At 65.3% G+C, this 61741-nt stretch overlaps 4 protein-coding genes across 8 annotated transcripts; 2 read left to right on the forward strand and 2 right to left on the reverse strand.

Annotated features, from left to right (window-relative positions):
- Positions 1 to 8458: 8458 nt before the first annotated feature.
- Positions 8459 to 14423, reverse strand: RHBG (Rh family B glycoprotein). Of its 2 annotated transcripts, XM_063357082.1 has the most exons (11): positions 14018 to 14423; positions 12804 to 12851; positions 12457 to 12643; positions 11879 to 12029; positions 11595 to 11742; positions 11106 to 11272; positions 10754 to 10891; positions 10448 to 10581; positions 10138 to 10259; positions 9171 to 9244; positions 8459 to 8958 (listed from the first exon to the last, which is right to left on the reverse strand). In XM_063357082.1, the coding sequence occupies exons 1-11, from the start codon at positions 14196 to 14198 to the stop codon at positions 8893 to 8895; spliced, it is 1416 nt and encodes a 471-aa protein (XP_063213152.1). In that variant the 5' UTR covers positions 14199 to 14423; the 3' UTR covers positions 8459 to 8892. The 2 variants fall into 2 exon arrangements, with proteins under 2 accessions (XP_063213152.1, XP_063213153.1); XM_063357083.1 differs by lacking the exon at positions 12804 to 12851.
- A 2539-nt stretch (positions 14424 to 16962) lies between these two features.
- HAPLN2 (hyaluronan and proteoglycan link protein 2) lies at positions 16963 to 19763 on the forward strand. The gene is made up of 6 exons (XM_063357272.1): positions 16963 to 17269; positions 17513 to 17626; positions 17897 to 18247; positions 18476 to 18592; positions 18709 to 18894; positions 19020 to 19763. The coding sequence occupies exons 2-6, from the start codon at positions 17539 to 17541 to the stop codon at positions 19301 to 19303; spliced, it is 1026 nt and encodes a 341-aa protein (XP_063213342.1). The 5' UTR covers positions 16963 to 17269; positions 17513 to 17538; the 3' UTR covers positions 19304 to 19763.
- Positions 19764 to 20645: 882 nt separating this feature from the next.
- On the reverse strand, positions 20646 to 39630 carry BCAN (brevican). 4 transcript variants are annotated; one of them, XM_063357269.1, is made up of 15 exons: positions 39403 to 39630; positions 33177 to 33269; positions 32657 to 33049; positions 31033 to 31207; positions 30795 to 30922; positions 29099 to 29392; positions 27512 to 27769; positions 26600 to 26797; positions 25976 to 26428; positions 23820 to 23927; positions 23456 to 23614; positions 21948 to 22030; positions 21367 to 21511; positions 20957 to 21139; positions 20646 to 20862 (listed from the first exon to the last, which is right to left on the reverse strand). In XM_063357269.1, exons 2-15 carry the CDS (start codon positions 33259 to 33261, stop codon positions 20837 to 20839), a joined length of 2688 nt encoding a protein of 895 aa, XP_063213339.1. In that variant the 5' UTR covers positions 33262 to 33269; positions 39403 to 39630; the 3' UTR covers positions 20646 to 20836. The 4 variants fall into 4 exon arrangements, with proteins under 4 accessions (XP_063213339.1, XP_063213341.1, XP_063213340.1 ...); XM_063357271.1 differs by lacking the exon at positions 29099 to 29392; XM_063357270.1 differs by lacking the exon at positions 27512 to 27769.
- Positions 39631 to 46165: 6535 nt separating this feature from the next.
- Positions 46166 to 53528, forward strand: NES (nestin). Its single transcript, XM_063357308.1, has 4 exons — positions 46166 to 47064; positions 48316 to 48440; positions 49057 to 49130; positions 49785 to 53528. The coding sequence occupies exons 1-4, from the start codon at positions 46252 to 46254 to the stop codon at positions 53456 to 53458; spliced, it is 4686 nt and encodes a 1561-aa protein (XP_063213378.1). The 5' UTR covers positions 46166 to 46251; the 3' UTR covers positions 53459 to 53528.
- Positions 53529 to 61741: the final 8213 nt, after the last annotated feature.

Raw genomic sequence — 61741 nt, forward strand, 5'->3', positions numbered from 1 at the left:
TTTCTTTCTCTTTCTCTTTCTCTTTCTTTCTTTCTTTCTTTCTTTCTTTCTTTCTTTCTTTCTTTCTTTCTTTCTTTCTTTCTTTCTTTCTTTCTTTCTTTCTTTCTTTCTTTCTTTCTTTCTTTTTCTTTCTTTCTTTCTTTCTTTCTTTTATTTTTTTTTTTTTTAATGGCGTTTCATTAGCCTCCAAATCAGACGGGCTAAACAATGGCGTTCTGTCAGCGATGGGCTTTCGTGCTGATTTCATCTCCTCTCTCATCCGTATGCAAACCAGCCTCCAGCAGGCTTTGGTCATGCCATGGAAACCGAGGTGCAGGCCCGGAATGGGGGTTCTCGGAGTGAGAAATCTCCTGTTCGCTTTTTCCCATTTGCATAATGCAACTTTTCTTCCCCCAGACACTGAGGCGCTTTGTTTATAGAGAGCCGAGAGAAAGGGGGATGCCGGGGACAGAGGAGGACCGCGGGGAGGGGGGAAGCGCCCGGTGGGAGTGGGGAAGAGGAGGGCAGCTCTCGCAAAAGAAGAACACGCAGAGAAAAGCGCGGGGCGACTGGGAGGGAATATATATGAGGATGGGGACTGGGAAATGGGGCTGGGCCAGTTCCCCGTGATCCTGGGACCCGCGCGCTCCTTTGGCCTCTCCGTGCCAGCCGAAGGGTGTCGGGGGGACTTGGCGTGGCTGAGGATCCAGCTGGGAGCCTGGATCCGCGCTGAATTAAAGCCGGTTGTCATGATAATGCCCCCCAGAGGAAGCAGGAGCCTTTTCAAGCCCTGCGTGAAATACCTCAAAGGGTTTTGTGCAAGAAGCCCCTCAGAACCTCAACTGGTGGAAACCGAAGGTTGTTTGGAGGAATAGTCACCCGAGGGAAGGTGGCTAAGTGACAGCCAGCGGAGCGTGAAGACCCGGTTGTCCTGGGATGTGGGGAGAGAAAGCGTGGGGGGATGAAACCATCCTGGATTTGTTCCCCAGGGCGTGTGGGGCTGGGAGGTAAAGGAGGTCCAGCAGCGCAAAATCGCAGCGCGCTTCTCTCCCTTGAAACGTGGCGAACTCTGAGGTTGCGTGGGGAGGACGAAGGGATCAGCCATCCCAGTCCCCACCGGTGCTCCCAGTTTATTGGAGTCGCGGGAGGCAAGTCACCTCCCAGCTTGCGCCTCTCCTTCTGCACCCTGGTGATCTGGTTCTCTTTCGCAAACCAGTTTGAGGGCTACAAATGGAGAGGGCGAGGGGTTGTTCTTAAAAGCCTCATCACCTCCGTGGCTGCACCTCCTGGAAACGAGCCCTGGCGACTGCTGGCTCCCTCCTCGTCGGGGGGGTGTCTCGTTTACGAATTGGATGGACGCACGTCTTAATAGTGATAATAGCGATGAAATGTATTAATCAGTGACAGGTGACAGACACGAAACCTGCACTTAAAAGTGTTTTGGGGTACGTAAAAATCCCCGTAAATGCTTTGCAAATGACGTACGGATGGTGAAGCCGGGCACCAATGGGGACGTTTTGGGATTTCGCCTCAAAAGCGGGGCCACTCTGCTTTTAAGGTGATTTAGCGCAAGTTGGGCGTGCGGCGGCCCGCTTCCGAGTGAAAGTCTCCTGTTGGTACTGCAAAAAGGCGATCGATGCTCCAAAGCGTGGGACGCTTCACCGGACCCCGCGACGTCCCGCAGGACCGGCCGCAAGGGCAGAGCCAGCAACGGCGTGGGCAGGAGCCTCGGTGATGCTTGGGCTCCTGCCGGTACGCGGGAACGGCCCGGGTTTAGGTTGGAATTGGTTCAAGCCCCACTCTTGCCGTTTGCGCTTTGGGGCTCTGGTTGCCCGTGGGGCAAGCCATTAATCCATCCCCTTTAAAGAGCAGCTGGGAGAGCTCTCGGATGATGTACGGAACGTAAAATATTAAATATCCTACCTGTGGGCAGGAAAACGCGGCAGTCTAATCCCAGCAGCTGATGATTAGAGTGTTCTGGGACGGGGGTGGGGGGAAAGCGAAGGGAAAAATATCGGTGTTTCGGAGGATTGTTATGCTGTAGCTCCGCAGAGTCCCTTTAGCCAGCAGCAATACCCACCTTGGCATCCAGCTCAGGTGCAGTGGTGCCTTCGCGCAGCGCGGCTCCGCATCGCTGAGCTGCTGCTAATGCTCTGCGAAAGGGATGGGGATTTTGAGGTGGCTGATTTGGGGCTTTTTCCTCTTTTTTTTTTTTCCTTTTTTTTTTTTTTGTTTTTTCTTTTTCCCCCAGTCCGCTTTCTGCAGAAAATGAGATTTCTGCGATCACGAGGGTGCGTCTGTCATTTCTCACCCCTCTCCCGGGACCTTGTGAAACGGGAAGACTTCAGCCCCACTTGGCTCAATGTCAGTTTTTCGATCCCCTACCTTGCGGGGGGGAACCACTTTGGGGCTTTAGTTGTATTTCTTTTTCAGAATCTCCTTTCTACTCTTGACCCCCAAAAGCGGTTTTTACTTAAAGACAAAAGACTGGTGAAGGGCCGTGAGCCTTCCCTTTGGACGGGGAGAGGAGAGGCGTCTGTGTGGCGAGGGTTCTGCCAGGGTGCAAACCGCAAATGACTCTATCGGGCGCTAACGAGCTCTGTGGTGGAGGAACAGTCAGAGCATCTCAGTCCAAGGAGTCTTCAGTCTAAATGGGCTTTTCTGACGGAGCCTCGCGCATCTCCAGGCGGTGCCTGCCTGCTCCAGGGCTGCTTTGCCTGTCCAAAGCCCACCGTGACAGGGAGGTGGGGGGAGAGGAAGGAGCAGGCTGTGATTAACACACTCAATTTGGGTGTAAAGCGCCCGTGCCAGGACGGGAAAGGGCACCGGGTCGGTCTTTGCCGGAGCAGGGAGAGGGTTTCCCGGCATCGCTTCCACGCTCGTCCTCCCACCCTCCGGCCCGCTGGTCATGCCAATTTGTCACCAAGCTGGGATTTCAATTAAACCCCCAAAGGAGGGGTCAAGGGTTATGCAAACACGGTGGTAAAGGCCACTCGCCTGGAGGGCTTTCCCGGGGCCGCTGGTGCCGGCCCCTCGCTTTACACAGTCCCGATTGACCCGGGCTGAGGGCCGGCTTTGTTCCCCGCGCTCCATTCAAGAGGCGGTTTGTCAATAAAATTGACCTCTCGGCTCCGGGGGATGCTGCCATCTCCTCTTCCTCCCTCCCTCCGCCGCTGGTTTGGCCGGAGCAGAGCTAACGGGCCCTCCCTGGTCCCTCGCACCCCTGGATGCTCCGAGGGCGAGAGCGGGGACGGGAGCAGAGAGGCCACGTGCTGCAGGGCTCAGCAGCGATCACGGCAGCTTCTCCCCGTGGTTTTTCATTTATTGCCATTCCCTGCCTTTCGATCTTTTGCATCTGAGGGCAGTTGCCGGCCGGACCGTTTGGAAACACCATCGCAAACGCCAAGGTCTTTCATCCTCTCCAGATCTTCTTCTTTCCCGGCCGTGATATTTCAGGTCCCTTCCAACGTAAACCGTTCCCTGATTCTCTGATCTGCAGCCTCTCCCGTGGGCAGCCCGTGAGGGTTTGCTGCTCGTCACCCCTCGGGCAGGGCTGATGCAGGGACCTGGAGGTCTTCTCCAGCAGAACCGAGCCCTCTCGTCCCTCCCCATTACACAACCAACGCCGAAACCCCACGCAGGGCAGCATCTCTCCCGACCAAGCCGTCGGCACATCCAACCTCTCCGGACACGATCCCCGTTTTTTTGAGGGGGAGACGCGAGGCTTCCCGGTGGGGTCGGGGGGTGGGATTGCATCGCCCGCTGCTCCCGCGGGCTAATTGTGCCGGGCAGCTTCGTGCACAAGCGGTGCTTGAACCCGCGAGCCCGAGGAGGCCGTTTCAGCTGGAAGATAAATGGATATCGCGGAGCAAGTGGCAATTAGCGTGGGTAAAGAGCCCCTTAGTGACTGTCCCTTACATAACACCTTTGTTCCGGGCCCTTCACTTCATATTCAGTTTGTAAATAAACTTGACTCCCAGTTTTACTGGGGGCCTTTATTCCCTCTTTATTTTATTTTATTATTCTTTTAACCCGGGGAAGAACGAGCCGATTGTTTGCCCGCGGTGGAGAGGCGGCGCTTCCAGGCGCTGCCCGCCCTGGCGTTGCCTGTTTGCCCCGAAACGGGCACCGGCAGCAGCCAAGGCCGGAGCCACCCATGCGGCCACCAGCGATTTTAATTGCTTTGCCCCCTTTGATGGTGCCCGGAGGCTCATTACGCCGCTGGCGATGAATGGGGGCCTGAAAACGGGGCTTTAATTGCAGCGGGTGGAAGACGGTGGGGGCTTTTGTCCCGGGGGTGGCTTGGCAGAGGGGGGCTGCGCTCTGTCCCCCAAGTTTGGGGTCAGGGAGGGAGGCTGGGTGACTCTGGATCAGCCCCAAGGCAGGGACCCGTCCCTAATTCACGCCGTGTCCTCTCCGTCACCGTATAACCCGTGGGTCCCGGGAAGTCTGCACCCACGGGTGGCCTGTGCCCGGCTGGCGGGGAGAGGATGCTCCGAGGGACGGCGGGATGTCCCTCGGTGGGTTTGGGACCCCCGGCCCCGGGCTTTGGGTGCGCTGTGGGGAGCAGGGCTCGGTGGCTCTCCTGCCTTTAACCCACACCCTCAAGTGGTTTGCTTTTTGGTTTTGTTTTCTAAAGGGCAGGGGCCGCTCAGACGGATAGCGAGATGTTTAGTCCCAGGAGCGGTGGCTCTTCCTCCACCGCCGGCGCTGCCCGGGCTCTTCCCTTGCCGCAGCACAGAACTGCCGGTCCTTCCAACCGGCCCCGCGCCGGTGCTGGTGATGCTCTGCCGCGATGGGAAGCCATCAGGCGCTGCTCTTTGTTCATCACGGAGATGGTCGGGCCCCTGCTCCTCTCCCGAGCCTTCCCTCTCCCATATGGTGCCCATTATTAGACGTGTGCACCAGCCTCGTCTGACAAGGAGCTTTACAGGTGTCGCTCGGCTAACGATTCACACTCTAACGAAGGTGGGAAAGATGATTAGCTGGCTTTCTATCAAACAGCACACGGCATCAGCTGTTCCTGGGGGTGGGGAGACGGTGGGGGCTGTGGATGTGTAAGGACGCGTACGCCAGGAGCGCCGGGAGTCCAGGCTTTGTCCTGCCTCTAATTCCAATGGACTCTCGGGCGCCTCTTTGTGTGCCTTAGTTTCCCCCAGCTGTAACAGATAGATCTTGTTATTGCTTTTCCTTGGAAAACCCCCTTCGAGCAGCTGATGGAGCTCCTGCATTAGCAAGAGGTGATTTCGGCAGGTCTCTTGGCAGCTGGGCTGCCGCGGGAGAGGGCAAGGGAGCTGTCAGCCTCGGGCATCCCAGGGGACAAAGCTGGCAGAGGTGTGTGTGGGGGAGAAAACACGAATTAAACAACCCCCCCGGGAAGCAGGGATGCGATGTGGCGCGTCTGGAGCGTGTCCTGCAGGCTGCGGGCGCGGGGAAGGGGTCCCTGGTGCTGGCGTGACACAGGCAGGGCTTGCTCCACGCGGATGTGTCCGTGCCCTCCCCTGCCCGCGTCGTGTTGGCGGGGCCTCGGGCTTTTCCTGCTGGTGTATTTTAAATAAAAAAAAGTCTTTAGCCGGCAGGTCCCAGCCTGGCTGAGCCTGACACATGCACGCCGGGCACCCAGCCCCTGCGAGCTGCCGGAATTCGCGTCTCCAGCTCTTTCCGCATCTTGAGTATCGTTGGAGGGAGAGGCAAAATGAGAATAAAATGAGCTTTTTCTCAGCCGTCCTCCGCTCCTGGGCAGGGAAAGTGGTGCCGTCTCGCGGTGCATCGGGGCGGGGTGAGCCCTGCTTTGAAACGCGGCGGAGCAGAGAGCGGGGCTGGGGAAACTAAGGCACGAGCGGCGTCTGGCACCCAAACCACCCTGGGAGCAGAAGAGGTGTGAAGGTGGGGTGCTCGCCCAAGCTCCTCGTGCCTTCCCGGGGTGTGATTGTCACCCAGCCACCGTGGTGACCCGCCTGTCCCGGGACGGGCCCCCAGAGCCGCGGGCAGAGCCAGCGCTGCCTCTCCCGGAGCGAGCGGGGCCGGCGGGATTATCTGCTTAGGCTGCACCATCTGTTCACCAAACTGCCATCATTATGTTCAACTTGGGGAAGAAAACGGCCCCTACAGAGAAGCAATTTGTTCGCTGACTAAACCTTTCAGGCTCTCGCCGGCCCAACCTACCCTCGCCGCTGCACGGGCGAGCTCGCCGCTCGCGCCCGGCTCACTTAAACAATCTGCGGGGAAGAGTGGCGGCGCGCAAGCTGGTCGCGCTGGTAAATGGGAGCAGGGAGGGCGCAGGGCTCCCCTAATCCGATTACAAAACATAACAGCCTTTCAGAGGGGCCGGGGGGGCCGGGCAAGGGGAGGAGGAGGAGGAGGAGGAGGAGGAGGAGGGAGGTCCATTTCACACCCGAGCCCTGCGTCTGGGGGTCTCGCAATGATCTCACTGGAGGGGCTTTTCTTCCCCTCGCAGTGGGTTCCTTTTGAAACGTGCTGTGAGGAGATCAAAAAGGGGGGAAAGGGGCTGCCTGGGAAAGAGGAGGAGAGGGGTGGGAAGGAGGTGAGGCGGGAGGGGGCGACGTGGGGCTGGGGGTGAGCCCCGCACGCCGGGGCTGCGGGTGCTGGATGGAGCCTGGCAGCCCCATACCGGGACACCAGCCCTCGTGCCGCTTCTCCCTCTCGCATCCTTCATCCTTGTTCAGCCTGGAGAAGGGAAGGCTCCGCGGAGACCTTGGAGCCCCTAAAGGGGCTCCGGGAAAGCTGGGGAGGGACTCTGGAGCAGGGAGGGGAGCCACGGGACGTTGGGAATGGGTTGAAACCAAAAGAGGGGAGATTGAGATGAGATGTGGGGAAGAAATTCCTTCTTCCGAGGGCGGTGAGCCCCTGGCCCAGGTTGCCCAGAGAAGCTGTGGCTGCCCCATCCCTGGAGGGGTTCAAGGCCAGGTTGGACGGGGCTTGGAGCCACCTGGGCTGGTGGGAGGTGTCCCTGCCCAGGGCAGGGGGTGGGAACAGGATGGTCTTCAAGGTCCCTTCCCACCCAAACCATTCCACGGTTCTATGATCCTCCCAGAGCATGGTGCGTGCCGTGGGGATGTGGGATGTGTCCTGCCCCACGACCTGAGCGCAGAGTGGGGCTGGAGTCTCTGCACGGAGCGGGGACAGGGAGACCCTCCCCAGGGCCTGCGGTGGCAGCAGGGACGGAGCCTCCTCGTGGCCCGCTTCCCCGTGTTTTGTCGTGGAAATTCGGTGGCACCGAAGCATTTAGCAAATGTGGTGGTTTCACCAGGTTTTCTGTAACGAACAGCTGAAACTGGACAAGTTAAAAGTGATGGTTTGACTTCGATCAAAGTGAGAAGTTTTGAATTTCTGCTGTGGAGCAATGCTTCAGACCCCAAATTTTCTCTAGTTTGATTTAATTCCTTTTAGAAAGGATAAAGAGCCTTTCTAGAACATCCCTAAAAAGGAATGTTTTCTGGTTTTTATGGTTTAGTGTTTTATGGTCAGCCGTCAGCCAGGTGATAGTTGGGGTTTTTTTCATCTTTGATGCAATAATTTAAAAAAAAATTTGTTTCAACAGCAGCAGGTATTAAAACAAGATGGTCCCCAACGTGGCCACTTTGGGTGGCAAACCACTGACCCCAAACCTCACTGCGCTGGCCCTGGACTCCCTGTCCCCTCTGCGTGGGACGGGGCTGCCGTCCCCTCCCCGGGGGACAGCGGTGGCAGCTGGGGACGCCTGCGCCCGCGGGAACCCCCCATGGCGAGCGCTGGAGTCTGGCACTGGAGGTGTGAAAGCGTCTGGCAGCCGCCCCTGGGGGTGTGGGTCCCACTGGGGACCCCCGGCACGGCCACCATCGCCCCTCCGGGTGCCCTGTGGGGCTGTGCCCCTGCTCCAGGTGCTGCAGGGCCCCCCAGGCCTTTGGGAGCTGACACGTTCCCGGGGTGCTCCGAGCGGCTCTGGGGCAGGTTTGGGGGCTGCTGCCCGCACCTGGGGCAGGCAGGGTGAGACCCTCTCTGTGAGGGCCGTGTGGGGACATGGGATGCTGGGTGCTGCCGGGGGTCCCGGGGAGCAGGGGGGCTGCAATGGCCAGGGGAGCATCCCTCGGGGCTGCGTGTTGGGGGCCACTTTCCTGTTTTGGGGAGGGGGGACATTTTTTGGCCCCAGGCCCCGCTGCAAGGTGATGAGTGGTCAGGGGAAGGCAGGGGTCACCCCTGTGCGGGGGACCCCGATGTCACCCTGCTCTTGCCCCCCAGGTACTGGCTGCTCCAGGCAGTGGCCAAGGCTCCGGGAGGGTACCCCTGGGGGTGGGGGGGGACAAAATGGGGATGGGGCAATCCATGAAACCCACCAGCCTTTAGGGTGAAGTGTGTGGGGGGGTGTGTGTGTCCTGCTTTCCTCCCTGGAAAGAAGCCTGAAGGAAACTCGGGCAGCAAAGCCGGGCAGGTTCTGTGTAAATTCACTTGGTAAATCCTGAAGCTGCAAAAGATCGCCGTGTTTTAATTGTTGTGTGCAAAAGTGTCCGTAGAAAGTCTCTGCTGGTTTCCGTGGAGCCCCTTCCCCGACACAGCCCCCCCTCATTGCCTTCCTCTCTTGGGAGAGCCGTAGTTGGGGAAACTGAGGCACGGAGCGGAGAGGGGAAGTGGCTGAGCCAAGTCTGGACACCCCGAGGTGTCCCTGGAGCAAGCCAGGTCGCTCCCACAGCAAGCACCCGTATCACTGCAGCATCTCTTCACCCTGCAAAGGCCCGTGGGCACCCGACTGCTCCCAAAACCTTTGGGACCGGGAGCTGGCTCCCACCTGGCGACAAACTTGGCCGTCTCCGGAGCAGGCTGCTGGGAAATACAAGCTGCCAGAAGCTGCCCGGCACTGGCGATGCCGGCAGAGGGTTGAACCCGGTGGTGCGGGACCTCACCGAAGGGTCGGGGTCATCAGACCAAGGTGCTGGTCCTCGGCTCCTTTCTGCTCGCCCTGCGGTCGCCTCCTTCCTCGGCCACCTGCGCCAAGGCACAGACATGGAGGGGGGCAGAAATGGGCCCTGCTGGGGGCAAATCGGGGCTGGGTGGGGGGTTTAACGAAGCTGCCTCCCACCCTAAACGCTGCGGCGAGAGGAGGGGAGGTATCGGCAGCCGGGGAGCATCCACCCCCTGCGGCTGCTTGAGCTCCGCAACCCCCTTTTTTTTTTTCACCAGCAAAGCCCCAGCTTTACCTCTCGGAGGCCGGGGTTTTCCAGGTACCGCGTGTCCGGGGGAGATCTCAGCCCTTTCATTTTCAGGACGGCTCCTGAGGATGCCCGAAAGCCGGGCGAGGGCGTCTGAGAGCGGGGCGACCGGCCCAGCGCGGCTCCTCTCGCTGGGCTTCCCCTGACATCTAGCGGCAGCGCCGGGCGGGGCTCCGCGGAGCCCGGGGACGGGGACAGCCCCGGGACCGGGACCAGGGGGGGTGGTGGTGGTGGGGGGGTGTGCTGGGCTCTGCCCTCCCCGACTGCTCACAGCATCCCAGACTGGCTGGAAGGGATCACCTCGTCCCACCCCCTGCCAGAGCAGGGTCACCCAGAGCAGGTCGCGCAGGGTCGCCTCCAGGAGGGTTCGGAATATCCCCAGAGAAGGAGACTCTGGGACCCTCAAAGAAGTTTTTCCTCATATTCAGACGAACCGTAATATTCCAGTTTGTGCCCGCTGCCCCTCGTCCTGTCCCCGGGCACCACTGGAAGGAGCCCGGCCCCATCCTCTCGCCCCCCGCCCTTTAGCTCTCGCTGAGCGTCGAGGAGATCCCCTCTCAGCCTGCTCTTCTCCAGCTGAACAGCCCCAGGGCTCCGGCCTTTCCCCAGCACGGAGATGCTCCAGTCCCTCATCATCCTCGCGGCCTCCGCTGGACTCTCCCCAGCAGTTCCCCGTCCTTCTGCAACTGGGGAGCCCAGCACCGGACCCAGCGCTGCAGCTGTGGCCTCCCCAGGGCAGAGCCGAGGGGGCCGATGACCTCCCTCCACCTGCTGGCCACGCTCTTTTTAACGCACCCCAGGCCACCATTGCCCTTCTTTGCCACGAGGGCACATCGCTGGCTCAAATGATGACGAATGTCCGCTTTGGGGCTGCTCCTGGCTTTTCCCCCCCAAAATCCATGGATTCCCCTGCCCCTCGCACCCTTTGTCCCGTCCCACCGGAGGCAAAACTCACCCGTCAGGCAGCCCCCGAGGCTGGCCAGCAGCAGGGTGACGGGGAGGGCGCAGAGCTGGCAGAGTGCCTGGTCGGTGGCCGTCCGGCTGCCCTGGGCCACCAGCGGGAAGATGAGCTCCAGCCTGCAAGCCGGAGCAGGGACGGGGTTTTGGGGAGCTTGTTCTCCCCAGCAGGGAAATGGGGAGCTGTGCTCGTGGCTCCGGGTGATGTGCTATAAGGGGGTGCATGGAGCATCCCTGATTTTAGGGGTCGTGGTGGCCCCAGTTTGGCGCACAGGGTCCCTGCCACCCCTGACTCTGGCTCTTCTCACCTGCCACCGTAAGCATCGGCAGTGGCCAGTGCCGCCAGCAGCGTCCCCAGCAGGGCGCCCAGGATCCCCGGCAGCCCGTGGACGTTGTGAATCCCGCACGTGTCCTGGGTTTTCAGCCTGGAGCGCAGGACGGGCTGGGGAGAGCGTAAGGAAGAGCTGGGGTTGGGATGGGGGATGCTCAGCCGGGGGTGGGGGGCTGCGCAGCTGCTCGGTGTTTGCAGGTTTGGGAGCTGCAGGTTGGCGATGCAGCCTCCCCCAAAGGCCGGGTGGTCCCCGACCTGGCACCTGTGTCCCCAGAGAACTCACCGTGAGGAATCTGAAGCCAAGCGGGGGGATCAAGCCAGCCAGAAACCCCGCGATGAGGGCCCCGAAGGGGGTGACCAGCATCTCCCCAGCCATACCCATCACAGCCGCCCCAGCCAAGGTGGCATCCTGGATCTGAACCTGATGGAGCAGGACGTGGTCAGGGAAATTGGCTCCATGGAGGACATCAGCATAGGGCTGGATGGATTTGGGCTTCCTCAGGGATCAAACTGGGTCTTAATGAACCTAAGAAAGCCTAACGGGTAGCCCCTTTTGTGTATTCGTGCTCGCCACCCCTGTAGGACGGGACGTGGGTGGTGCATGAGACTTGGGTTTGTCCCAGGAGAGGACCTACCATGCGCAGGGTGCTCTCCTCGTAGAGGACAGGTGAGAGGACAAAGGCGGCCAGGGTGCTCGCCGCCAGCGAGAAGTAGGTGTTGAGCACTGCCCAGGGCTCGGCGTTGTTACGGACCGTGGTGGCTGAGGCGAAGCTGGGCCAGAAGATCCACAGGTAGATGGTTCCTGCAGGGAAGGGGAAGAGGCAGGTGTTGATGTTGGGGTTGATCCCTCATGGGAAGGAAACTCCTTGCTAGTGCCAGGAGAGGCAAGTGGCCACAGTTTGCGGTGTGGGAGGTTCAGGTTGGACACGAGGAAAAGCTTTTTCTTGGAGAGGGTGATGCAGCCCCAGGACAGGTCCCCAGGGAGGTGGAGGACCTCTGTCCTTGATGGTTTGCAGGACTCTGCTGGTCATCAGCCACAGCCACAGCCACGCTGTCGTAATGTTGGTGATGGTCCTTCCACCGCCACGTCTATGACTCGGGCGCTGTAGATCTGAGCTCCGTACCAAGCACAGTGAAGACGTCTGGCTGGTGCCCCGTGTCCTGCTGCTCTTTCCTCTTGTCCATATGAGGCTGGTGCAGGATCCGTGAAACCATCAAGCCAAAATAAGCACTGAAGGTGTGGACGGTCAAGCAGCCCCCGCTGTCACTCACCTGGTGAGTACAGAAAAACAACGTGCGGGAAGGTGGGATATGGGATTTGTCTCTACAGACGAGGCAGGTCTTGAGATGAGGAGCCTAAACCCGTGGTCGCCCCCTTTTCTGGTGGCCCCCCCCGTCACTGACTCACCCCCATGAGACTGAGCAGGATGTATTCGTTGATACTGAAGAGGGTGACTCCCAGCAGGGTGAGCAGCAGCATCTGCACGGGGTTTACCCTGCCCAGGAGAGCGCCGGTGGAGATCAGAACGGCTGCGGTGCAGAAGTCGGCACTGACCATGCTGGGAAGGAGAGGGGAAGGTGTGGGGCTGGACCCACCGCTGACGGGGGCGGGGGGCGAGCGGGGGAGCTGGGGATAGCAGGGTTGGGGGGGGGACGGGACGGGAGCTGAGCCCGCAGCCCCGCGTCCCACCGCTCCGCCAGCTGAACGGGCAGCCCGAGCCTTGCCGGTGTTGGTGACAAAGGGACGGCTGGGCTTGAGGCGGGTTGGGGGCCAGCGTGCCCCCCTAAACGCCTGGCTGTGACATCGGCAGTACTTACACGGCCCTTACTAGTGTGGGACTCATATCACCCAGAAACCTGGTGCTACTTGTCCTCATGACCCTCCTCCAAAGCAGAGCCGTGAGTTTTACAGAGGAGGGAGCCAGTGTGCCAGGGCTGGAGCCAGAGCGATGGCGGCCGGGCGGCAGCAGCTCCCTCCTGCCTTACCTCTGAGATCCCACGTAAATTTTGCCATTCAGGAAGAAGTACAAAAACCCCTGGATCAGGACGGCCCACTGGATGGCGAAGGCCACGACGAGGATGCTGATGGCCACGCTGCCTGGCCCGTAGCGGCCGAGGAAAGCCACCAGGAGCCCGAAGCCGAGGAGATCTTGGAGGTGGACATGCCGGAAACCTGGCAGGGCAGAGGCAGAAGGATGGGTCTGGAGGCGTCGGGGCAGGCAGCCACCCTCCTGCCTGCCAGGATCCCTGAGGGGGCTCAGACACCCCCTGACCTGACAGATTTTGGGGACCTGAAGGCTTCAGCGGATATAAATCAGCCTTGTTCCACCTACCTGTCTCTGGAACCGTGGTGGATCCAGCCTCGGATCTCCCTTGGAGACCTCCAGTGGAGAGCAGGAGCGGGTGTCACTTGTGTTAGTGACAGGCAAAGCTGTCCCTGCCCGACGCGGCCCCTGCCACTCCGCAACCACCCTCTGCAGATCCCGCGGTACCCGCGCGCGGGTCACCCTGCAGCCCAGAAACCTCCCGGGGCGGCCGAGAGCCGTCTGCACCCATTAAAACCAGCACGAAGGTGGCTCTGAGATGTCAGCCGCCCCCCGGGACCTCTCTGCTGCCCCTGGAAACGTCACCTCCCGCTCCACGGGACAAGAGGAAGAGGAAAATGGGACCGGTCTGGTGGGAAAACAGAGGAGAGGGGACCTGATTGTCACTTGGGCCAAATGCCCTTTGTCCCCGCCGGGCCGCGCCGCAGCCGTGAGTCACTGCTTGCGCTGGGTGGGGTGACGTGGGCAGGCGAAACCGGGAGAACCTGCCCGGTCCCTGCTCCCTGGCAGGCGGCTCGGCTGGGCTCAGCTCCCCCACCTTGGCCGGGGCGCTCCGGATGCTCCTTTCCAACCCAAGCCTTGCCCTTCCCTCGGAGAAGCCGGGACCGGTCCCTCATCCCCCAGCCCAGGAGGAGGTCCCGCGGCAATGCCGGGCGCACAGGAGGATGCTCCCAGCTGGACGGAACCCCCTCTCCCCCAGCAGCCCAGCGTTGGATCCTGCGGCAGCACCGAGGGAACCGAATCCTCCGTGAAAGGGGCTCGGTGCAAATCCCTTGGCACTGCCAAACCCAGCAGGTCAGGGGGAAGTTTTCCAGCCCCCCGCAAAGTGCCAGGAGCAGCTGCCGTGCTCCCCCGCCTCGGGGGATGGCGGGACAACCCCCGCTTTATCGATTTATCGATTTATCGGCTACACCCAGCGATCCCCTCTGTGCTCCCACTGCTGAAACACACGTCCTAGACCCAAATATCCCTGTTTGGGGCTTGGCTTTGTCCAAGCACGTGGGAAATCCTTGCAAGCGTGTCTGCTTTCCGCCCATCCTCCTGGGTGGGATGCGCCGGTACCCCAACCCTGCGCCTTGATGTTCCCCCTCCTCTGCTGGAGTCTGCGAGCCGGACGGTGTGACAGGGCTTGGACACGGTGACATCCCGTGCCCCCCCCCTCAGCAGCGCCTGGGGACCAGGTAAAGCCGCTCTCTGCACCCACCCGGGGCGGGGGTACTCACGGGGATGCTGAAAACCCAAATCCCGGTTTTTCCAGCTGCAGTTGAGTTGCTGGGAGCAGGGACCGGAGCCACTCTCTGGGCTGTACCGCACAAAGACAGCGAAGAGGATGATGGTGAGGATTTGGAGGAGGAAGGACAGCCCGGCGAGCCGCAGCCTGGAAGCGGTGGTGCCCTCAGGCATGTTGGGGGGGTGCCCAGGGCAGGCAGATCCCCCCCGAAACCGGGGAAACACGAGGAGAGACGCGTTGGGGCTGCAAACTCCGCCTGCCAGGGTGGCTGCCAGGTCCTGCCCTCGCCTCGCTGCTTCCCACGGGCGGAAGAGCCGGCCGGGAGCGGGACGGAGCTGCCAACGCGGAAGCACGCCTCGGCATCTGCTTCTGTCACACCAGGGCCACTGCGCCGGGGAAGCGCGCGGGGCTTTTGGTGCCAGCATCCATCTCGGCTGGGTGGCAGAGGGTCGGGGTGGGATTCGGGGTGAGGGGGGGAGCCGTGGTCGGGGGAACCCCCGAGGTTTCAGCCTTTCTGGAGGTTTGGCAGGGGAGAAACATGATGGTTTGGGGGGATTGGCTCAGCCAGAGGAGACGGAGGGGGGGGGTCGCAGCAAAGCACGGTGGGACTGACCCGCTGCTGGGCTCTGGCAAAGCCTCATTCAACGTCCCTGGTCAGCAGGAAAAATGGGGGTTCAGGGGGGCTTTGGTGAGGAATTGCAGACTGGCGGGGGCTGGAAGGGACCTCTGGAGGTCACCTCATCCCACCCCCTGCCAGAGCAGGGTCACCCAGAGCAGGTCGCGCAGGGTCGCCTCCAGGCGGGTTCGGAATATCCCCAGAGCAGGAGACCCCACAGCCTCTCCGGGCAGCCTGTGCCAGGGCTCTGCCACCCTCAGAGTAATTTCCCCTGTCCCAGTTTGTGCCCGTTGCCCCTCGTCCTGTCCCCGGGCACCACTGGAAGGAGCCCGGCCCCATCCTCTCGCCCCCCGCCCTTTAGCTCTCGCTGAGCGTCGAGGAGATCCCCTCTCAGCCTGCTCTTCTCCAGCTGAACAGCCCCAGGGCTCCGGCCTTTCCCCAGCACGGAGATGCTCCAGTCCCTCATCATCCTCGCGGCCTCCGCTGGACTCTCCCCAGCAGTTCCCCGTCCTTCTGCAACTGGGGAGCCCAGCACCGGACCCAGCGCTGCAGCTGTGGCCTCCCCAGGGCAGAGCCGAGGGGGCCGATGACCTCCCTCGTCCTCTTTTTAACGCACCCCAGGCCACCATTGCCCTTCCTGGCCACGAGGGCACGTCGCTGGCTCATGGGCAACTTGTTGCCCACCCGAGGCTACCTGTGGGGCTGCGTGAGGAGGAGGAGGAGAAGCCGAGTTGGGAAAAACAAGGATGAGGAGCGGAGCCGGAGGCTGCCGTGAGCACCCCGCGCCAGGAGAGGCGGCGGGGAGGATCCGGAGCGCGAGGGTTCCCTTTGCTTTTCTTTGGCTCCTCTTGCTTTTGCACCTCTGGAACGCACCGCGAGCGGGCACAAATCCCCCCAAAAAGGGAGAGGAAAAGAAAAGGAGCCGTGAAGTAAAACGCGGCGTGCGTTTGGGAAGTGACTCGGGTAATCCCTTTCCACGGCGGCGGGCCAAACGATGATCTCAGACGAGCAGCACCGGGCTGGGGTCGTGCCCCGACGCCAACGGGATGGGGAAGGGCAATGAGTCACTTTGGGAGGCCCCGGCGAGCTCCGGGCTGCGGTTTCTGTGAGATCCGAAGGGTGTAGCTACCGCCCTGACTTGGGAAAAATGCGAGAAATGACTCAACTCCTTCGTGGTACCACGGAGCTGGGAAAAACCATCCTCTGGGCGAGGAGCCCCGGCACTGCTGGGGGGGTGGGGGGGCGGTCAAGATCCGTTTTTGCAGCCATGGGGATGGGATGGAGGGAGAGCGGGGGCCCCCTCTGAACCCACAAAACACCGGCGGGGAGAGGCGGGAGAGGGACGCGCGGTGCCGCCGTGGCGTAGCCGTTCTCCGCGCGGGGGGAGCAATGCTCCAGCCACCTTTTACTCGTTAAAATGAGCCAAAGCGCTGCCCTGTTTGGGCTGGGGGAGCCTCGGAGGCTTCCAGTCGGCCAAACTGGGGCAGGCAATTGCGTTAACCCCCACGTCCGAGCAGCCGCGTTCGAGCGGAGGGTGGGCTTGGGGGCAAGGGGGGCCGGCACGCGCCCCGGTGCCGCTTCCCCCCCACCCCCCCCCCCCGGGAGGTTTGTTTTCTGTGCCACGGCGAAGCCGGGATCACTGTGTCCTTTGGTGGCGGGGGACAGACGCCGCTTGTCTTGTGTTTCCTTGGAGAGGAGCTTCCTCCACCCCTGGAGATGGACCCCGGGGGGGTGGAGGCGGGGGTAGGGGCCGGGGTTGCGGGAGTGGGGGGGAGAGAAGATAAGGGAGCCCAGAACACAGCCCCATTGTGTGACCTTGTTTTGCTCCCGGCAGCGTCCCAGCCCCAAGGTGATGATGGGGAAACCTCTCCAATGGCTTTCGGCAGGGCGGGATAACGCCGGAGGGATGCACGAGGGGCAGGACCCTCCGGGTACAACCCGGAGGAACCCCAAAGGATGGGAGCAGCACCCCGCTGCCGCAGACTTGAAGGACGGGGGGCATAAAATTAACCATTGCCCTGCTGTCTGCGGGGGCAGAGGGCACCGTCCCGGCACCGTGGGTCGATGCCGAGGGGCGGCTTTGCCGGCCCGAGGGGCTGCCGGGGCCCTGTGCCGCGCTGGCGTTTTCCCCGAGCTCCCCGACGCCGCGGCCTGCAAATAAAAGGATGTTTGTTCGCTGGGCGCGCTGTGTTTTGCCGAGCAGAACAATAAAGAGAAAGACCCTCACAATGGGAAATTGTGCTTCCTCCTCCCCGTGCGTTCCTCGGGGAGGTGTTGTGGGGGGGGGGGGGGGGCGCGGAAAAAAAGAGAAGAAAGCGGGAAGAGACGGGGACAGGGCAGGGAGCAAGGGCACGGCCGGCGCTCGCCGCTCCCGCGCACCATGGGAGCGGATGCCAAGGGACCGCGGGGCCACGGGGGTGTGGGGACACTGCCGGCTCCGGGACGGTGACAGAGCAGCGTCATCCCCGTGTCCCCTCTTCCCGGCAGCGCCGCGAAGCAGGTTTGACTTTTCCGGAGCCCTCGGCCCCGCCATGGCGTGGCTGTGACGGAGACGGGACGCGGCAGGCGCCGGGACAGGACCGGCATTGGATGGGAACGGTGGCTCCCCAAAGGACGCTGCTGGGGACGGTAAGGGGTGCGGGGACACCGGGGAGGAGGGGGGGGGGGGGCACATTGTTGGCTCCGTGTCCTGCCAAGGGACGTCCCCTTCACACAGTAAACGTCGGTGAACCCCCAACAGAGCTGGGCCATCTGTTGGCCCCATGGCATCCCGCGCAGCAAGCACTGCAGATGTCCCCTGCCATGTCCCCACCGAAGCTGGGGTACGTCCCACTTCATGTCCTTGACCCCTGCGCTCCCCCCCCCCCCCAGGCACCATCCTGCCCCCAGCTCTAAGGATGCACCGGCTTCTCCTGCTCGGCTCCCTCTGGCTCTTGGTGGCACCTCCGGCATCGAGCATCTTCCAGCGGCCGACGGGGAGCCCAGGTAGGGAGCAGGGCCCTGGTGGGGGGGGGACGGGATGCTGCGCTTGGGGTCGGGGCTGGAAGAGGGAGGTGACGCTGGGGGGGGGTCCAGCCAGTGCAAGGGCTGAGCTGGGAACCCCAGGGGTTGCAGGAGAAGGGAAAGGCACCGGGATGGGTGACGGAAACCAGGCTGGAGACGCTGATGAGAATCGAGGGCCTTTGGGGGAGGTGTTGAAGGGGTGGTGGGGCCACGGCAAGTGCTCCGCGGTGAGGCGGCTGGGCTGTGCCGCAGCCCCCCCCCACCTGCAGTACCTGCTGGAGCCCCTCCACGCCGCGGTGCACACGCAGCGGGGTGCCACGGCCACCCTGCCCTGCGTCCTGCGCGCCCTGCCCCGCAACTACCGGGTGAAGTGGAGCAAGGTGGAGCCAGCCAACTACCGGGAGAGCATCATCATCATCACCAACGGGCTCTACCACAAGAACTACGGGCCCCTGAGCCCGCGGGTGCGCCTGCGGCACAGCCACCGCTACGACGCCTCGCTCACCATCACCGACGTGGCTCTGGAGGACGAGGGACGCTACCGCTGCCAGCTCGTCAACGGGCTGGAGGACGAGAGCGTCTCGCTCACGCTGCACCTGGAAGGTGAGGCTGGGCTCCCTCCTGCCGCAGCGTCCCCCCGCCCCGGGGACGTGGGGGACAGCGGAGAGGGCACCCTGGACTGGGCTGGGGGTCCATGGCTGTGTGCCTCCAACCCCTCGTGTCCCCTCTTTCAATGCCCCAGCTTTATCTTTAGCACGGAATCCCCAGGTGCCAAAGCTTCCTTGGGGAGAGCATCTCCTTCACCCTCCGTCCCTGTCCCTGTCCCCCCAGGTGTCGTCTTCCCCTACCAGCCCAGCAACGGGCGCTACAAATTCAACTACCACGAAGCCAAGCGAGCCTGCGAGCAGCAGGACTCCCGCCTGGCCACCTACCAGCAGCTCTACAAAGGTGAAACATCCTATAAAAAAAAAAAACAAACAAACCCCTCTCGGCCGCCCCGAAATGCACCTCGTCGGTGGCGGGAGGAGGGAAGTGCCGGTGCTGAGCCACCTCTTGCCCCGCAGCCTGGACGGAGGGTCTGGACTGGTGCAACGCTGGCTGGATCCTTGATGGGACCGTCCACTACCCCATCATCAACTCGCGGGAGCCGTGCGGTGGCCGCCTCCTCCTGCCGGGTGTCCGGACCTACGGGGCCAGGGACAAGCAGAAGGACCGTTTCGACGCTTTCTGCTTCACCTCTGCTCTTCAAGGTAGTGTTGGCATCCCCTGACCCTCCCACGGTGGCACCGAACCCCTGTGCCCACCAGGGCTGGGGCTGTTCCCAGGTTGCCATCCATGGTGGCCGCTCACCCGCCGTGTCCCCATTCGTCCCCAGGCCAGGTCTACTTTGTCCGGGGCCACCTGAACTTCAAGGAGGCTGGCCAAGCCTGCCGCAACCACGGGGCCGCCATCGCCAAAGTGGGGCAGCTCTACTCCGCCTGGAAGTTTTCCCAGCTGGATCGCTGCGACGGGGGGTGGCTGGCGGATGGCAGCGTGCGGTACCCCATCACCACCCCCCGCGAGCGCTGCGGGGGGTTGCCGGACCCCGGCGTCCGCAGCTTCGGCTTTCCCAGCAAGGAACTACGGACCTACGGCACCTACTGCTTCGCCGGGAAGTAGGAAACGCCGGGAGGAGAGGTGGGCCGAGCGGAGGGGACGGCGGTGGAACGCCGGCCCTCGTCAGCCGGGTGGAGAGCTTGAGGCAGGGTACAAGGTGGGGGTGTCTCCTGGTGATTTCGGGTGGTCCGTGCATCCTCCGATGGAGCGGTAGAGCTGGGTTCGGATGCTGGGTGCATCCTCCGTTGGAGCTGCTCCCCACACCCCAGCCTGCTGTGGGGCTGGTGGGGTGTTTGGGGACTCACTGGAGAAGCCAGACCCATTGCTGGGCCAGGAAGGGGGGTCTAATCCAGCCCCCCCAGCACAGACTCCCCGTTCCCTGACCCCGGTGCATCCCTCACCGCATCCTCGCTCCCCGCAGCCAGGAGGACTCTGGCTGGCACAGGCGCCGGAGGGCTGGGCATTAACGAGCGCGACTAATGGAGTTTCGCCTTCTCAATTAATAAAGCGACGGTAAAGCTGCGCGGCAAAGCCAAGCTCTCTCCCGGCCTCTGCCCCCCGGGACCGTCCAGCCTCTCGACAAGTTAAATTTGACAAAGATTTTCCATGCGGGGGCCCCCCCCGGCCCCGGCCGCCCCGTCCTGGGGGTTATCAGTGTCCCTGGCACCGCACGCCGGGGGTTTCTGAGTTTTCCTGTTCGATGCGGCCAGGGAGAGCGATAAAAAGCGCCGGAGCTGGCACGGCGCGGGGGAAACACAGCGTGGGGAGATGCCAGCACCCCCCGGCCCCTGCCACGTGCCCCCCAGGTCCCGTGTGTCCCAGCATCCCAGTCCCAGCCCTGACCCATCCCAGGGATGTGGGGGCACTTCGGGCCCTTCCTCCCTGTTTCTGTTGTCCCTGGGGACGTCGCTGTGTCCAGGCTGTGCCGGGGGCTCTCCGGCTCCACGGCGCTGGTGGGGGCCGCCACGGATCCCATTTTGGGGCCTTTCCCACCCCTGTGCCGGGGATGCCCCAGTGACCGGGCCACCGCTCCGCGCCATCCCTTTACAGGTTTTAATACCCGCAGAAGCACAGAGGGGACATTTGGGTGACACGTACCCACCCCGAGCCTGTGTCAGCGGCTCCTGCCTTTCCTGGGGAGTGCAAAACCCCCCCTGCACCCCAGGACCCCCTGCACCCCCTTGCTTGTCCCCGTGTTGCCCCCGCCCCCCCAGGGTGTCACAGGATGAGGACTCTTGGGCCAGAGGTGGGAGAAAGCGGCTGAAGGTGACGTTGGCGCATCAATGCCATCACCTGCCCACAGTGTGTGTCCCGTCCGTCGTCCCCCCCCCGATTTCAACTCTATTGCGAGTCCAGGAACAAAACACCCCCACACACACACACCCCCCCCGTACCACATTTCGGGTCGTTGTCAGTTCCTTTCGAGGGGATCTTTAGTTATTAGGATTTCTTTGTACAGATATAAAACAAAAGAGGCGGCAGACGCCCAACGGTGAGGTTTTGTGCCATGCCGGGGGGGTCTGCGCTGGCATCCCGATGCCGTCCCCATCCACGCCGGCTCCGGGGCCCCGGGGAGGTGGTGGCTTCTGTCCTCGCTCAGTCGTCGGGGGGTTGAGCCAGGCCTGGGGTTGGGGGGGACGACACAAGAAGCCCCAGGTGAAGGGGGAGCCCCGGAGGCGGATGCTGGGGGGGAGCCGGGGGGAGCCCCGCGCTCACCGGGGCGGCAGGCCAGCTGGGGGGGTTCCCACGTCCCGTCTTCCCGGCACCGGATGACGGGGGAGCGGCGCTGGACGAAGCCGCGGTGGCACTGGTACCGCGCGATGGAGCCGATCTCGTAGCGCTGCTTTGGTTTGCCGAAGGCGCGGGCGTTGCTGACGGCGGGGGGAGGCCCGCACTGCACTGGGGGGGGGGGGGGGGGGGGGCAAGGGGTCATTGCCCCCCTCAAACCATAGTAAACCGCCCCCCCCCCCCTCAAACCCCAAACAAGGGTCCCGCGCACAGGACCCATTCCCCCACTGCAGGGACGGTGGGGACCCCCCGCTTTGGGGTGGCGGAGGGGGGGTGCAGCCCCGGCCCCTCTGCCCGGGGCAGGGATGGGGGGGGGGAGAGGGGGGGGCACGGCTTACCCAGCCCCATTTTGCAGGTGTAGGAGAGGTGGTAGTTGCAGGGGACGTCGCTCCACTGGCCCCCGTCGTGCCACACGATGACCACGCAGTTCTCCCCGGAGAGGAAATAGCTGTCGGGCTGCCCGGGGTGCCAGTTCTCGTAGAGCTGGGGGGGACACGGACAGGCGGGAGGGGGTGCATGGGGCACCCCGGCACACCCTTTAAGGGAGGGGGGGGGACTCAAACCCATCTGCAGCCTCCTGGCTGTGCCACCCCCCCACACCCCCGTCACTGGGTTGAGGTGCCGTCTCCGTGCCCCTTGGCATGGCCTTGGGACCCCAAATCCCGGGGGGGGGGGATGGGGGGGGGTGTGTGTGTCTGCCTCACCCACGGCACCCCAGAGGATGCTCAGCCCGGCAAGCGGCTACTGGGGGGCAGGGGGGGGATGGACTTCAAAGCCTGGTCCCAGGGTCGGACCCATCCCTCGGGCACGTTCCCAAGCGATGGAGAAGGATGAGGAGGTGCCTGGCTGGGGGGGGGGGGTGGGGGGGTGGTGTCTTCTCCTGGGGGGGGGGCACAGGGGGGCTGGTGGCCCAACTTACCAAGGGGCTCCCGTCGGACCACTGGAAATCCCCCTCGATGGTCCGGTCGTTCAGGCCGATCCACTGGTACTCCCTGTACTGGTCTGGGGCGGGGGGGTGCAGAGAGGGGGTGTTTTGGGGGGGGAGAGCACCCCCAAACCCCCCCCCCTCCCAGCACCCTCTGTCAGGGTGGGGCTCAAGGGAGCTGGAGGCTGAATTTGGGGAGATTTGGGGTCTGGGGGCGAGTGGGTGGGAAAAGCCCAGCCCTGAAGCGGGGCGGGGGGGGAGGTTTGGGCTTTGGGGACAAGGAGAATCCCGAAGGGGACACAGCGGGACCTTCCCCCCCCAGCCTTGAACCCACCCCCCCCACCACCACCACCACCCGGGGGAGCGGCGGGACGGGACTGGCCGGGAGAGGGCGGCAGAGCCCTGTGTCCCCTCGGTCCTGCCTGTCCCTGCCTGTCCCTGCCGGTCCCTGCCTATCCCTGCCTATCCCTGCCTGTCCCTGCCTGTCCCTGACGGTCCCTGCCTGTCCCTGCCTATCCCTGCCTGTCCCTGACGGTCCCTGCCTGCCCCTGCCTGTCCCTGCTGGTCCTCGTCTGTCCCTGACTGTCCCTGACTATCCCTACTTGTCCCTGCCTGTCCCTGACTATCCCTACTTGTCCCTGCCTGTCCCTGCAGGTCTCTGCCAGTCCCTGCCTATCCCTGCCTGTCCTTTTCTGGTCCGGCCGGTCCCTGCCTGTCCCTGCCTGTCCCCTCGGTCCAGCCCTGTCCCTGCCTGTCCCTGCCTGCCCTTTTCTGGTCCAGCCGGTCCCTGCCTGTCCCTGCAGGTCCTTGTCTGTCCCTGCCAGTCCCTGCCTGTCCCTGCCTGTCCCTGCAGGTCCCTGCCAGTCCCTGCCTGTCCCTGCCTGCCCTTTTCTGGTCCGGCCGGTCCCTGCAGGTCCCTGCCAGGTCTCTCCCGGTCCCTTCCTCCTTCAACCCTCATCCCTCCAGGCCTCCTCGCTCTCCGTCCCATCCTGGCTGCTGTTGTCCTCTGCCTCCCCCCATTCCCGCCGTCTCCCCCCATGTCTTTCAGGCAGGTTATTGCTTCGCCTTCAAATTTACTTGCACGTGGCCAACCCTCTACTGGTCTGTCCGCACGGCACGCGTGTATCCGTCTGCTCCCATGGCTATCCGTGTATCTCTCCATCTTCTCTTGTGCCCATCCATGTATCTACCTGTCTGTTCATCCCTCCATCCCTCCCTCCCTCCCTCCCTCCATCAGATCCTGCTGTCTGTCGCACTTCCCCTCTCTCTCACTAGCCAAGTGGCTAGCGAGCATCCAGCCACACTCTGGTCCATCCACCGTATCATCTGTTCCCTTTATTCTTTATTTCCTTTGCCTTCCCTCGGCTGCTTTTTGGCTTCAGGTTTAAAATGCGAAGGTTTAAATCCCGGCGCTGAGGGATGCTGAGGGTCCCGTGGACAGAGATGCAGGGCCGGGGGGCGGGGGGACGGAATGCAGCGGGGTCCGGAGCGGCACCACGTACCGTTGATGAAGTCCTGCTCTTCGGGGGTCAGGATGGTGGCCAGGTGGCCCCCGTAATGCCTGCACTGGGTCTCGGCGTCCTCCCAGCTCCTCCGGGTGGAGAAATGCTTGTAGCAGGCCCCGTGGAAGCTGTCCCAGCCCGGGCTGCACGTCTCCAGCGCTGAACCGCGGAGGGGAGCGAGGGGTGGGGGGGAGAGGAGAGGGTCAGGGTGATGGAGCCCAGCTCACCAACAAGCGAAAAAAAAAAAAAAAACACCCAAAATCTGATTTCCCCGCGTTTACGTCTCCTGGGCCGCTGGTTCAGCAGCCGAGGGTGCTCCACGGGGACCAGCCGCCGTGGCCGCGGTGGCACCTGGGGCACTCACGTCGTTCGCAGGTGCTGCCTCCGTAGCCGGGCAGGCACAGGCAGGCCAGGTGGGCGCCGTCCTCCGCGCAGGTCCCTCCATTCAGGCAGGGGTTGGGGACGCAGCCACCTGCAAGGCACACGCAGCCTTCGTCACCACGGGACCTCGTTAGCGCCCAGCAGCGTTAAAGCAGTGAGCGCCCTACGGCAATCAGGTCCCTCATCTGGGCACTGTGGGCACCGAGCCTGGGCCAGGGGAAGGATTCGGGCGCACGGCGACGTGCCCGGAGCCATCCCGTCTGCCCTCAGTTCATGGGAAACTCCCGGTTGAGCCGCCCCGGCCGAGAACTGGCCGGGTTCGGGGCTTTGGCCACCCCTCAGGGCACGGGGGACGTGAGCTGGATGCTCTCGTCCTCCCCCTCGGTGGGCTCGCTGCCATGCCAGCCCCTGGCCCAGCTCCGGCTGTCCCCTGCAACGACGCGGCCAATGCGCCTCGGGACGGGACGCGCAAAGGGATAAAGCCTTCGGCACGTCCTCAGCCTGGCGGCGAGGTGAGCCTCGCGCCTGTCCCCCTCTTGTCACCTTCAGCCTGGCCGTCCCCATGTCCCCGACCGGCTCGTTACGGTCATTAAGGCGCCTGGAGCACATCGTGTGCTCCCAGCCCCGGTTCCAGAGGGTGATGAAGGGCTGCCGCCGGCGCCGACGGAGCGGAGACTCAAAGCCCTTGACACCCTCCAGCCTGACGATGCCCGTTTAATGGTCCTTGGCTCGGTGGAGCCCTGCCGAGGACGATGCTGCCGCCCTCGCCCGTCCCCAGACGCCGTCACCTCACACAAGGCGCCGGCGGCTCGCTCGGGACACCCGGCTCATCCGAGCAGACGGAGGCACGGAGCAGGATGAGCTATTTAGGGCCCTAACGCCGCCCAGCCGGCTCCCCCCGAGCCGCAATCCTTGCCAGGGCAAAGGCACCCGCCACCGAGCATCCTCCGTGCCATGGGACTTGGGGGGGGGGGCACCCCGCATGGTCCCCTCCCTTGCAGGGAGGCGGGAGAGCAGACGGGGGAGGGGGTCGGTGGCATCGGAGCTGGGAGCACCCCGAGGGGGTGGGAGGGTGGGTCTGGGTGGGTGACACCCACCCGCGGCGGTTCACGCACTCACTGCTCGCCCATCTCAGCCCTCATGGCGGGGGGGAGGGGAATCTATGCTCCCCGGGGGGGGGGAGGACTGCAGCGATTTTGGGGTGCTTGGCCATGGATGGGTGCTCTCGGCGGGGCTCTGCACCCCAGGACCCATCGGTGCCCCCCGTGGCTGCAGGGCAGGAAGCCCCCCCCACCCTTGCTCACACCTTGTCCCTCCGCCCGGGGCAGCGAGGGGTGATCCAGTCCCGGGGGGCGGGGGGGGGGGGTGCCGCAGGGAGGGTGCGAAGCCGCCATACCCCACCGCCCCACCTCGCACGGCGTCCCGTCCACCCCCCCTTCCCCGGGGACTCGGGGGAACGGGCCGGGGTGGGGGGAGCCGGGGGATTAGTTCGTCAGTGTGGGGGGGGGGGCGCGCGGGTGGTGAGCGAGGCAGTAGGCGCAAGGACGAAGGGAAGAGCAAGCCCGGGTGCTTGTTCTAGAAAGCTTTTAATTCCCTTTATTAGTACCACTGTTAGTCAGAGTAGGGTTGGGGGGAGGAGAGGGGGTGGGGGGGCGGCCTTCTTTTGATTTTTTTCTTTTTTTTTTTTTTTTTTTTTTTTTTCTCTTTTCATGGAAACGGTCATTAAAACACTTCACAGAAGTAGAAGAGATTTAAGTGCATGCGGAGCTCGGACCAATTTGTTTGACAAATATGTGCTTCTCCGGACCTGTAAACCTTCCCTTACCCAGCTGAGGAGGAGAGAGAGAGAGAGGAGAGACGGACGGACGGATGGACGGACAGAGGGAAGCACAGCGTGAAGGAAAGGTGTTGGCTTTCTCTAGTGGCGGAGAGCAGCCAGGAGAGCTGCCCCGAGGGCGAGGGTGGCACGGCGGGGACCCCCGGCCGAGCGGGAGCCTGCCCCGACGCTGGCCCTCTCGGTGGGGAGGGCGGGCAGGGGGGCGGCCGTGCTGGGGGTCGCGTCCCCCAGCGGAGTCCCCACCGGCACCACCCCGGAGCTGCCGGTACGGGGAGAGGTGAGGCCATCCCTGCGGGTCCCACCTGGTTCTCCGGGAATGGCTGCAAGGAAACCCTCCACGGTTGCAACGGAGGGAGCGGGTGGCTCTTCCTCCTCCTCCTCTTCCTCCTCTTCCGAAGAAGCGGCAGGCATCCCGCGGTCACTGCCCGGGGGTCTCGGCGCAGCATCCTCGTGTCCCACCGCCGGCATGCTGCTGCTGCTGCCGGGCACTTCCACGTGCCACGGTGTGACCGCCGTCGCCTCTGCCGCGGGGACGGTGCTTCCGCCCCCGGGGACCGCGGGCGAGGGCAGCCACGGGGCCCCCGACTGCTCCTCTCCCTCCTCCTGCGGCTGCGGGGGTGCGGGGGGCAGCGGGGACACCCCGGGGCTTTCGGCCACGTCTCCCGAGAGCTCGGCATCTTCAGCAGTGGGGACGGGGGTCCTCGCCCCACCGGGCTGGTGGCCACGGCGGGGGGTCCCGCCGGGCTCTCGGCTATCTGTCGAGGTGGCAGAAGTGGCACCGGTCGGCGACGTCACCCGGTGCCCCGGTGCCCCAGGGCTGGCAGTGTGGGCTGGCCGCCCCATGGCGTCCCACGGGCGATCGGGGCGGCAGGTGGGGGCAGCGGGGCTGGGCGGCCGGGGAAACCCCTCGGGGTGCTCCGTGTCACCTGCTGCGGCCCCCGCCGGAGACGGGGCACCGGTGGGTCCCTCTGCGCCCGCCCGCGGGGCCCCGGAGAGCGTCTGGGCGCCGACAGCTCCATCCGGCTCCATGGGCTGGCCGGGGTCGCGGCCTCCGCCCGGGCTCTCCACCGACGTGCTGGCCGTGTCCCTGCCCGGCGCTGCTCCCTCCTCCTCCTCCTCCTCCTCTGCAAAGGGCAAGGCAGAATGGCAGTGAGACACCGGCGCCGGGAGCCAGCCAGACCGCGGGGCCGCGGGCACCGGCATCGCTGCGGATCCTGCCCGTGGGGCGACGCCGCCATGAAGGTGCCCAGGGAGACGGAGACGGCCCTGAGCCCGTGTGTCGTTGTCCCCTCCGAAGCGTCGCGGCAGCCCGAGCTCTGGCTCGGCCACTGCACAGGCCTCCCTGCCGCGGGGGCCACGCTCAGCCCCTCACCGCTGCGCCTGGGCTCCTCGCCCTGCTCCAACTCTTCGTGCCGCTAAATCGCGGTCCGGCACTGACCCTGCATGCTGGACCCCGGCCGAGGAGGGGACAGACAGATGTCCCCGCGCCGGTGGCTTGTGCAGAGCCCTACGCCAAGACCCCGGTGCCGTGGCCGTGGGCACTCCCTCCGTGGGAGGGCTGGGGATGGCTGGGGCCAGGCGGCCACCCACGGGTGCCTCCGACCTCTCCTTGCCATCCCGGCGCCTCCGTCCCTGCGGCTTCTCTCCTGCACCCCAGCCCTGGCATCGCCGCGGCGGCTGCTCGACCTGCCCGTGTCCCCAGCTCCCCAACTGTCCCTGTTCCCCCCCATCCTCCTCCGCGGGGCACGGGCTCCCCGCTTTCGCACCACAGCTAAGGGGGACGCCTGCCTCGGGGACGGCCGGGGCCGTGGGAAAAGGGGTGGCAGAGGCCGGGTGACCTGAGGACACGGAGGTATCTAGCGGGGGGTGCCGGGTCCCTGGCCCCGGTGCGTCTTCGGGGGACGGGCTCGGCTTTTCCAGCTCAGCGTCCTTAAAGAAAGGGACGGCGTATATAGCCCCTCGCGACTCAATCTCCACTTGCGCTTTGGGCAGCTGCAGCTCCTCCAGCTTTTCTGCCACTGTAACAATCTCCTGGAGGCCCTCGGGCTCTCTGGCTCGGTATTTTCCTGCAGCCTCAGGGAAAGAGTTTGTCCCTTCTGTGGGCAGAAAGAAAGTGGGATATTACTGCCCCGTCCTGGCCCGGCGGCAGGCAGAGATGCCCTTGCCCCGGCGCGGGGCTGGAGCCTTGGGGACAGCCTGGCACCCCGGTGGGGACCTCGACCTCCACGGCTCGTGGCTTCGGCAAGCAATGCCAAATTTTCCACTCGCAGCATTTTTCTGCTCGTCCCTGCGCTTCCCGACAGCGGGTCTCCCCGCTTCTCCCCCTCCAGTGAACCCTAAACCTGGACACACCCCGGGCGGGGGTCCTTCTCCATTCCCCCATCCCCACCCCGGGGAGCGCAGACATGTGTGGGGAGTTAGTGGGTTACAGGGGTCGCGGATTCATGGGACGGGTCCGTCCTGCCTAACCCACGGCTTTCCCTGATGATAGATGGGGAAACTGAGGCACGGAGATGCCCGGCATCCGGTTGATCCAGGAGACAGTGTCCCCGTCACGAGCCCCCGTGGTCCCGGGGGGATGCACAGAGATGAGGGACCGGGAAGGAGGAGCGGAGGGGAGGCTCTTCCTCCCTCCGTTATCCCTGCCAGCCTCCATCCTCGCTCGTCCTCCCCTGGCTTATCGCCCACGTCGGCCGGCACACGGGCCAGCCGGCAACCAGCGCCGCCGCCCGCGGCTCCCGTTTCCTATTCACCGCTGCCATATTCCCTAAAAACCAGCCTTGCCGCCCGCAGGGACCCGGCGATGCCCCCCTGCCCTGGGGGATGAACCATCTGTGCCCCCGCGGGTCACGCAGACCAACGACGCCACGCAGAACATCCCTGGTCTATCGCGATATAGCACCGAGGACGTGCAGGGCGGCCCTAGTCTGTCACGACAGATCGGCATGCACTAGTGAGACCACGCAGAGCGCCCCTCCTCTGTCATGAAGTAGCGGCATGCAGTATCGTGACCGTGCAGGTTATCCCGCCGCCTATCGCGACATATCGGCATGCAACACGGAGACCATGCGAAGCACCCCTACCTCCCCCCCCCCCCACCTCCCCCACCCACCCCCCCACGGCACGGCGGAGACGTGGTACAACACCGCCCCTTGGCTCTATCGCGATAGAGGGGGGAACAGGCAGGGATCCCGATGCCATGCCGCCCCTGCGGGAGCGGGCACACCCCCCCACACCCCCCCCCCGCCCCCGGTACTTCCCGGAGCTTTCCCCAAAAGCTCAACGCTGCCCGGGAGCACCCGCCGGGCCGAGGGGGGGGTGCCCTTTTTCGAGGCGGGGGGGGGGGGTGGGGGGGTGAGGGGGGGGGGGGGGTGCCCTTTTTTTTTTTTTTTTTTTTCAAATTTTTTTTTTTTTTTTTTTATTACCTCGAAAGCAATAAGCATCGTATCTGCTCTGGGCGTCGGGGAATCCCGTCTGGTTGCGGAAGAGGAAGATGGTTTTGACGCCCGGCAGGGCCCCCCCGCAGCGTTCCCGGGGGGTGACGATGGGGTACCGGACGCTGCCGTCCGCCAGCCAACCGGGGCTGCAGGCGTCCAGCCCCCCGCTCCACGCCGCGTACAGCTGCCCCGGCCTCGCCAGCTCGGCCCCCAGCGCCCGGCACCGCACCGCCGCCTCCTCCAGCGTGAATTTCTCTGGGGACGTCTCCAAAAAGATCTCCCCTGCGAAGAGAGGAAGGAGACGGAGGCGGGGGCGGGGGGGGGGGGAAATATCAGCGCCGGGGCAGGGGGGGGTTCGCCTCCTCTTTGTGCCCCCCCCCCCCCCTCCCAGGAGATGGTGTGGGGATGGGGACCTCCGGCGTGGTCCTCGCCGTGGGGGGGGGGGGGGGGGGACGGGACACCGGGGGGCTGGAGGGGACCTGCTGCCTCCCTGCCCTGGCTCCTGTGCCGTGCGGGATTCCTGCCCTCGGAAACGGGAGCTGAGATTTTAAGGCATAGAATCGTGGAATGGTTTTGGGTGGGAAGGGACTGTAAAAAAAACCATCCCGTCCCGTCCCCCCCCTGCCCTGGGCAGGGCCACCTCCCACCAGCCCAGGTGGCTCCAAGCCCCGTCCAACCTGGCCTTGAACCCCTCCAGGGATGGGGCAGCCCCAGCTTCTCTGGGCAACCTGGGCCAGGGGCTCACCGCCCTCGGAAGAAGGAATTTCTTCCCCACATCTCATCTCAATCTCCCCTCTTTTGGTTTCAACCCATTCCCAACGTCCCGTGGCTCCCCTCCCTGCTCCAGAGTCCCTCCCCAGCTTTCCCGGAGCCCCTTTTAGGTCCAGGCTTTCTGCACGTCCTGCAGAAAACGGGCTCCAGGCAGAGAAAAAAACCATAGCCCAGGTTGCTCCGAGCCCCGTCCAACCTGGCATCCATAAAAGGGGGGCAGAGGAGCAAGTCCGTGCCCTGCGCAGGCGCAAGTCCACGTAGGGGACATTTTTAAGGGACCCGCAAGCCCAGGGGACGCCGCGGTGGGGCTTCGTGCCGAGAAGGGCTGGGGTGGGGGGTCCCCCGCGACCGCACGCTCTCCCCGTCCCGGCGCGTCGCGTCCCGCGCACCAGCATCCTGCGCCGCATCCCTGCCGCCCGCCCGGCAACCCCCCAGCCAGCCCCACGGCAGCCGCAGCCCCCCCACCGGGGCCCAAAGGGCGTCCCCGGCCACCTCCACACCCCAGGCCGAGCGAGACGTCCCCGAGCCGCGGGACGAGGAGCACCCCAGCACGTGCAAAGCCCGGCGTGAGCATCCCCAAAGCCCAAAACACCACGGCGTGCTGACACCCCAGGGTGGATCACTCCCGGCATCCCCCAGCCCTGAGGCCAGGGATGGGCACCGGGGGGGGGCCGCGGGGGAGCCCCGCACCCCGCAAAAACCAAACCAGAGACGTTTTGGGGAGCAGCACAGCGAGTCCCCGCGTTCGCCTGCACCTGAGCGCCCAAAGCTGTGCAGAGCAGAGGTTTCCGAGCGGCTTTTTCACGGGGCGGGGGGGGTTTAAATGGGTTACGGGGGCGAGTTAGCGCGGCCACAGAAGTTGGGGGGCAGGGGGGTGGGGGTCGTAGGACAGGGCTGGTGGCACCGCAGGCACCTGGGAGGTCCTCGGCGTAGCAGTACACATCGTACATGTCCCCCGGGTCCACCACGCCGTAGTTCCTCACGCCGGGGAAGCCGTTCATGTCTCCGTAACAGGCCTCGCGGGGCGTGTGGATGGGGTACCTGGGGGGGGGGAGGGAGAGGAGAGGGGAGGGCTGGAGGCTCGCCGGGGTGGGGGGTGGTTGGAGCGGGGGGGAGGGGGGTAGCGATGTGGGGGTGCCGGCGATGCCCACCTGACGGTCTGGTCGGCGATCCAGCCGGCGTCGCACTGCTCGTAGCCGCCCAGGTACGCGGCGTAGAGCTGCTCGGGGGTGGCGATGCGGGCGCCGATCCTGGCACAAGCTTCCCGCGCCTCGGCGAAGGTGTAGGCGTAGCGCATGGAACCCTCCCGGTAGTGAAACACCACCCCTGCGGGACGGGGAGGGGGGTAAGGGGGGTGGGAGGCGGGCACGGGCAAGGGGCTTCACGGCAGCCCCCACCCGCATGGGTGCATCTGCACCCGGGTGCCCCTTTGGGCAGCCCCCACCCACACGAGTGGATCTTTGCCGTAGCCCCCCCACCCCTATGGGCATATCTCCGCCCGGGTGCGCACTTCCAGCAGCCCCCCCCCATACCCATACGGGTGCATCTGCACCCAGGTGGCCCTTTCCAGCAGCCCCCCCCATGCACACGAGTGGATCTTTGCAGCAGCCCCCCCACCCATACGGGTGCGTCTCCACCTGGGTGCCCCTTTCCAGTAGCCCCCCCACCCATATGGGTACATCTGCACCTGGGTGCCCTTTTTCAGCAGCCCCCCCCCACCCGTACAGGTACACCTTTGCAGCAGCCCCCCCACCCATAAGGGTGCATCTGAACCAGGGCGCCCCTTTGGGCGGCCCCCCCACCCGTAAGGGTGCATCGTTGCAGCAGCCCCCCCACCCATATGGGTGTGTCTGCACCGGGGTGCACCTTTCCAGCAGCCCCCCCACCCATAAGGATGCATCTGAACCCAGGTGCCCCTTTGGGCAGCCCCCCCACCCATACAGGTACATCTTTCCAGCAGCCCCCCCACCCCATATGGGGTGCATCTGAACCCGGGTCCTCCTTTCGGCAGCCCCCCACCCATAAGGGTGCATCTTTGCAGCAGCCCCCCCACCCATACAGGTACATCTGCACCCATATGTGCCCCCTTGGGCAGCCCCCACCCATATGGGTCCACCTGCACCTGGGTGCACCTTTCCAGCAGCCCCCCTCCCACATAGGCGCATCTCCACTTGGGTGCACCTTTGGGCAGCCCCCCCCCACCCATACGGGCACATCTCCACCCAGGTGCCCCTTTCCAGCGGCCCCCCACCCATAAGGGTGCATCTGCACCTGGGTGCCCCTTTCCAGCAGCCCCCCAACCCGTAGGGTGCATCTTTGCAGCAGCCCCCCCACCCATATGGGTGCAACTCCAGCCAGGTGCCCCTTTCCAGCAGCCCCCCCACCCCACAAGGTGCATCTTTCCAGCAGCCCCCCCCCCCCATACGGGGTGCATCTGAACCCGGGTGCCCCTTTGGGCAGCCCCCCACCCATACTGGCATATCTCCACCCAGGTGCACCTTTCCGGCGGCCCCCCACCCATAAGAGTGCATCTTTGCAGCAGCCCCCCCACCCATACGGGTGTGTCTCCAGCCGGCTGCCCCTTTCCAGCAGCCCCCCACCCATATGGGGTGCATCTGAACCTGGGTACCCCTTTGGGCAGCCCCCCACCCATAAGGGTGGGTGCAGGAGGGGGTTTGCTGAGCCAGGAGAAGGCACCTGGGGTGGGTGGACCTCCGCAAACCTCCCCCCCCCGCCTCCAAGACCCGAATCCCACCGCGCCCCAGCGGGAGATACCTTTGACTTTGAGGTGGAGGATGTCGTGGCCGTCCTCGATGCCGTGCTGCACGTCGCAGCGGTAGATGCCCGAGTCGTTGGGCCGCAGCTCGGTGAGCAGCAGCGAGGCGTTGGTGTAGCGCCGGTGGAAGATGGGCAGGGAGGCGCGGAGGCGATAGTCCTCGCTCACCTTCACCCTGTCCCCCCGGGCTACCAAGATTTCCACCTCCTTGCCCTCAGAGATGAAGGTCCACTTGACGCGGGGGGTCCCCAGCACCGCCCGGCGGCCGGCCGTGCCGGCGGTGGGCTGGGGGCCGAGGTAGGTGATGAGGCAGGGGATGGTGATGTCGCCCGCCAGCACGGCGTCCAGGGCTGGGTGGCGTGGGATGGAGACCTGCAGGGCCTTGAGGTCCTCTGGGTGGGAGAAGACAGGAGCCGTGAGCGGGACCCGCGTGGGGTGTCCCCCCCCGCCCCCCAACCCCTGCCCCAGCCCCCCGCCGCAGGGCGTCCACGGCGGATGCGGGCGATGATGCCGAGTTACCTGTGCCATCTCCGGGGCCAAACACCTCCGGGACCACCGTGGGGGCAAACGCCCAGAGCAGCAGCAGCCGGAGGGCTGAGGCCATCCTCTGCCCTGCGAAGAGGGAGGAAAAACCACCAGCCGCGCTTAAAATCCAGAGGGGCATCAAAAATAGCCCTTCCCCGCAGGAGGGGGAGAGGCCGGGGAGACACCCCCGTGTGCGCAGGGATGGGGTGGCGCATGGGGGCACAGACGGAGAGGGCGGCACTGGCACGGCTGCGGGGTAACCGGGACCCTTGGGTGGCGCAGAGGAGCGGGAAGAGAAGGAAACGTGCCCTGGATAACGGGAGGAAGGAGAAAGCACCGGCAACCGGGACTATCAGCTGGATGCCACTGGGTCCCATCCAGCCCCCCCCCCCCCTTCCCGGGAATCCGGGTCCCCCTGGGGACATGGGAGCCCAGCGTGGCCCCGGCGGCACGGAAACTCTGAGCCCAAACGCTGGCCCCGGCAGGGAGGGAGGCGATGGCAGGGCCGGGGGGGGGCGAAACCTCAGACCGAGGGGGCTTTTGTGGCTGGGGGTGGGCAGGGATAGAGGCGTCGAGGGCAGGCGAGAAGGGCACGTGCGTGGCGCCGTTGCTGCCCCCCACCCCCCCCGGCCCATCGCGGCGTGCAGGCGTGAGGCCGCGCACACGCGTGTGCGTGCGCTCGTGCACGTGTGGGGGTTGAGGTCAGCGAGGCGGCGGGGAGTAGTGGGACACACACACACACACACAGACACACACACACACACGACACAAAGCGGGGGGCGGAGGGGGAGGGAAGGAGCAGGAGGGCTTCTCTTTGCCATGCAGCTCACGCCGGAGGTTCCCCGCGCGCGGGCTGGGAAAACCGGGGCCGAGCAAAGCGGCCATTATGTCCCAGGCCTCTCTCAGGGCTGCCTGGCACAAAGGGCTCTCCTCGGCGGGCTGGGGGCCGGCGCTGAAAGGAGAGCCCAGTGGCTAGCACTGCCCCCCCCTCCCCACCACCACCACTACCCTGGGGGGACCCGCTGGGGACGCCGGGCATGTCGCGGAGGGGCTCCGGTTGCCCACAGGGCCATCCGGAGAGGAGGATGGGGATGCGGGGAGATGTCCCTGCACGGTGCAAGGGGGCACAGCCCCGATAACCCCTCACCCCTCTGCAGAGGTTGGGGGTTTCCTCAGCCCCCCACCCCGTACCGGGGATGCACCGCACGGTTCCCTGAGGATGCAGCAGGACGGGAGCACGGCGACCCTGAGACTCGGAGCGGCTTTGGAATTGATGAGCTCTTTGCGCTGCATTGATTTCGGCGGCCACGGGAGTGGATTTGGCACCTCCGCGGCACGCTCTGGGCCAGGACACTGGCTGCCGGGGCCAAGCTGCCAGGAGGCTGTCCCCGTCGCCCCCATCCCCCTCGCGAACGGTGCTCCCTGAGTTTACCCGTGGGACCAATGTGCCAGGGAGAGGGTGTGATTACAGGCCCTGGCACCACGCACCGTGGATGGACAGCCCCTAGAACCACACACCATGGACATACAGCCCCTGGCACCACGCACCATGGATGGACAGCCCCTGGCACCACGCACCATGGACGTACAACCTCTAGAACCACGCATCATGGACACAGAGCCGCACACCATGGAGATACATCCCTAGCACCATGCACCACGCATGCACAGCTTCTGGCACCATGCACCATCGAAATCCAGCCTCTGGCACCATGCACCATGGACGTACAGCCCCTGGCACCATGCACCATGGAGATACAGGCCCTGGCATCATGCACCATGGACTTAGAGCCCCTAGAACTACACACCATGGATGTACAGCCCCTAGAACCACGCACCATGGATGCACAGCCCCTGGCACCATGGATGTACAGCCCTTAGCACCATATACCATGGACGTACAGCCCCTGGCACCATGCACCATGCATGCACAGCCCCTACAACCACACACCATGGATGTAGAGCCACCTACCATGCAGATACAGGCCCTGGCACCAAGCACTGTGGACCTACAGCCCCTGGCACTACGCACCATGGATGAACAGCCCCTGGCACCATGTATCATGGATGTACAGCCCCTGGCACCATGCACCATGGATGAACAGCCCCTGGCACCAAGCACTGTGGACCTACAGCCCCCAGCACCACACACCATGAACATACAGCCCCTGGCACCATGCACCATGGATGTACAGCCCCTGGCACCAAGCACTGTGGACCTACAGCTCCCAGCACCACACACCATGGATGCACAGCCCCTGGCACCAAGCACTGTGGACCTACAGCCCCTGGCACCACGCACCATGGATGTACAGCCCCTGGCACCAAGCACTGTGGACCTACAGCCCCTGGCACCATGCACCATGGATGCACAGCCCCTGGCACCACGCACCATGGACATACAGCCCCTGGCACCATGGATGTACAGCCCCTGGCACCAAGCACTGTGGACCTACAGCTCCCAGCACCACACACCATGGATGCACAGCCCCTGGCACGACGCACCATGGATGTACAGCCCCTGGCACCAAGCACTGTGGACCTACAGCCCCTGGCACCACACACCATGGATGCACAGCCCCTGGCACTACGCACCATGGATGTACAGCCCCTGGCACCATGGATGCACAGCCCCTGGCACCAAGCACTGTGGACCTACAGCCCCTGGCACCATGCACCATGGATGCACAGCCCCCGGCACCACGCAGCATGGACGTTGACCATCACATGCAGACCACGCACCCCCCCCCACCCCACCCCCGCTCCCCAGCAGCAGCCAGAGCCCAGTCGCCCAGGACCCGGCCGGCGGTGCCAACCCTGAGCCAGGGGCTCTCTCTGCTCCCGCCGCATCATTTGGATTCAGCTCCACGGCTCCGGAGCGGGGGACAAAACCCTCCTGCGCGGCGGCCGTGGCCGGGGTCCAGCTCGGGGGCTGGCTGCCGTGTCGTCCCCCCCCCCGCCCCCGGCCGGCCAAGCGAGGAAGGCTTTTGTCGCGGGCGCCTTTTCTTCCCGTTCCCAAGGCGCCGCGGTGGCGTGAGCCGCGGCCGGCGGCAGCCGCCAAGCCCCGGGGAGGAAATTCGAGCGATAAAACTCCGCGGGAACGGGGCAAACTGGGGTGAGCGGCTCCTGCTCCCCTCCCGTGCCCCCCACCCCCCCACCCCCCCCCGCTCCCCTCCCGGCCTGGGACCAGTGTGCCAGCACTGGGAATGGGACACGGAGAGGGCCAAACCCAGTTTCACCCTGCCCGTGGGTGATGCTCTGAGGTCCTGGAGTCCCGTGACGGCAAGAGACTCTCAGACGTCATGTTTGGGCTTTGGGGTTGGATTTTTGGGGCTTTTCTTTGATTTTTTTTTTTAATTTTTTTTTTCTCCTATTTGCCACAAACGGGCCCACACATCAGGAGGGGAAAGCTGGGAGCAGGGCTAGGGGACGGTGGCCAAAAAGCTCGGAGAGGGGAAAGGTGGTGGCTCGTGGGGCTCGATCGTCTCCAAAACCTCGGAGGTGCCGGGGACGGACCGTGACAGGGACACGCACACGGCGGGGCCGGGTCACCTCCATTTCCGTGGGAAACCAGGTGGAAAATGGAGCTGAAGTCTATTTTTGGGCCGGGAGCGATGATTCTTTCTCCCTGAGCTCGGCCCCGCTTTCGGAGGCGGCTCCTCCAACCCGGGGCTGCGGCGCCTGGTCCAGGGCGATGCTGGAAGGCGGGGGGGGGACACACATACACACACAACCGGGGGCCCGATCCCTTCCCATCTCCGGAAAGGGGCTTCTCCTCCAAGAGTCCCCTTGTCCCCTCCATGTGACGGTCCCTCATCCCGGTTTACAAGGTGCCCTGCCAGCCCGCAGCGAGCACGGGGGCGGGGGGGGACGACGACGAGGGAGCAGTGCGGGGGGGGGGTGGGGGCGGGGGGGGGCCAGCAGCGGAGCGGTGGCTTTCCAGGGATGCTCAGCTGCAGAATGAGTCAGCAGCCACGGGCAGAGGCTGGCCCCGCTCCAGGCACAAGCGGACAACCCCGTCCCCACTGGCAAAGGACTTCGGACACCCCGGCCAGCCGGACGCACCCATGTCCCCATCCACGCACGGCACGCACGTGGCTGTCCCTGTATCCGTGTGTCCCGTCCCATCCCGTCCCCCCCCCCCACCACCACCACCACCCCCCCGCCCCACCTCCTTCCCTGCGTCCAGGATCCATCCCCATTCCGGGGGTACAGCCGTGCCCGGAGGGGTCCCCGGAGCGGGGCAGGGCCGGGGGACACGGTGGGTCCCCTGGGATGGCGGGGGTTGGGGGGGGGATGCAGCGGGAAGCGCCCGGCAGCCTCTTGGCACCAGCTGCTGGCAGAGCTTAAAAGTCCGGAAGCAGGTGGGGACAACGGGGGGGTCCCTGCGGCTGCCAGAACACCCCCCCCAACACAGCAGGGAAAAAGGGGCTCCTTGTTGCAGGGCTGGGATTGCCGCGATGTGTCGTCCCCCCCCACAGCAGGGGGTCCAGGGGAGCCCGGGGGGGGTCCCTGGAGAGACAGAGTCCCGCAGGGAGGGGTGGGGGTGGCAGCAGACCCCTTGGGGACCCCCCCCAGGGACCATGGGTGAGCGTGTCGCACGCGGGCGCGAAGGTTTGCACCCCCATCCCAACCTTTCCCAGTGGGGAAACTGAGGCACGGGGTGGGACAGAAGTGTGGAGGATGGGGCGGGGTGTGTGTGTGGGGGTGTCCCAGATTTCGGCACCGCTGCTCAGGTGGGACCCGCTAAACCGGGGCTCCCCAGCCCCTCTGCACACACACACACACACACACCCCCGCCCCCAGCGGACTGGCAGCTCCTCGCTCCCAGCACAAGATCCCAGCGCCCCGAGGAAAGATCCGAGCTCCCAGTTTCCCCCGTCTAAACCCATCCCATGAAAAACAGCCCTTAAAGCATCCAGCTGCTGCGGTTTTCCCACCCCCCCAGCAGCTGGAAAAGGGTCCGGGCTGGGGCAGAGGGAGCTTTTCCCACCCCCTCCAGCAGCCGAAAGGAAGAGCAACAGGTTCTGGGTTGGGTTGGGACGGGACAAGTCGGTGATGGGAGAGGAGGCGGCCGCGGCCAAAAGCGGTCCTCGGGGGGGGGGGGGGGGAGTATCCTCAAGGGCAGCCCCCTAGTCCCGGGGACAAAATGGTCTAGCTGGGGCGGGGGGGAAGGGGTTTGCAGCAAATTACCCCAGCCCGGGGCACCCTACAGGGGACTTGGGGTTCAAGCTGGGGCTGCTCGGTGGGGAAAAGCCTTGAAAAGCCCCCCCAAATTATTCTGTTTTCCCCGGCCTGTCCCCGCACTGGGACACTGTCAGAGCCGAGAGAATGGGGGGAGGACGGGGAGATCCGGCAGTGCCCACAGACACCCCCCACCCTGGGCTCTGCCCCAGCCCCTCCGCGACCCTGAAACCCTCCCCACGGAGCGCAGCTGGGGCAGGAGAGGGGGGAGCCGGACCCCGGGTTCTCTGTGCGAGCCCCTGCCCAGCTCCGTGCCTCAGTTTCCCTTCCCACTGCTACCTGACTGCAGCCTCCTTGGGGCAAGGACCCGTCCAGAGCCTCCGCAGGACGGACGGGGAGCCCCCCCCTCCCGTGACGGGACACCGCAGCCCCTCCGGCAGCTCTCCCAAAATGAGGGTTCCATGGAGCGGCTGCTGAAACAGCCCCAAAAATTCCCCTTTTCCCCAAAGCCTTCGAGCCCGGCGGGGCAGGGAGACGGCTGGGCTCCAGACTGCGGCGGCCGGGCAGCACCAAAGTCCTTTTTTCCATCCAACTTCGCAAGAAACACCCCCCACCCCCCACACACACTTCGGTCCCCGCTCTGCCTCCAGGGCTGCAGAGCCAGCGCCGGTACAAGCTGATCCATCAAAAAAAAAAAAAAAAAAAATACTTGCGGCGCGATGCTGTGCTCCCGGGGGAGGGGGGGGGGTGTCGGTGACAAGGACAAACCTCCCCGAAGCGGGACATTTTGGGGGGAGGGGGGGGGACGACCAGCAGCTTCCAGCATCCTCCGCTGCAGGGCAGGAGGATGCCCTGCGGTTTCCCCCCCCCACCCCATCCCTGCATCCCGCGGGGAAAACCGTGGGCACCCCCACGCCGGCTCAGCTCCCCGCTTTACTTTCCGCCGGCGCGGAGGTGAAAGGAGCTCTTGCCGTGAAATAGCGCAGTACGGCGGCTTGACCCCGGGCCGAGCCCGACGCTTTCCCCCGCCTCTCACCTTGCTCGGCGGCGGCCCCTCGGTGGTCCTTCTTTGCGGCCGGAGGGAGTCCCTTTCCCCGGGCCCCCGGTGTGGGGCTGAGCTGCGGCTCCTGGGGGGCAGCGCAGGCAGCGGCCGGCAGCAGGTTGGCAGGACGGCTGGGAACCAGCTCCGCCAGGCATAAGTGCAGGCAGCGAGAAAAGAGGAGTCTTCTGTGTGTGTGTCCGTGTCCTCGGCTCCTTTTTTTTTTTTTTTTTCTTCCTTTCCCTTCCCCTTTCCTCCTCCTTTTATATTTATTCCTTCCCCTAATTAAGGAGGGGGGGGGGGAGGAAAAAAAAAAAAAATTATTACCGTGTTGGCAAGGCGCTTCGTCCCTCCCCTTCCCTCCCTCCTGGCAGCTGGCAAACCCAGCACGGGATGCCGAGCGCAGGGAGAGGAGGATGCTCGACTTGGGCACGTTATTTATCCCAGTGCAGCAGAACTGGGGGAAGCAGCCGGCGCCGGATCCCCCAAAACCCGGCCGGAGAAGGCGGGGGTGGGGGGGGGGTGTCCCGTCCCGTCCCCGTCCCCACCACTCCACGGCACAGGAATGACCTTTGGGTGCTTATTTCTGATATTTGGCAGCTTCAGCTGGATTGGGAGGTGGCCACGGAGTGGGGGGGGGTCCCGGTAGCCAGCGGAGGCTTTGTCATGCAAAACCCCCTTTGCAGCGAGGTCCGGGGGGGGGGCTGAAGGGACCCGGGGGCTTCGCCAGCCCCCAAAGGGTGGTAGGAGCAGCCAGACCCGACCTCTCGGCCCCACACCCCCAGCCGACCTTGGTCCCGCCGAGAGGGCGCGCCGTGCCTCAGTTTACCCACCTGCATCTACCTCACGGGATAACTACCCCAGGATAATTAATATATCTTTAGGTCTGACGGCTTGCAGATTGCTCCTGGGGGGGATGTAAGGGTGCCCTGGTGGGGCCGGGGTGCAGCTGGGGACCCTCATTTGCGGATCCGAGCCCCTGGGGAGAAGGGCAGCACCCGGGGATTTTTTTTTAATCCAGATCTCGCTCCAACTTTCTCTGGCACGGAGCATCCTCCGGCCGGGAGTGGGGGGGGGGCCGGCGCGGCGCCTGCCAGATAATTGCTCGGGTGAGTGCAGAAAGCCGCAGGCTCCTGAGCAGAATTAATCATTCGTCGCCCTGGGAAATAATTACGGGCGGCGGAGACGGTCTCGTTAGCGGGTGCATTCACACCGCAACGCTCTGCCCTCCAGGCAGCCGCCTCGCCGTGCGGGACCGGGGACGGATGGCCACCGGGACGGATGGCCACCGGGACAAGCAGGGGTGAAATCCATAGGCTGCCCCATCTTCTGCCCCCCCCCCCCGCCCCTAATCCCGACCCATGAGGTCACATCCTGCACTTTTGCGGCGAAAGGCTCGGGGCCGGGGGAAGCGCAAAGTGCCTGCTCAGCAAGGAGCGTCCCCCAGCTTAATTGGGAACAAATGTTCCCATCCCAGCTGCCGGGGTTTCGGGTTTTCAGAGCGGATCTTCCAGGGCTGCCACTCTCCCTGTGCCTTCCCAGTTTCTGGTCCCTCCTGGCTGGTGACATCGGTGGGACAAAGCCCTTGGCACATCCAGCTCCCGGCAGGGGAGGAGGGAGAGGAGCGGCAGGGCACAACCTTTATTAGCCATCAGAGAATCCCCATCCCGGCCTGCAGCCCCAGAGACCTCGGGGACCTCCCAGCCCTTCCCATTGCCCCACTCCCAGCCGCACCAGCCAAGGGCATGGGAAGGGGTCGGGCCCCAGGGGGACCTTGTCCAACAACAGCAGCCCCCGGCAGCCCCCAGCTGCGGCCAGGCTGGAAGGGCCCCAGTGCCCAGCTGTGCTTCCTCCTCCTCCTCCTCCTCCTCCTCCTCCTCCTCCTCCTCCTCCTCCTCCTCCTCCTCCTTCCCCTCCAGCCCTGCTCGAAGCCACGTAGCAGTGCCTGCCACGAACCCCGTGCCAAGCTTGCCGTCACCCTGCCAGGCCCCCACCCTGGGGTGGCACGCGCTGCCGGGGGGTGCGGGGCTGCGGCACCCCCAAACCTGCCACCCCCACAAACCCCTGCTGCTGCTGAACCACCACCCTCAAGCACTCCGTGGGGACGGGGGGGGCACAGATGTCCCCATCCAGGGGATCCTGACCCCAAGCATCCCCCAGGGACGTGGATGTCCCCACCTTGTGTGGATCCTGACCCTGAGCATCCCCCAGGGACATGTGGGTCCCCATCCCATGGGTTTCTGACCCTGAGCATCCCCCAGGGACATGGGGGTCCCCATCCCGGGTGGATGCTGACCCTGAGCATCTCCCATGGACACAGATATCCCCATCCTATGGGGTTCTGATCCCAAGTATCCCCAGGGGCATGGATGTCCCCAACCCAGGTGGTTCCTGACCCCAAACTTCCCCCAGGGACACAGACATCCCCATTTCAGGGGATCCTGACCCCGAGCATCTCCAGGGACACAGACATCCCCATCCCATAGGGTTCTGACCCCCAGTATCCCCCAGGGACGCAGATATCCCTACCTTGGGTGGTTCCTGACCTCAAACAGCCCCCAGGGACACAGAGGTCCCCGCCCCGGGAGGGGGGTCTCAACCCCAAGCACCCCCCAGGGACACAGACATCCCTCTCCTGAGAGGTTCCTGACTCTGAGCATCCACCAGGGACATTGATGTCCCCACCCCCCGGGTGGATCCTGACTCTGAGCATCCCTCAGGGGCACAAACATCCCCATCCCAGGAGGTTCTGACCCCGAGCATCCCTCCGGGACATGGATGTCCCTACCTCAGGTGGCTCCTGACCCTGAGCATCCCCCAGGGACACGGATGTCCCTACCTTGGGTGGTTCCTGACCTCAAACGTGCCCCAGGGGACACAGAGGTCCCCACCCCAGGGTGGGTCTCAAACCCAAGAATCCCCCAGGGACACAGACATCCCTCTCCTGAGAGGTTCCTGCCCCCGAGCATCCCCCAGGGACACAGATATCCCCATCCCAGGAGGTTCTGACCCCGAGCATCCCTCAGGGATATGGATGTACGTACCTCAGGTGGCTCCTGACCCCAAGCATCCCCCAGGGACACAGATATCCCCATCCCAGGAGGTTCTGACCCCGAGCATCCCTCAGGGATATGGATGTATGTACCTCAGGTGGCTCCTGACCCCAAGCATCTCCCAGGGACACAGACATCCCTCTCCTGAGACGTCCCTGACCCTGAGCATCCCCCAGGGACACAAACATCCCCATCCCAGGGGATCCTGACCCTGAGCATCCCCCAGGGACACAGACATCCCCATCCCAGGAGGTTCTGACCCCAAGCATCCCTCTGGGACATGGATGTCCCTACCTCAGGTGGCTCCTGACCCTGAGCATCCCCCAGGGACACATCCCTCTCCTGAAATGCTCCTGACTCTGAGCATCCACCAGGGACACGGATGTCCCCGTCCTGGGTGGATCCTGACCCTGAGCATCCCCCAGGGACACGGATGTCCCTACCTTGGGTGGTTCCTGACCTCAAACGTGCCGCAGGGACACAGAGGTCCCCACCCCAGGGTGGGTCTCAAACCCAAGAATCCCCCAGGGACACAGACATCCCTCTCCTGAGAGGTTCCTGCCTCCGAGCATCCCCCAGGGACACAGACGTCCCCATCCCAGGAGGTTCTGACCCTAAATATCCCCCATGGACGCGGATGTCCCTACCTCAGGTGGCTCCTGACCCTGAGCATCCCCCAGGGACACAGGTGTCCCCATCCCAAGTGACTCCCAACCCCCAGCACCCCGCAGAAGGAAGGGATACACAGACCCCCCCCACACCGGGGTGCCCCCCCAGCTCTGCCCCCAGCCTCCCCCAGGCAGGGAAGTGCTGCGATCCCTCTGTCCCCCTGGGGATGCCCAGTCCTCCCTGCAGGATTTGGGCTGTCCCAGCGAGCCCCGGCACTGGCTGAGGGAGCGGGGACTGGGAGACAGTGGGGAAAGGCAAAGCAAAGGGATGAGGAGGAAGAGGGGAGCAAGGCCAGGGAGGAAGCAAACCTCCATCCCCTGGCGCTTCCCGACGTAGCCGCGGGCACCGAGGGCCGCCTTGCGGCAGACACCAATATTGGGGGCTGGTGGCCCTTGGGCAGCCCTGGGGCACCCAGTCACCCCACGGGCACCCAACGGGAGGAGGAAACTGGGAGCTGGTGGAGCAGCCGAGCAGCCAGGCAGAGGGGACGGCCGGCTCCGGAGTGGGTGCGCTATGGAAAGGAGGAGGAGGAGGAGAATGAAGGAGGAGGAGGAGAATGAAGGAGGAGGAGGAGGGTGAAGGAGGAGGAGGATGGAGGAGGAGGATGAAGAAGGAGGAGGAGGATGAAGGAGGAGGATGAAGGAGGAGGAGGATGAAGGAGGAGGATGAAGGAGGAGGAGGAGGAGGGGGGTAAAGAAGGAGGAGGAGGGTGAAGGAGGAAGAGGAGGATGAAGAAGGAGGAGGGTGAAGAAGGAGGAGGGTGAAGGAGGAGGAGGATGATGAAGAAGGAGGAGGAGGGGTGAAGGAGGAAGAGGAGGATGAAGAAGGAGGAGGAGGAGGAGGGTGAAGGAGAGGAGGAGGGTGAAGGAGGAAGAGGAGGGTGAAGAAAGAGGAGGAGGAGGGTGAAGAAGGAGGAGGAGGATGAAGAAGGAGAGGAGGGTGAAGGAGGAAGAGGAGGATGAAGAAGGAGGAGGGGGTGAAGAAGGAGGAGGAGGGTGAAGAAGGAGGAGGAGGGTGAAAGAGGATGAGGAGGAGGATGAAGGAGGAGGAGGATGAAGGAGGAGGAGGGGGGTGAAGAAGGAGGAGGAGGGTGAAGGAGGAAGAGGAGGATGAAGAAGGAGGAGGGTGAAGGAGGATGAGGAGGATGAAGGAGGAGGATGAAGAAGGAGGACGGTGAAGGAGGAGGAGGAGGATGAAGGAGGAGGAGGGGGGTGAAGAAGGAGGAGGAGGGTGAAGGAGGAGGAGGAGGAGGGTGAAGAAGGAGGAGGAGGATGAAGAAGGAGGAGGAGGGTGAAGGAGGAAGAGGAGGATGAAGAAGGAGGAGGGGGGTGAAGAAGGAGGAGGAGGAAGGCGCACGGCAAGGCTCCATCACCCCGCCGCCGGGAGCTCTGGGGCCCCGGAGGTGGATTAACGCGACCCCGGCGCTCCCCGGGCCGCCGAGCGGCGGCTGAGTCCCGGCTGCGAGCGGGGAAGCGGAGCCGGGGCCGGGGCCGGGGAGCCAGCCGGGATGTCTGGCCGGAGATGAGCCGGGAAGCCGATGCCTTCGGGGACCCCCAGGCCTGGGGTGTCCCCCCCCCACCCCCCTCCACCCCCCCCACTCCCCCCAACCAGGCGCTGGGATGGGGCAGAGTCCGGGCAAAACCCGCTCCCTGCCGTGCCAAGGTCCAAAGGGACCCTTTTATTGCTGCTCCCAGATGGTGGGGGGAGGAGGGGGGGGTTCGGGGGGAACGCTGGGACCCCGCCAGCTCCCGGATGGTGTAAAGCTGGAAGGAGCTCGGGGGTGGCTCTGGGTGGTTTTGGGTGGCCTTTGCCAGCAGAGGGGACTGTTGCTCGTCTCTCCGGAGGAGCTGGCCCCGGCGACGGCTCGGGAGGGGACATTTACCCTTCTCCTCCTTGCCCTGGGGAGGGCAGAGCGGGGACAGCCCCCCCCCCCCGCCCCCACCCCCCCCCGCCGTGGGAAAACCACCATCCCTCCGGGAGAGGGAGGACGGGGAGAAAAAGCTGGCAACAAATCTCTCCCCAAACGATGTTTTCCTGCCTCTTTTGTTCACAGAAACCCCCCCGGTTTGGATTTTTAAACCTTGCCAGCCCGCTGCCCTCCCCCCGCCCCTTCTAAATCAGCTGGAGGGGGGGAAAAAAAAAAGAGAGAAAAATAAAAAATAATAATCCCCAAACGCTCCCCGCGAAGCGATTCATAACCCGCATTCCCCCCCCCAGCCATGACGGCTCGGCCGCGCGGGTGAAAGCTGTGAACGAAACCAAATGTTGAGCCGGCGCTTGGCCAAGTTTCGGAGGCTGCGGGTGAAAGTCCCCCCTCGGGCTCCCGCCGTCCCGCACATCTGGAAAGAGAGAGGATGGCAGCTGCGCGCAGCTGGATGCAGCACCCCGAGGATGGGGCGGGGGGGGAGGAAGGGGGTCGGCTGAGATGACGCCCTAGTGCCCCCCGCCATCCCCCCGTGCCTGGATTCAAGGCCACGGCTTGTGCTGAGCCCAAAGCTGCCCTGGGCGCCGAGGGGCACCGGGTGTCCCCAGTGCCACCATCACCCCTCCCGAGACTGGGAGAACATCCAAGGGCTCCGTCTGGGTTCCCGTGGCCCCCGGGCTTTCGGAGTGGCACGGGGCCAGCGTACCACCGGGGAGGGATGCCCGCAGCCAAGCCCACCAGGACGGGCATCTGCCAACCCGCCCTTGGACACCCCCCCCGCCCTCCGTGCCGAGCCCCACAGCACCCCACATGGCGCTCCAGCTTTGCCGGTGTGTGCGTGTGTGTGTGTGGATTTCCCAGCCGAGCCACGTTGGGGGCAGGATCCAAGTCCTCAAACCACCCTCCCGAAGTGCAGAGAAACACTTTGCCCTTCCTCAGGGCTGGGAAATCCCATCCGGCGTCGAGCCCACGTGGGGCTGGAAGCGGCCCCGGCTGCGGAAGAGTTAAGCCCAGCTGCTCGCCCGGGTCTCAGGGGCCTCCCACTCGCCCGGCTGAGTATGAATAGCTGCGCTCCCCCTCCGCTCCCAGCCATTCGCTTCCCTCCCTGTGCTTTCCCACTTCTCCAGAGCCTCCGGCATCCTCCGGCATCCTCCGGCAACGCCGGCATCTGAGCCCCGGCATCCTCCGTCAGCAGCCCCGATGCTGAGCACGGAAAGTTTCGCTGGGGCGAGAGCCCTGGGCGAGGAGTCCCTGCAGATGTGGGACCTCAACAAGCGGCTGGAGGCCTACCTGGCCCGCGTCAAGTTCCTGGAGGAGGAGAACGAGGTGCTGCGAGCCGAAATCCAGAGCGCCAAGGGCAGCCCCGCCGGCGACTCGTGGCGGGCCAAGTACGAGGAGGAGCTGCGAGCCCTGCGGGACGCGCTGGATCACGCCTTCAGGGAGAAGTGCACGGCTGAGCTGGCCAGGGACAACCTCTACGAGGAGGTCCAGCAGGTGAAAAGCAGGTGCCAGAAGGAGCAGGCGGCCCGAGAAGAAGCCAAGAAGCAGCTCTCCTTGAGCAGGAAGGAGCTGGAGGAGGAGAGGAGGGCGCAGATCTGGCTGAAGGAGAGAGCCGTGCAGCTGGAGAAGGAGGTGGAAGCCTTGCTGGAGGTGCACGAGGAGGAGAAAGCGGGGCTGGACCAGGAGATTGCGAGCTTCTCGCAGAGCCTGGAGAGCTTCCGATGCGCTCCGGTGGCTTTCCAGCCGGTGGAGGTGGAGGACTACTCCAAGAGGCTCTCGGAGATCTGGAAAGGGGCGGTGGAGACCTACAAGACGGAGGTATCGCAGCTGGAAGGTTCCCTCTGCCAGGCCAAGGAGAACCTCTGGAAGGCGGTGGAGGACAACCAGCAGAGCCAGCTGCAGCTCCAGCACCTGGAGAAGGACCTGGTGGGGCTCAAAGCGCGGAAGGAGATGCTGGAGGAGAACCTGGCCCGGCAGTGGCAGGAGCAGCGCGGGGAGGCGGAGAAGTTCCAGGTGGGTGAAGGCGGTTGCGGGGGGGAGCCGGTCCCCTGGGGAGGGGGAGAGCGGGGTGCTGGGGGTGCCTGGGGGGGTGTTCAGGGCACCCACTGCCCACAAAGGGAGGGGGGAGATGGGTAGGAGGGAGGCAAGACAGAGGGAGAAAACCCCGGGGCAGGGAGGGAGGGTGGCCCTGGATGAGCTGCAGATGGAGAGGAAGCTGGGGAGGGTGGGAGGAAGGGCGGGGGGGGGTCGGGGGGGTGGCTCAGGGACACCCTTTTCCCCCTCGCAACAGGGACCCGGAGCCACCCTGCTGCAGGGGAGCAGCACCCAGACGCCGGGTCCTCCCCCACCACCCTGCCCGGGGATGCTGCTCCACGTCCCCGTGGGATCCAGAGACCCCCGGGGGGACGGCAGCCCCCGCCTGCTGCCCCCCACCCCCCACCCCCCCCCAGCCCCAAGTCTGGGTGCAGGCAGCGGGGCGGGGGGGGGGCGCGGGGAGGAATTAAACTCCGACCGACTTCGCTGCAGCTGCAACCCAACAGCTGCAAAGTAATTCAGCGGAGGGAGGTTGCGGGAGGGAGGGGGGGGTTGGAGCCCGGGGGGGGGGGTGGAAATATGGGGCTGGAAATGCCGGGGAGGGCACGGATGCCGCCCCGGGGAAGGGTCCCTCTTTGTTTCCAGGTCCGGGGACCGGCCACGGCCACCGATCACAGAGCAGAGGGGGCCACGGCCCCGGTCACTGGTCACGGAGCCGAGGGTGTCACGGAGCCGAGGGTGTCACGGAGCAGAGGGTGCCACCACCCCGGTCACTGGTCACAGAGCCGAGGGTGCCACGGCCCCCGTCACTGGTCATGGAGCCGAGGGTGCCACGGAGCCGAGGGTGCCACCACCCCGGTCACTGGCCACGGAGCCGAGGGTGCCACGGCCCCCGTCACTGGTCACGGAGCCGAGGGTGCCACCGTCCTGGTCACTCACCCAAAAGATGCTTCTTTCCCAGCCCGGTGTCCTGCAATCCCGAATCCCCCCGGCCCTTCCTCCCTCCTCCGGCACCCCGCCTCCCCCTCGCTTTTCACCCCACTCCTCTCCTCACCCCCCCAACTCCCCATCCTCAGCCCCCCCCAGCCCACCCCACCCCGAACCCCCCGCAGCATCCCACGGGGCGCCGGGCGGAAACAAGAGCCACCAAACGCGGTCCCATGCCCGGCAGGGACAGCAGGGCTGAGGTGTCCCTGATGTGTCCCATCGTTGTCCCCCCCCGCCCCGCAGCTGGCGATGGAGGCGCTGGAGCAGGAGAAGCAGAGCCTGCGGGGACAGATCGCCCAGGTGCTGGAGGACCGGCAGCAGCTCATGCACCTCAAGATGTCCCTCAGCCTGGAAGTGGCCACCTACAGGTGAGGTCCCCGCTGGGGACAAGGCTGGGGACAAGGCTGGGGACAAGGTTGGGGACAAGGTTGGGGACCAGCCACTTCCCCCACGCAGGGAGCTGGGGACGACCCCTGCAACGGCGGTGGGCGCAGGGTAGGGGGGCGTCTTGGCTAAAAGAAGGGGGGGTCTCGGGTACAAGCCGGGGGGGGGGGGTCTCGGGCACAAGGGGGGTCTTGTGTAGCCCTTCCAGCCCTTCCAGATGGCCCCAGACAAAGGCAGGTTGCCAGGGGACTGGGGGGACAATTAGCATGAGAATAGGGGCTGTCCCCAGCCCAGGCGAGGGGCCTCCCCGCCGGAGCATGATGTCACCCGGCGCGGACACTAATCCTGGGGACAGGGGGATGGGAGGGGAGACAGGAGCAAGGGGGGGGCCGCTCCGCTCCCCCACCCCCCCCCCGCGGTCCCGTCCCCCCCCACCATGGGCATGGAACCGGCAGCAAAACCATCCGGAGCCCCTTCGTGCCTCAGTTTCCCTGCAAAGCATCCGCCGTAGCCCCGCGGGGTGTGCTGGTGGTGGAGGGCGAGGGGGGGCACGGGGAGCATCCCCCCCCCCGGCACCCACCCCGCTCCTTCTCCTCGCAGGACGCTGCTGGAAGCGGAGAGCACCCGCTTGCAGATGCCAGCCAGGGAATACAAACTGGCCAACGGCTTGCGAGGTAAGGCAGCACTGGCCACCGCATCCCCGCCTTGGGGGCCGGGGGTGCTGGGGGTAGCCGGAGGTGGCGGGGTGGGGGGGGGGGGGGATGAGGCTGAATATAGACACGAGCGTTTTCCTGGCCGCGATAGGAAGGTGCGAACAGCGGGCAGCGGCGGGGGGGGTGGGGGGGGGTGTCCTGGCACGGGCCTCGCCACCCGCCGCCGCCGCGCAGATAAGGGCTTATCTGCCGCTTCGCCTCTTCTCTTCCATTCCTCCCCCTCACGGGGAGGCCGGGAGGGCAGCCGCGTGCCCAGCCGGAGCGCGGGGCTTGTCGTAACAAGCCGAGCGTTTCTCGTTTTCCTCCAAATAAAAACCACCAAGGAAAGCCTGGCACCCACGCTCTCCCCCCCCCCGACTTCTCCGTCCACCCCCCCAACCCTAACCCAGCAGCAAGACCTGACCACGCCGGAGCATCGTCCCCGCGCGGCGCCGGAGCATCAGTTGAGCTCCAGTGAGGAATTTCCCACTTTGCCAGGAAGGGGCTGGTTAAAAATAGGAGAGGGGGCAGCGGGCAGCGAGAGGCCCCCACCCCGGGCGGCCGGGGAGGGATGGGGGGAGCCCAGAGAGCGGCTTTTTGGCAAGCTGACGGCGCTCCCCGCCTCGCTCGTTGCAGATCTCAAGCTGGAGGTGAGCGGGGGCAGCAAGTTGGCGGCGGCGAGCGCCGAGGCCAGGCGGCTGCTGCCCCGGGACCACCGCACCAGCCCCTCCGTCTTCCCCCGGGCGGAGGGGAGGGGGCAGCCGGCAAAAACCAGAAGCGACGCTCTGACACCCAAAATCCAGAGCCCCAGGGAGCTCCAGAAAATCGGCTCCGTCCTCCATGCCACGGCACCGCAAGCCAAGGAGCCGGGTGCCCCCGGCCGCCCCACGCCGAGCCCCTCGCAGCCCGGCAAAGCCCCTTCTCTCTCCCTGGACCCCCCCAGCCCCGTGCCACCGGAGCCGGGGAGCCCGGGGGGAGAGGGTCCTGCCTGGCCAGGGGGAGACGGGGGTGAGATGAGCCAAGGGAAGGAGCATCCTGTGCCCAGAGCCGCGGCGGAGACCCGCGATGCCGGCGCCGAGCCCCCGGGAGCGGTGCCCACCCGCAGCCTGCGGTACCCAGCCCGGCTGGTCAGCGAGGCGCTGGAGGATGCTCTCAAGGAAATGAATGACGATGCTCAGCCCAAAGAAGAGCCCCCGCTCGGCGCCGCGTGGGCCCCCCCGGATGCCCGTCCCCCCAGCCCCGTCCCCCCCATAGAGGCTCGCGGAGGGGCCGGGGAAGGGCAAGACCCCTCGGAGGGTGGCGGGGATGGCGAAGCCCCCGAAGAGGAGGAGAGGGCTGGGGAAGGCGTGCTCCAGGGGCTGGGTGCGGGATCGCATCCCTGCGGCGCGGCGGCTTCCCTGAGCCCGGAAGAGCCGGGAGTGTGGGAGGAGGAGATGCCGGCTGTGCTGAGCCCAGGGGGACCAGAAGTGGTGGCCCAGGAAGAGGACACCAGTGGCCCTGGCCAGACTGGGGCCAGCCAGGAAGAGCCAGAGGATGAGGAGGATGCCCCAAGCACGGAAGCATCACACCCCTCGGAGGACGAGGAGGAGAGGGGACCCGACGATGGCGATTTCCAGGGCGAAGGGATGGATGCGGGAGAAGGGGAGTCCCCGCAGAGAGAAATCGAAGCTGCTTTTGCTGTCCCCATGGAAAGCCACCCGGGTTTGCCCATGGAAAGTCACCCGGAAGAGGACTTCATTGATGGGGAGCAGGAAAAGTTTGAGCAGCGGGAAATGCCCGTGTGTGAGATGGACCTGGCTGCAGGGGAGGAAAGGCGGCAGGAGCCGTGCCCGGAGCAGGAGCCGTGCCTGGAGCAGGAGCCCTTGAGCATCCATGAGGCCACCCCAGCAGAAGAGGCTTCGTCGGGGGCTGTGGAAGATGCCATGGGAGGGGAGGACCCAGGCAGAGCAGAAGAAGGTGAGGGAGAAAAGGGAGAGGCCAGCGGGGAGGCGCTGGGAGGAGAAGACCCTGGGGCAGGAGAGGCTGCGGGACCAGAAGCCCTGGGGCAGGAGGAGCCCGAGGACCTGCAGGAAACCGGCTTTGGGGAAGAGACGCGGGAGGAGGAGCAGCCGGAGCCGGGAGAGGAGCGCTGGGGTGGGAGGGATGAGGGCAGCAGCCAAAAGCCCCCTCCAGAGGAGTGGGAGGTGACAGCAGAGGACATGGAGGGGGCTCTGGGGACGGAAGAGCCAGCCTGGGCGGATGACACCCCGAGAAGCGCAGGAGGGCTGGAAAGCGAAGAGAGAGACGGCAGCGTGTCGCCGGCAGAGCTGGAGGAAACCCGGGAAGATGACGAAGAAGCTGCCGAGAGCCGAGGGACGAGCCAGCAGCAGCCACCGCCGGGCGCTGAGCCGGCCCCGGGGCTGGCAGGGGATGAGCAGGAGGACACCGTGGGGCAGCCTGACCAGGCAGCACCCATCCATGTCCCCGGGCAAGGGGACAGCCAGGAGCCGGCCGAGGCTGCGGAGGAGCCATGGGAGGTGCAGGATGAGGATGCCGATGAGGAGCTCGACTTGGAGGCAGGCCAGCGGGAGAGCAGCAGCGGCACCGTCCCCGCCGCACCGCAGCAGGCGCCGGGTGACGGCACCGAGAGCGGTGAGCGGGAGGAGGAGGAGGAGGAGGAGGAGGATGGGCGATGGGGAGAGCCGGAGCCGGCGCCGGGGACAGGCAGGAGGGTGGAGCTGGAGGACACGCTGCCGGACAGCACGCCATTGCGCCTCTACGATGGGGAGACGCTGGCTGCGGTCACACCCAGCCAAAACCCTCCGGAGACTGAGGAAACCACCGAGACAGGCCCCGCATCCCAAATAACTCCGGAGGATGAAGGGTGGCTGGAAGGGAAGGACAAGCCGCCAACTCCCACCGTGCCAGAGAGCTGCGAAGAGGAGGAAGGAACGGAGGTAGCCCCCGCGGCAGAGGGTGCCGAGGAGGAGGAAGGTTATTTCATGGTCTCTGCTCCCAACCAAGAGGTTTCCAGCTCGGAGGAAGCCGAGATCTCCGAGGACTTTGAAGAAATTAAAGTTGAAGCAACCGAAGCCGGCCAAGATGAGCTGGAAGCTCCCGGAGAAGCATCTCCGGTGCCAGAGGATGAAGGGCACTTTGAGGCGTTTGTTGGTGAAGCGGATGAAGATGCGAAGATGCCCACAGAAGAAGCCGAGATGCCAAAGGACGAGGATGAGGATGATGCTGGGGGTTTTACCGCCGAGCTGGAGGAAGGCCCCGCTGTTCCTGAGGCGGATCCCGTCTCCCCCGGGACCACGGGGTCATTAGCCGGAGGCTCCGGGCTGCGGGAGAGTTTGGCTGCTGAATCGGACGAGGAGCTCGATGGCGCGGTCGAGCTGGAGAGCGATGGCGGCAGAGTCGAAACGCTCCCGGGGCCGGTGGGGCAGGAGGAGGAGGAAGAGGAGGAAGAGGAGGAAGAAGAGGAGGAGGATCCCAGCACGGCTCACCAGGACGTGGCTGCGTCCATCCCTCCGGCAGGGCTCCAAGCCCGGGTGATGCCGGTTTCTCCGCTGCCCGACCAAGCGGCGCAGACGGCGGATGAGCAGCCAGCTGTGGAGGAGGAAGCACCAGCCGGCGACAGTCCACCCCCAGACAGGGATGAGGAGCCCCCCGAGGCCGACCCGCCTCAGCCGGGCTCCGCGCCGGAGCGGGGAGTTTTTCCGGAGATGATTAAAGAAAGCCCAGAGGCGGCCGATCCCTCCGCAAAGGTGCCGGCGGACGTCGTGAAAGACTCGGATATTTTGGAAATAGTCGAGCAAGCCCTGGAGTTCAACCAGGAGCTGGTGATGGGAGTGAAGGCGGCCGAGGGCGGGCAACGGGATGCCAGCGGGTCCCAGCTCCCCGGGGATGCCGAGGAAGAGTCTTCACCCGCCTCGTCCAGCGAGGAGGAGCCGACGGTGCAGGAGGCACCAGCAGAGGCGGCTGCGGGGCCGGAGGGTCTGGCTGGGGCCGCCAACGGGCTGTACCGGGAGGCCAGCCTGGAAGACCTGGCCGAATTCACCGAGGAGGTGCCCAACGGCGTCGCCGGCGCGTGGCCGGTGCAGGAGGTCCCCGATGAGAGCACAGAGCCCAGCGGGGGCACGCAGCCGCGGCCCCCCGCCGATGCCGCCGCCAAGCTGACCGATGCCACCCCCTGCGGCAAACACGGCGGGGCCGACGCCGTCCCCGTGCCGTCCTCTTTGGGGGACGACGTCTTGCGCCTCGCGCCCGACCAGCCGCCGGCGTGTCGGCTGAGAGCCGAGCAGGAGCCCTGGTCCTCGGGGGACGAGTGACAGCGGCGACGGGAGCCGGGGAGGGGGGGGACACCCCTTCGGTAGCCCCTTCCCCTCCAAACCCCAGCCCCCTCCCTTCCCCCGCCTAACGCTCCCCCCGTCTCCTTAACGATTTTTAACACCTTTTGCGTGGATTTTGTGCACCCCTTTGGCAGAGTGAAGAACCACCGAGCTCACTTCCCCCCCCCCCCCCCAATTCCCAAACCCCCCTCCCCTCCCCCCCTACCAAAAAAATTCGCATGCTTGCTCCGGGACCCCAGCCGCGGTTTGTGCCCCCTCTGGGGGGTGGTTGCCGTGGCTATATTTAATTTAAACCCCATGTTTCCCCCTTGCCTGCAATCTCCCCCCACTTCGACGCTCCCCCCCCCGCCGCCCCGGCAGCGTATCCGCCCCATCAGCTGGAGGCTGGGGACCCCCACGCTCTGCACCCCGGGACCCAGCGCCTCGGGGGGGGGTGAGGGCACCCCGGCGTCCCCAGCCCCGACGCACGGGGGGGGCTGCCCCACGCCGATGTATTCGCTGCCTTGACGTTAATTTAATAAAAGCCTCGTCCTCCCCCCCGGACCCGCTGCAGCCCCGCTCTCCTCATTCCCATGGCCTCGGGGGGGTGTGGGGGGTGGGAGGGGAGGGGGCAGGTCTGGGGGGGGCTCCCCTGGAGGTGGGGTGTTGCATTTCCAGGCTGTTTTCCCATAGGAAATCGTGCCTGGGGCCGTCCTTCTTCATGGGTTGGGGATGGGGTCCTCGGGGCGATGCTCCCCCATCCCTGGGGCAATGAACCCCCCCCGGGGTGATGTACCCCCATCCCTGGGGCAATGCACCCCCCCCGGGATGATGCACCCCCATTCCTGGGACAATGCAGCCCCCTGGCACCATCTCTGGGGCAATGGTCCCCCCCCGGGCGATGCTCCCCCATCCCTGGGGCAATGAACCCCCCCGGAGGCGATGTACCCCCCCTTTCCCAGGGCAATGAATCCCCCCCTTGCCAGACCAATGCTCTCCCATCCCTGGGGCAACGCACCCCCCTGGAATGATGCTCCTTCACCCCCAGGGTGATGTACCCCCCTCCCCCTCTGGGGTGATGCTTCCCCATCCCTGGGGTGATACAGCCCCCTGGAATGATGCTCCTCTATCCCTGGGGCTATGAACCCCCCTGGAATGACGCTCCCCATCCCCAGGGCGATACTCCCCCCAGGAATGATGTTCCCCACCCTTGGGGCGATGCAGTCCTCAGGGCACTGCTCCCCATCCACAGGGTGATGCTCCCTGCTTTGGGGTGATGCTCCTCCATCCCCATGGTGATGTTCCCATCTGGGGCGATGGTTCTCCATCCCCACGGTGATCCTCCCCTCTGGAATGCTGTTCCCCACCCTTGAGGCGATGCAGCCCCCTGGGGTGATGCTCCCCATCCCCAGGGTGGTGCTCCCTGCTTTGGGGTGATGCTCCTCCATCCCCAGGGTGATGCTCCCCTCCCTGGGGTGATGCTCCCCATCCCCATGGTGGTGCTCCCTGCTTTGGGGTGATGCTCCTCCATCCCCAAGGTGATCCTCCCCCCCTGGAATGCTGTTCCCCACCCTTGGGGTGATGCAGCCCCCTGGGGTGATGCTCCCCTTCCCCATGGTGGTGCTCCCTGCTTTGGGGTGATGTTCCCCATCCCCAGGGTGATGCTCCCCCATGGAATGCTGTTCCCCACCCTTGGGACAATGCAGCCCCCTGGGGTGATGCTCCCCTTCCCCATGGTGATGCTCCCCACCTTGGGGTGATGCTCCCCATCCCCAGGGTGATGCTCCCCACCTTGGGGCAATGCTTCTCCATCCCTGGGGCAATGCACCCCCCTGGAATGATGCTCCCCCATCCCCAGGGTCCAGCGGATGCCGCTGCTGGCCGGGCACTTGCCCGGGTGCCGGTGGGGCTGGCTGGCCGGAGCGGGACGGGATGCCAGCCCACCCTGTCCCTGTGCCAGCATCGTCAGCGATGAGCCAGCAAAACCCGCCGCTATTCCTGCCCGGATCGGGCCGGCTGCCCACGGGGCAGCATGCGGCCACCCAGCCCCGGTGACCCCCGGCATCGCAGCAGGGACCCCGTCACCCCGCCAGACCCGGCTTTGTCCCCTCTCCCAAAGGGTGCTGGCTACTGGGGGGGAGCTGCAGGGAGCCGAGGGGGGCCTCAATCGCCCCGTTGTGCGGCCGGGCGTGGGGACGGCGCGGGAAGAGCCGCATAAATCAGTTCCCGGCCGGAGAATGGGTTCCTTTATGCCGGGCAAAGGGCTGAGTCAACCCTGGCGAGGGGACGAGGGGACCCGGGCTGCCACGGCATCCCTGGGGACCGACAGGCTCGCACCCACGGGTGAGCTCAGCGTGGCTCCTTGGGTGCTCGGGGACCAGCCGCTCGGCTCACCCACGCGCCGGATTGAGCCCAACCGTCCCCGTGCCAGCGCCCCGGGGATGCTCGGAGCCAGGGACCGATAAGGACCCGACGTTTATCTGCTTTCCTCGGCGCGAAGCCCCCGGCCCCCTCCCCTGCCCGAAAGGGCGACGGTTTCCTTTTAAGGCTAAAATCACACGGCTCCGAACACCGTAATAAAAAAAAAAGAAAAGAAATAATAAAAATAAATAACCTCGCCGATTAGTTTAATCGGGCGCCGAGTCTGCGTTCAATCAGCCCTCGGCCCCCGCGCGCCCCTTCGGCGAGGCCTGGGCAGCGTCAGCGCGGCGGCGGCCGATGGCAGCACCGGGAAAACAAACCGCCACCCCCCCCCTCCCCCGACCACCACCACCTTCCCTGAGACCCCCCGTGTCCCCCCGAGTGGTCCCCGAGAGCGAGGGGTGGGGGGGGGTGGCGGGAGGCTGCGGGGGGGGAGCCGGCGGCGGGCGAGGAGCTGAGCGAGGCGGGGGGTGACATTCCTCCCGAAATTAATCCACATTCCAGCCCGTGCTGACAAAGCGACGAGGGGGGACAGATGGAGGGGGGCGGGGGGGACGGGACAGGGAGGGGGAGCCCCTTCCTCACCCCGAGGAGGAGGAGGAGGATGGGATGAGGCTGCCGAGGGCTGGGGGTCAGTGGGGGAGGGAGGGGGGGGAATGGCTGCCGGGGGCCTGGGCTGCGAGGTGTGGGCAAGTGGGCATCCATGGCACCCAGCCTGGCCCCAGCGGGACCAGGTGTGGCCCCAACAGGACCGAGTGTGTCCCCGACGGGACTGAGCATGTCCCCAATGGGACCGAGTGTGTCCCTGGTGGGACCAAATGTGTCCCCGATGGGACCAACTATGTCCCCAATGGAGCTGAGCGTGCCCCTGGTGGGACCAAATGTGTCCCCAACAGGACCAAATGTGTCCCTAGTGGGGTTGAGCATGTCCCTGATGGGACCAAATGTGTCCCCAACGGGACCAAATGTGTCCCTAGTGGGGTTGAGCATGTCCCTGATGGGACCAAATGTGTCCCCAACGGGACCGAGTGTGTCCCCAATGGAACGGATCGTGTCCCTGATGGGACCAAGTGTGTCCCCAATGGGACTGAGCATATCCCCAATGGGACCGAGTGTGTCCCCAACAGGACCAAATGTGTCCCCAACGGGACCGAGTGTGTCCCCAACGGGACCGAGCATGCCCCTGGTGGGACCAAATGTGTCCCCAACAGGACCAAATGTGTCCCTAGTGGGGCTGAGCATGTCCCTGATGGGATCAAATGTGTCCCCAACGGGATCGAATGTGTCCCCAATGGAACTGATCATGTCCCTGATGGGACCGAGTGTGTCCCCAATGGGACAGAGCATATCCCCAATGGGACTGAGTGTGTCCCCAACAGGACCAAATGTGTCCCCAGTGGGGCTGAGCATGTCCCCAATGGGACTGAGCGTGTCCCCAATGGGACTGAGCATGCCCCTGGTGGGACCAAATGTGTCCCCGATGGGACCAAATATGTCCCCAATGGGGCTGAGCATGTCCCCAATGGGACCAAATGTGCCCCCGATGGGGTTGAGCATGTCCCTGATGGGATCAAACGTGTCCCCAGTGGGGCTAAGCATGTCCCCAACAGGGCTGAGTGTGCCCCCAATGGAACCAAGCATGTCCCTGATGGGACTGAGTGTGTCCCCAGTGGGACCGAATGTGTCCCCAACGGGGCTGAGCGTGTCCCCAACAGGACCAAGTGTGCCCACAATGGGACTGAGTGTCCCCAATGGGACCAAGCGTGTACTCGACGGGACTGAGCATGCCCCTGATGGGAGTGAAAGTGTCCCCAGTGGGACCAAGGATGTCTCTGATGGGACTGAGTGTGTCCCCAATAAGACCGAGTGTGTCCCCAGTGGGACCAAGCACGTCCCCAGGGACGAAGTGTGCCCCCAATGGGACCGAGTGTGTCCCCAATGAGACTGAGCATGCCCCTACTGGGATGAAATGTGTCCCAGATGGGACTGATTGTGTCCCCAGTAGGACCGAATGTGTCCCCAGTGGGACTGACCATGTCCCCGGGGACCAAGTGTGTCCCCAGCGGGACTGAGCATCCCCCCGGTGGGACCGAGCGTGTCCCCAGTGGGACCGAGCGTGTCCCCAAAGGGACTGGGTGTTCCTGATGGGACGCCGTGTGTCCCCAATGGGACTGAGCCTGTCCCTGATGGGACCGAACGTGTCCCTGGTGGGACTAGGCGTGTCCCCCCCCCCCGTCACCCAGCGTGCCCCAATGGCACCCAGTGTAGCCCGACCGGACCAAGCACCCCCCGTTCCCCCCATGCCTGACTCCCGTGTGGGGCTGCGGCTCAGTCACCCACCGGGCACCCCCCCCCAGACCGAAACCCACCCCCCCGGTGTCCCCCCCACTGTGTCCCCCCCACCCAAGCTGAGCTCACACAGGCTAGTTTTGGGGACCAGGACGGAAAGCACACCCAGGCGTGTGCCAGGGGGCAGGTGGGGGGCACGGGCTGGGGGGGGGCGGTCCCGGGGGCCGTGGCCATGGGGTGGTGGTGGTCGGGGGGGGTTGTGTGGGCTTCAAGAGCCCCCCACAGCCTGGCACCCCGCCAGCCAGGGAAGGGTTTTGTTTCCTTTAGGGCCGGGAGAGAGGGATGGAGGGGGCGGGGGGGGGAAGGATGGAGGGGGGGGGGGGGATTTCAATGGAGCCCACACAAAAACTCCCTGTGGGGTGAGCCCGAGCCAGGATTGTTGGGGGGGGGGGACGACACACCAGGCGGGATGACCTCAGCGATGACTTCATTCCGCTCCCGGCTCCCAAAAAATCATGGGAACCTTATAAGGGAAGGACTAAAAATACAGGCGGAGGGGCGCGAACGGCCCCCTCTCCCCCCTCTTCCCCCCCCCCCCCCAAAAAAAAAAAAAAAGATGCTAAAAGCGGGCAAGCAGGAGCCACGCCGGGGCCACCGGTGCCCCGGGGGGGTGTCCCCGAGGGGGATGCATGGCGGGGACATAGCCCCATGCATGGGGGGGGCAACGATGGGGACCCCCCCCACACGCACATGAGTGAGGCAGGCTGGTCCCCCCCCTCCCCAACAAGACCAGGGCAGGGATGTGGGCAGGGAGGGGTCGCCCCCCCGCCCCCCCGCCGCTTCCCCAGCAAGGCCACCCCAGTCAGCACCGTCCCTTCCCGCGACACCCCCGGGGGGGACATACCGGGGGCGGGGGGGGGTTGGGGAATGACTCGGTCACCCCCTCGCCCACCCTTCACCTAGGTCAGACACCCCCCCGCCTTCCCCCGAATAGCTCCCGCCGGCTATAATAAGCGCTGCCCCGTTTTCGGGGGCTCGCCCAGCTGCTGGGCCGTGACACCCCCACCCCCCCGCGCCCCCCCCCCGGCAGCGCCCGTGCCCCAGAGCAGCGACAGCTGCTGCCAAATCGGGGGGGGCGGGGGGGGCACGGATGCCTGAGGCCGAGCCCCACGGCGGGACCCTGCGGGGAATGTCGCCTGGGGCCGTCCGTCAGCAGCCGGGGGGGGGGCGATGGGGTCCCTGGGGCGACGCTCCCCCATCCCTGGGGCAGTGAACCCCCATCCCCGGGGCAATGAACCCCCATCCCCAGGGTAATGAACCCCCCCCCCAGGGCGATGCACCCCCATCCCCAGGGTAATGACCACCCCCCCCGGGGCAATGCTCCCCCATCCCCGGGGCAATGAACCCCCATCCCCAGGGTAATGACCACCCCCCCCGGGGCAATGCTCCCCCATCCCCGGGGCAATGAACCCCCATCCCCAGGGTAATGAACCCCCCCCCCAGGGCGATGCACCCCCATTCCCGGGGCAATGAACCCCCCCCGAGGTGTTGGACCCCCGTCCCCAGGTGATGCTGCCCCCTCCCCAGGGCAATGAACCCCCCCGGGGCGACGGACCCCCGTCCCCAGGGCAATGACCACCCCCCCCCGGGGCAATGCTCCCCCATCCCTGGGTCATTGCACCCCCCCGGAGGTGATGTACCCCCATCCCTGGGGCAACGAACCCCCCCCCGAGGAAATGTAACCCCCCATCCCCGGGGCAATGAACCCCCCCCGAGGAAATGTAACCCCCCATCCCCGGGGCAATGAACCCCCCCCGGGGCAATGCTCCCCCATCCCCGGGGCAATGAAGCCCCCCGGGGTGAGGTACCCCCATCCCCGGGGCAATGACATTCCCCCCCCCGGGGCAATTCACCCCCATCCCTGGGGTATTGCACCCCCCCGGGGCGATGTACCCCCATCCCTGGGGCAATGAAACCCCCTGGGGTGATGCACCCCCCCTCCCCAGGGCAATGAACCCCCCCTGGGGTGAAGCACCCCCATCCCCGGGGCAATGACCCCCCCCCGGGGCGATGTACCCCCATCCCTGGGGCAATGAAACCCCCTGGGGTGATGCACCCCCCCTCCCCAGGGCAATGAACCCCCCCTGGGGTGAAGCACCCCCATCCCCGGGGCAATGACCCCCCCCCGGGGCGATGTACCCCCATCCCTGGGGCAATGAACCCCCCCTGGAGTGACGCACCCCCATCCCCGGGGCAATGCATCCCCCCTGGCCCCATCTCTGGGGCAATGACCCCCCCCCGGGCCCATGCCCCCCCATCCCTGAGGTGGTGCCCCCTCTCCCCCCCCCGGGGTCCCACACTCCCAGCCGGCAGCAGAGCCGACCCCCCCGCTGTGACCTCCCCAAAACTCTCCTTTGTGCCACAGCGGCTGGTGGGGGGGGAGAGAGGGGGAACGTGGCACCCCCCCACCGCCACCCAGCACCCCGGGAGCCCCTTCCTCCCCCCCCGCCCCCCCAGCCCCAGCCTGTTGATGTGACCCATCATTAGCGGGGGTGGGGGGGGTGGGGGGGGGATATGGCCAGGACACGGCTTGTGGCGTGAGAAGCAGCTGGGCCGGTTCCTGCCACCACCCGCCAGCCCCGTGCCTCAGTTTCCCCACCTGCAATGGGGCCGAGCCGGTGACGGGGACAGGGGGACAACCCCCCCCCCCCCCCCCCACACACACACCCCTCCCTCCCAAACCAGGGCACCCCAGCGCCCCCCCGAGCACCCACCCCGTGGGGCAGCGGGCGCAGGAGGTGACTCACAGCCGGAGGAAACGCCGACAAAGCAGCTCCTTCCTCGCCCCACAGCCGGTCCCCTGGGACTGGTGGCACTGGGACAAACAGGAGCTGCGCGTGGGGGTGTCCCGTCCCCCCCCGCACCCCAGTCCTGGGGTTACATCCCACCCCTGGGGCCAAAACCTGCCCCCGGCCGAAGGGGTTTGAAGGTCTCCTGGATGGAGACCTGGTGGCCACCGGAGGTCCGGGGCTCGGTGCCAGGCCGAGGGGACGCCATTTGGGGACAGGATGCCACCGCGGCCGGCCCTGAGTCACCGCCACCGGATCCAGCCCCGGGAAGGGACAGGAACGTCCCTTGGCTCCAGTGCTCCTTGTCCCAGTGTCACCAGCATGGCCGGCGACCCCCCCCTGCCCTCTTTGGGGACCCCATGCCCAGTTTGGGGACTCCATTCCCAGTTTGGGGACTCCATTCCCAGATTGGGTAGCTCGTTTCCAGTTTGGGGACGCCATTCCCAGTTTGGGGGCTCCGTTCCCAGTGTGAGGATACCTGCCCAGTTTGGGGACCCTATTCCCAGTTTGGGGACCTCGTTCCCAGTTTGGGGACTCTGTTCCAGTTTTGGGGCTCCGTTCCCAGTTTGGAGATCCCTGCCCAGTTTGGGGACCTTATTCCCAGTTTGGGGACTCCATTCTGTTAGGGGAGTTTATTCCCAGTTTGGGAATGACATGCACCCCCTCTGCCCCGTTTGGGGACCGTGTGCCCAGTTTGCGGACTCCTTTCCCAGTTTGGAGACCC

The sequence above is a fragment of the Chroicocephalus ridibundus genome, chromosome 21 (assembly GCF_963924245.1).
Source record: "Chroicocephalus ridibundus chromosome 21, bChrRid1.1, whole genome shotgun sequence".
Lineage (NCBI taxonomy): Eukaryota > Metazoa > Chordata > Aves > Charadriiformes > Laridae > Chroicocephalus > Chroicocephalus ridibundus.

Coding starts and splice junctions, on each gene's coding strand:
- BCAN (XM_063357268.1), bottom strand. CDS start 33,261: ATGGCCTCAGCCCTCCGGCTGCTGCTGCTCTGGGCGTTTGCCCCCACG. Junction 29,393..30,794: donor CTACGCCGAGGACCTCCCAG/GTGCCTGCGGTG, acceptor CTCTCTTCGCAG/GGGAGATCTTTTTGGAGACG. Junction 21,512..21,947: donor GGTCCGACGGGAGCCCCTTG/GTAAGTTGGGCC, acceptor TGTCCCCCCCAG/CTCTACGAGAACTGGCACCC.
- HAPLN2 (XM_063357272.1), top strand. CDS start 17,539: ATGCACCGGCTTCTCCTGCTCGGCTCCCTCTGGCTCTTGGTGGCACCT. Junction 17,627..17,896: donor GCGGCCGACGGGGAGCCCAG/GTAGGGAGCAGG, acceptor GCTGTGCCGCAG/CCCCCCCCCACCTGCAGTAC. Junction 18,248..18,475: donor GCTCACGCTGCACCTGGAAG/GTGAGGCTGGGC, acceptor CTGTCCCCCCAG/GTGTCGTCTTCCCCTACCAG.
- RHBG (XM_063357082.1), bottom strand. CDS start 14,198: ATGCCTGAGGGCACCACCGCTTCCAGGCTGCGGCTCGCCGGGCTGTCC. Junction 12,644..12,803: donor CACCACGGTTCCAGAGACAG/GTAGGTGGAACA, acceptor CTGCCCTGCCAG/GTTTCCGGCATGTCCACCTC. Junction 9,245..10,137: donor CCTCGGGGGCTGCCTGACGG/GTGAGTTTTGCC, acceptor GGGCATCCTCAG/GAGCCGTCCTGAAAATGAAA.
- NES (XM_063357308.1), top strand. CDS start 46,252: ATGCTGAGCACGGAAAGTTTCGCTGGGGCGAGAGCCCTGGGCGAGGAG. Junction 47,065..48,315: donor GGGAGGCGGAGAAGTTCCAG/GTGGGTGAAGGC, acceptor CCCGCCCCGCAG/CTGGCGATGGAGGCGCTGGA. Junction 49,131..49,784: donor ACTGGCCAACGGCTTGCGAG/GTAAGGCAGCAC, acceptor CGCTCGTTGCAG/ATCTCAAGCTGGAGGTGAGC.